Here is a 51,589-nt window from a genome sequence, read left to right as displayed (position 1 = left end):
CTTGTCCTACTCACCCACAAGTCCAGCTTGAAATTTATGGAAGACCACATACAAACAGGAAAAAAAGAGCACATTCACATAAAAACAGTTAGAAGTAGAATTTATTAAGAAGATAGAACAGGCTGTGGTGATCAGCTGCAGGGACTTGCCAGACAAAGTTACTGATTATGTGTGGCTGGCTCTTTACGTACTTCGCTTTGCTCCATTTTCCCATTGGACTTCCCAGGTGGATTGTTCCATTTCCCTGCCTTTGGCCATTCTCCTAAGCATCCCATAATACATCATGCAGATTCCCCAAATTCTGTTGTTTAATCTTCAATTTCTCTTCTTTCCCCAAGCTCCCCCCCCTTTATGTAATAGTCTGCCTTAGCTTGTGTTGTATTCTGGAGAGTGTGTTGTGTTGAATTGCCACTGAGGCTTTTAGAACAGGAACTATTGCTAAATGATTCACCTCTGATGATTGTAGGAGTAGCTGATTCAGAAGGATTAATTTTGCTGAATTCCTGACTTGTCACTGGTTTTCTGATTGCTTTCTGTCTAGTTGGAACAGTTGTCAGCCAGATACCATTACAGATCTCAGGCATCTGGGTCTGTAATAGTTCTGAGATTTACTACTTATAACATGGAGAATTTGAATGTGTGCAGGGGCAGATGCTCCTTCTAGAATGTTATTGTTAGGAAACATGATACCAAATATTTGAAAGACACAATCACGTTTTCAGCAGATCTCAGATTTGACTTATAAACCTCAAAAAAGGCGCATAGAGGCTGAAGGGAGAAAGAAACCACGGTCATCTGCATCTGAATCTGTGTGGTACCACACTGAAAAATATCACATTAGGCTACAGAAAGGTACAAAGCTCTTGCCAGGCAACTCGTGAAACCAAAACAGTGCTCTGAGCCTACTGGGGATGTGATGGGATCAACTGCGCCCCCAAATGTGAGGGAAAGAGTGGTGCCTGATGGAGGGAGACTCCCTTCTGAAGGAATATAGATAGTGGCACAAGGACAGCTGAGGTCCAAAAAGCCAACAAATATGAGGTAGCTAGTAGACTTGGACTCTCTTCCTGAGCCACTTGGGTACCATGGTAGAGCCAGTGGTACCCAAAAGTACCAGGTCTGGGTATCACATTCCCCCAAACACTAGAAAATTCCATAGAGCAGTTGACAGCAGGAGTCCCAGACCCCTCACTTCTGCCACCTCAAAGACTTTGAGGGGTGTCTGTGCTGGGAAACACCATTAAATCCCTAAATATGTTCGAAGACACATGAAGGAGCTTGCTGAAAGGCACTTCTCATTTGAACACTTGGAGGTTGGTTTGGTGTGCAGAAGCATTTCCACATGAATGAAAACCTCTGGATAGGCCAACAAATGCACAAAACCACTGTCAGCTGGCTGCTGGACCTGGACCCCTTCCCTAGGTCTCCTGAGTACCACTGTGGGGACTGCTGTGACTCAGAACACCAACACATGGTGGCTAGTGGCTCAGATTTCTTTCTGGAACCTACATGCTGTTTTGGTATATCCACGCCAGCTACCCTGGGATGACAACTGGCTTAACAGCATTATGTGTGGTGCTATTAATATCATCTTCCTCTAACATCAGTTTTTGGTGAGCTGAAGGTATGATGTAACATGAACCCATAAACCTCTAGAGGTTCTCCACCACTTCAAGTCCAATGCCTTAAGTCAACTGGAAGGTTGATGGATCTCTTTCTTTCTCCTCCCCCTCCACAAACATACATAGAAAAGCAGTATAGGCACTAACATACAGCTGCTAATGCTGGCCTTGCTGGGGATCAGGGCATAGACATGTCCTTGCATATTTATATTCACTTATAGGAGTCTTCTGTGGGTCCAGGCAGGAGATTACCTCCCGCAGCAGTGCTGGAGGCCATACTGTCTTCACATCTTGTAGATGGAGACAATAAGATACAGAGAATAAGTGGGGAAAAAAGGAACATGAACCATGGTTCCAGCTTGTCATTAAAATATGCTATGATCTGACTTAATTGCCTATTATAGATATCAATCTAAAAAACCATAAGACAGCAAAAAACAGCAACACTCCAACAAAATAAAAAATAAAGAACTTCTATTTTTCCAGTTTGACTTTTCCACATATATGTAATAGTGTGTCTTTGGAGCTGTGTGGTAATGATTAATATAGTAATGTCTCATGATATTTGTTACAAGCTACAGGCTGTACTAGAACTTCTTTAGAATCACAGCTAAAATCAGACTAAAGAAGTGCACTGAAGGATATAGAGCATCTAGTCAGAAGTGATTGGAGCATTTCACACAAACACAGTCATAGTTACAAAATTGAAGATGGAGCAAAGGGAAGAATCAGAGCTTCAGTTTCTATTTGATCCAAGTGAACTCTGACTCAGAATGCTGTTGGGGTGGTGGGAAATGACTTTACAGAAGTCATTTTATTGTTACAGTGCATTTTAGAAACTAAAGGAAGCCTCTTCCCTGATAAACTAGAGTTCCAGTAAGAATTATTCTGAGATAAAAGGTTTTACTAGAGCATGACTGTATATTTGTTCTTCTTCTTTTTTTTTTATTTATTTTTTTATTTTTTTATTTTTTTTTTTGGCCTATATATCAAAGAAAGATTCAGAAAGAGCAAGACTGAAAATAACTGAGTTCTGGCTTAAGAAAATGCTTTCAGATGTTGATTTTGGCATGCAAGTCAGTTCATAATCAATATTCTACTTATGCTCATGATGTTAGCATATTTGCTTCCTGCAGTGACAGTGATTTATTATTGCTAATATTTTAATTCTCTTTTCATTTTGTAGTTACATTTAGAGTGTGTGAGTGAACCCTATTCAGTACAGGAGGAATATGGATAAAAATAATTATATTTGGTAGAATAGGAAAGAAAAACATTTCAAGGAAGACAAAGGAGTAGGAAAGAAGATTATCAAAAATTTAAAAAATAATATCTATCCTTTTGTGCTCACTAGTTTAGCAGGAGAACATTTTGCCAAAAATATCATCACTAGACCATGTTGCAAAAGCTTATTCTGTGTGAGTTTCTGTGAATGGCTTATATGGGTGTCTATGGATGTGAGTAGAGAAATAGTTTCCAGGATACAGTTTAATGGTTGAAGTGGTCTCCTATGGTCTTAAGGTCAATGAATCTTGCTCGGTTTGTGTGTGTGTATATAAGAAAGAAAAAGAGTGAATGTTTATGAGATGGTGATCACAAGAAGATATAAAATAGAAAAACATTTATGTAAAGTTAGAGTAAAAATATTCAGACATATAAAAATGATTATAATTTTAAAAGCTGAAAAGCAGTAAGATAAATTACAAAAAAAAAAAAAAAAGCTAGATTTCTAAAATAAGTTGTATCTTTCTCTGTGCTGAGACACTGCAAACCACATGGTTATTATTACTAATGTATTATATATATAAAATAAGATGTTCTAACAATGATTATTATTAAAATAATTGATTAATCAGATTTTTAAGATCCTGTCTAGAAAGTATGTATCCACTTTCATAAGTGCCACCTGTGTATACTGGTGTTAATCAAACTAAAATCAGGATGATCCTAGTGCTCTTAAGATATATGCCCAGAGATGAAGACACAGTTGTGGATCTCTTGGAAAGCTGCAAACATAGAAGAAGATTTTCCACTTCTCTCAGCTCAGAAAAGAATGCTTTGATTGTAAAAGCCCAGCTAGCAATCATGATGATGAAAATTACAGTGAATGGCTTTTTGCATATTCTGTTTGGATCATTTAACTCTGAGTTTAACTTATGTGTCATCTCTCTGTACAACTCCATCTTGTTCCCAGAAAGAATAGGCAACAAGAGAATTAGGAAAGGCTTCACAGAAAGCCGTTACAGCTTAACTGTGCCAGTTAAACTGGATCTGCTGTGTACTGCTGCGTGAACAGTCTACAAAAGCAAAATTAAGGGTCATGGACTAGAGTAGAATAGATCTGGCTAATATCAATAACCAAGGCTGTTGCAGTCATATGCAACTGATTTTGTAAAACAAAGCCTTAGGATCCTGGAAGGGAAACAGCACTCTATGTACAACGAAAGAACAGCTATAATTGTTCTACTGAAGAACTTAAGCTGTCCTGCAAAGAGGTAAGGCAAGGGTTTATAGCCAAAACATGAATATGACGCTTTGTCACATTCCTAGAGGGGACACTTCAGTCTCTGCATGAAGGATTATACCTGTTTTTTTTTTTTTTCACTATACGAAAGTCTAATAAAATTTATTGGATAAATATCCAGTAAATGTTTCAGGTAAATTTCATAATCCATGGATAGAACAGGAACTGGAAACAAGGAATCTGCTCTCTTAGCCCAAGGCACTTAATAGTAAGTGGCAGTCATATTCTCTGTTGTGTCCAGTTAGTATCACCTTATAAAGTGTCTTCACCAAGAGTATGGAGAGAGCCTCTTTTCTTTGCACACTCAGAGCATAGTCAACATTCTGCTGGTAAAGAAAATTTCTGAGACGCTTGTTTGCATACTATCTTGCAGGTCCTCTGTTCCTTGAGGAAGTATTCTAGATCGTACACTATGAAAATAGGGAGAACCACATTCCTTTCCTATTAACTCTTTGGAGCTGCTATACTCCGTTGGTTGAGGTTTGGTATGGGCAGGACAAAATGCATAGAGAATGTATATGCTGCTTGATTTAGGTTTTCTTAATCTCACCAGAATTCAAGCAAGAAATAGGTTAGAGGACTTCTTGGTCCTTGCAGAACTGAAACTTGAGGCACCAATAAACTTCTAAGACAAAGAATGAGAGATCTAGTGAATTTTACAAGTTTCTTCCTGTCTTTTTTTGGACATCTGTTTAGAATATGGCTTTCTTACAACACGCTATATCAGGAAAACACTAAAGGTTAAGTCCTCTTCTGACCTGAAGAAAATACAGTTGTTTCTCCTAACAGAGTAACAATGACGTATCTTTATATTTAACAACACCTTTGCTTAGGCTGAGTTATTGCTCGCAAGTCACAAAGGCACAAAACAGTGCAACAATAACTAGAGGAACAGATCACAATCACGTAATTTTAATGTGTAAGGCTGAGATACTATATTTCTTCTTGTTAGAAACATGGATACCTAAGAGTTTTCACAAATTCATTTCAGTGAAAGATAAAAAGTTACCTCTGAAGAACAGCAAACCTATTTATGTAATGATGCCCATACATGAGACTGATAATATAGTTTGTCGAGTTAATTCCTCTGCAGTCTTTCTCTAAATATTTAGCTGTTCGAAGTATGTTCAGACTTGGTATCTCTGACTCCCTCTGGTGGACATAGAACAAGCACATACTACAGCTTGTGAGTGTTCTGATGAACTCAACAGTAGAGAAGAACAAAACCTACAATAGACTAGCTAAAAGAGCAGCTACAATAGTCATATTGTTTTTAGAATTCACAATCAAAAACATTTTTGTTCAGAAAATTCATACAAATAATTTGTGAAAGATCCACATAGATACCACATGCATGTAAGTTTGCATATGAAATGCAAAGCACTTCAGTCAATAATACAGTGTTATCTGATGAAAAAGATACAGGATTAAACAGAGTATACATAAGATTTTATTTAATCATAAAAAAGTTTTCCTCACAAATATGGAAGCTAAAATTATTCAATCTTAAAAACTATCTATTAAGTGTATAAAACTATATATATATATACATATATATATATATAGTGTGAAAGTAAATCACCAATACCAATAATTATACCATTATATTATTCCCACACAATGTAGTTTCAGAATAAAAGATTATCTTGCACTCAGTTATTCATCTTAAAATATTAGGCACGTACAAGATCGGAGATGGAGCTTCATCACTCAATTCTTAAAACTCATTTGTGTTTAATGAGCATAGGAATATACAAAAACCTGCCCTGTTTATGGTGCAAGTATAAGATTAAGTTATTCTGCTAAAAAAAAGTAAAACAAAAAAAGTGAATTCCTCAAATAGACAGCTTTTTAATCCTTTTTCAAATGTGCAGATGAAGTCCAGAGGTGTCTGAAAATTTTCTGTAATTCACTGTCCTCCTCCTGCTTTCTTGCATCCTTAGAAAAGTTATATTGTTTTTTCAACAACTGGAACATCTGTGAACATGCTGTCCCTCTCTGCTCCTTTTCTTGATGAGCCAGGTTTGACTTAAAAAAAACCAATCCCTTGAGAACTGACATAGTATCCTTATGATCCTGCCTCTGGTTGGAAGGAAAGTGTGAGGCAGTGAAGATTTTGATGATCCTGCTCATCCAGACTCTGGAAACAGGAGCTGAGAAATTTGGTGACTTCCTACAAAAAAGTGGAAGAAGTATGTACTCAACTGTTGAAAAAAAACAATACAGGGTATTAATTATGGTGACTCCCTCTCTCATTCCAAGGAAAACAGCAGCTCCCTCAGTTAGTTTGGATTTCTGGTCACTTGTGCTCATAAATAATATATATTTTTTTCCTCCAGCTGTTCTCTGACCCCTTGATGACTGTCTCCTGTACTTGTTATGTGTCTTGTTTGTTTTCCTTTTAATTTCTTCTCCACACTTTTGTATGTGTGAGTTGCTTCATGTCTCATTCTTATGCATGGGATCTTTTCAGAGTTTATTCAACCTATGTCAGAAAAAAAATTGGTAGCTAATTCCCTTTGTATTATTAATGCCAGTATATGTCACTTCAGCTTTTCAAACCTGAATGTCTATACATGATGAAGAAGCTTAAATTTAGCATCCTCAGAAAACTGCTTTCTGCAGACAAAGGATTTGACCCAAAAAATTACTTTCTGGAATGCATGCATGCGTGCACACTTTCTCTTTTCTCTGTCCAGAAGCTGAGTTGTATTGAAATGAACATTTTTTGTTAGAAATATTGGGTTTTCTACTCAGTTCTCTATTTCTTTCCTTCAAAATAAGGGATCAAGGAATCCATATGAATATCATACATACTGTAAATGCACCTTTATTGTGTTTCTGTTTCAATAAACTACATTTTGAAGAAAATTCAATTTGCCAGAAATTCTCTGCATTCTTGGAGGAACTGATGTTAACAGCTCCTAGGCTTCCATAAAAACATATATATTATCATTATGAACTGGAACTTTTATCTATGGTATACTTTAAATTCATTGAAAATATATGTTTGTAATAATCTGAAGGTGATAAATATCACACTTTTTTGCTCTCTGAGCCTAGCATAACATTCCAGGTTGCAAAAAAGAAAGGCAGAGTTCCATTTAGTAGAGTAGAGGAAAAAAATTTAAATGTTAATTGTTTAGATCATAGAATTAGTAAGGTTGGAAGGCACCTCTGGCGATCATCTAGTCCAACCTACCCACTCAGCAGGGTCACCTAGAGCATGCTAGAAAGGGTTGCATCCAGGTGGGCCTTGAATATCTCCTGAGAAGGAGACTCCACAACCTCTCTGGGCAACCTGTTCCAGGGCTCTGTCACTCTCACTGTGAAGAAATTCCCCCTCACGTTCAGGTGTAACTTCCTGTGGTTCATTTTCTGTCCGTCGCCTCTTGTCCTGTCACATGGCACAACTGAAAAGAGTTTGTCCCCATCCCCTTGACACCCTCCCTTCAGGTACTTATGCACACTGATAAGATCCCCCCTCAGTCTTCTCTGCCCCAGGCTCAACAGGCCCAGCTCTCACAGGCGTTCCTCATAGGGCAGATGCTCCAGCCCTCTGATCATCTTTGTAGCCCTAAGCTGGACTCTCTGCAGTACCTCCATGTCTCTCTGGTAGTGGGGAGCCCAGAACTGGACGCAGCACCCGAGATGAGGCCTCCCCAGGGCTGAGTAGAGGGGCAGGATCACCTCCCTCGACCTGCTGGTAACATTCTGCCTAATACACCCCAGGATACCTTTGGCTTTCTTGGCCACAAGGGCACATTGCTGGCTCTCTGTCAGCTTGTCATCCACCAGCACTCCCAGGTCCTTCTCTGCGGAGCTGCTCTCCAAAAGGTCAGCCCCCAACTTGTACTGGTGCCTAGGGTTATTTCTCCCCAGGTGCAGGACTCTGCACTTGCCCTTGTTGAACCTCATGAGGTTCCTCTCTGTCCAGCTCTGCAGCCTGTMCAGGTCTCTGTGAATGGCAGAACAGCCCTCTGGTTTATCAGTCACTCCTCCTGGTATCATCAGCTAACCTGCTGAGGAGGCACTCCATCCCCTCATCCAGGTCATTGGTGAAAAAGTTGAACAGGATGAAAAAGTTGAACAGGATCATCATTTTAATTCCACTTCATGCAACAAAGATACCATTCTAAGAGGTTTCTCTCTTTAAGTAAACAGTGATAAGATGCGTGCAAAGAGAGCTCAAGCAATTTGGCCTAAATAAACATCAAAACAGGGCTTGTCCTAAAACCTGCCATATTAGATACACTATTTTAGGCATGGGTAAAAGTTGCATTTCCATGTCCACACAAATTAAACCACATGAAGATTCCCATGTTCGTGAATGAAGTGTAATGGAGAAAATCACACCTTTTTAAAATATGTTTTAAATAAATATGTTTTTTTTTAAATTATCTATCCTGTCTAATGTTGAAGCCCTGCCTTCAGAGGTATAAAGCACTATTGTACAGTATACCTGTACATATATGTGTATATTAGTGTTTCTTTCAAGAAAGTGTGTGATGAAGAGGCTATATCTGTGCACTGTTAAAAGTAATTCATTATGGGCTTTCCTGTTTTTTAAATTCATATTTTGATGGACACCGAAAATAGGCTCCATAGCGTATTTTCCAGCATTTCAGTTATGAAGTCCATAAGCTGTGCTTATGGGTCAGAAAATCAGAGAAGGTGCTTATAACAAGCTGTCAACTATCTCAATGCATTATTGCCCTGAGCTAATGACTACAATCAAATTATTGTTTCATTACTTTGAAAACACGTTCTTTTAGGAAACATGTGCGTAGTACCTGGCAAGTGTTCTGTTGTTGCCCTTTTTTCTCTGAATTACTAAATTATTGATTTCCCATCATTATGAAGGATGTTATTATTTACTAGTGATTTACAGGCTTTTTGAATACATTTATAGTACTAAAAAATTGAGGTTCTGATCTTGATTCCTTTTCTTAGCCATTTTGATCGAAGCCGACTGAGTACAAGTTCATCAGTATCCCGTAGTCAGTAGACTCATGTGGTATAACAGAAATAATTTTCGTGTTTTCTACAAAGAAATACAAAAGCTTACAATAAACCTTACTAAAATAAATTCACAATGTTGTAATTTTACAACATATAGTAGCTCAGCAGGAATTAGTTATTCAGTAACTCTTCAGGCAAAAAGAAAGATAAAAGTTTGATAAAACTGGTAACTTACAGAAATACAGAAAAGTCTATTTACTGGAAAACAACTTTGTTTCAAATATTGGCCTACGTTTAAGCAACTTCCTAGAAAATCTTGTATTTTTTTCTGAATTACTAGTGGAAACAGCTACAAGACAAAAAGGTTTTTATAATCAAATTCTAATGTCAGAAGAGAATGAGCTGTGAACTTGTTTGCTGATGTGATTTACCCTACAGATTTTAAATAGAGCTGAGAGTGTCCCTAGGTAGCATAGGTGTATCTGGAAAGAGTTGGACATTTTAGAAGGATTTGATAAGACAAATTTCAAACTTTCTTCAGGTTAAAAACTGGTTAGGAACACAGGTAAGTCCAAAAAAGGGGGGTATCAAAACCAATGACTTCCAGCTTGCAAACAAACCTTATTTGGGAGAGCAAAGAAAGAAGAATATCTACTACCAGATGAAATGGATGATTTCAAAGAACCGTAGACTCTGCTACAAGACTACTACAAGACTACATTTTTTTTTCTCCCAGAACAAATGTTTCTCAAGCTTGTTTAATGACTTGTCAAGTAGAACACCAAGGATTTAGGACAGTTTCTAGACAAAATATATTTTACATAGAATTTCTTAATGATGCATCAGATAGCACGGTAAGAAAAAGAAAGGTGTACTAGAAGGTAGAGCATGTATATTCCCTTCCTGTATTTCTGTTCACTTTCCCTCTATGGTTCCAGAACTTAAGCTGATGCACAGGTAACTTCTTCACTTAACTCCATGTGAAAAGAAAGCTGTTGAGAGGAGACCAGTTAAAAGTGTGTGAAAAGCAAAACAGGAATCTTTCAAATTTCACGTCTGCTAAGGAATAGGGTTAGGCATTTCATTTGCAAATGAGGAAAAACAATCATGTGATACAGACTGTTCAGGAAGTCCCTGTGGAACAGCCAGGTAACTCACCCTGGAGCAGGCCAAAAGACCTATTTTATGGGTTGATCAAGCTACATGTCTCATTTGATTCTGTGGTCAGAGAGACGTGGGGTTCTTTCCATAAAGCTAGCAAAGGGAACCCCGTGGAGGGTATGGAATAAACCCTCCAAAATCTGTATTTGATGGTGGTTAGTTGGAACCACAGCTTGTCATAGATGCTTCCCTAAAAATGGTGTCATTGCCATGTCCTGGACTTTCACTGGCTTTGTTAAATGCCTGCAGTTCACTTCCGGTACCTATCCGACAGCTGATGTCGTAAGGGGAAGAAAGACTCTAGTACATAAAATTCTTTACTCCAGTACTTTAAAATAATAATAAAAAAATCACATTCCAGTATAAACTCAGATTAAATACACATAAACTGTTTCAAACAGCTTGACTGTGGCAACATCAAAACCAATTATTATAAATAAGGAAAGAGTTAGTCCAATGCTAATCAATAGAGGGCTCAAGCAGACTTCTGAACATTTCAAAAGACCACATATGAAAACAATTTCAGTGATGATCGCCTTAAGGGAATATAACCTCATATTGCATCTGAATAGAGTAATAAAATTCCGGTCCTAGCAAAACAATAATATGCTGAGTTTGAGTTTTGGACTCTGCTGAAATCTGTGATTTGTTCAGGAGAATCTAATTTAATCCTAAAGCCTAGGAATCACAGAATCACACAGAATGGTTGTGGTTGGAAGGGACCTCTGGAGATCATCTAGTACAACCTCCCTGCTCAAGCTGGGTCACCTAGAGCATGTTAGACAGGGTTGCATCCAGGTGGGCTTTGAATATCTCCAGAGAAGACGACTCCACAACCTCTCTGGGTAACCTGTTCCAGTGCTCCGTCACTCTCACAGTCAAGAAATTCTTCCTTGTATTTGGGTGGAACTTCCTGCATTTGTGCCCATTGTCTCGTGTCCTGTCACTTGGTACCACTGAATAGAGTCTGGCCCCTTCCTCCTGACATCCTCCCTCAAGGTATTTGAAGACATTAATAAGATCCCCTCTCTATCTTCTCTTCTCCAGGCTAAACAGGCCCAGCTCTCTCAGCCTTTCCTCATAGGAGGAAATTCCTGTGCCAAAAAAGAATTACACAACACAACTTTGAAATCTTTACTGAATCAGTCGGAGACCTTAAAGATGCTTCTAGTATCAACAAATATATCCAAGTGCTTGAAAATGATATAGGAGTCAGAAAGAAATTCCTGAATCTTTTGGTCTAATATCCATAATTACTTGCCTTTACAGTCAATCACTTTTCAAAATAGGAGAAAACTCACAGAAATCTTCATTAAAAGATTCATATTAAAATAAGCAAAATCTTACATTCCTAGCATCTTTGTGATTCCAGATCAATGCCATAAAAGCTACTCATTCAAGTTTCTATTATTTTATACCTCCAGTGACTTTGATTTAATTCATGTAGATCTAAACTAGAAAGCCCAGCCTAGCTCACGTGCTTTTACATGGATCTAGGTCTCATTCGACAGTTTGTGTGGTGCCAAATCCTAACTGGCAGCTTTCAAAATTTGGGGTTACTCCAGATTAAGATTATAGAGTGTTCTGCAGGACAGGCAGCTACACATATGGCTTCCCAGATGCTGAAAGGTAAGAACATGTTGGAAGAAATGAGAACCAAAGCAATAAAATGTATAACATACAGGATGAGGAAGGAGAAGACTGGCTTTATGGCACCTATCTGGGCCTCTAAGCACAGATCCTTGAGGCCAGTTGCATTATTTTGCATCTGTCTCTAATTAGCAGAATACTTGAAACAACAAAACTATCAAAGGCAAGGCTATGCCAGTGTTACAGACAAGAATCAATAAAAACAAACTAGTTTTCATTGTGGCTCTGCTTTCTGAAGAGTTTGTCACAGTTAATGGTGTAGTAAGTTGTTGTGCACATTGTAGATATCCCAGAAGAAAGGAAGACAGGTTGCAAAGGAAAAAAAGAGATGATGTTATTAGTATCCAGGGCATAAGACTGGAAATTCTTTGCTTCACCTGGAAAAAGAAAGACTGTGTAAAAATGGCAACCTTGGTACAATAGAAGATGCTAAGCCAGGCAGTAAACCAGCAGATGGAGCAATTCAGGAAGACAAAAACTGTCTTGAAAGAAAAAAAATATTTTCCATATATTAGGAAGCTGGGTAGACCAAACTTAGCAACAAATTGAGCATCATCCAGGACTGAAAACAGAACCTGGATAAATGCAGAAAGATCATAATCATGTCATAGGAGGACAATATTTTGCTCCTCATGCAGCTAGTTGAACTGACAGACAAGACAGTTCCATTTGCTAGGAGTCCTGCCATGGATTCAACTATAGCAATTATGAGAAAAATAAGATAAAATAAAGTGGGAATAGCAACTCTCAAGAACTCATAATTTTTACCCAGCTTTTCATGGACTCCTGAAAGCCCTAGATGTGCAAGAAAATGCCAGTCCCAAGTAGCTGTTACTGGTGCATGCTCACCTATTTTTCTTGGAGGAAGGAGTCTTACAGTAAGTGATTTATTATTTTACATTTGTTCGATGATTAATAGCCCAGCTGCATTCTCTAAGCATGCAGATCAGGTAAAGATTCAATTACTGTTTTTTTTTTCAGTTCAGAGAAATGATTTGCACTTAAAGGACTTAGATGCATTTTTTAAGATTGCATTGTACTCCAGTTTTCACAAATCATTCTGAATTTATACATGTAAAGATGGAGAGGACTTTCAATGTCTGTATTTTCTCTCATGCTAGTGGTGGACCTGATGCCCCTCTCTGCTTCTCATTCATGAGAACTTTGGGGCAGTGGGAAAAATCATTTCAATATCAGAGAGTATGAAATGTAAGACATTTTCAGAAACAATATGATGAACTAAATTTTATACATAAACTCCTAAAGCTTCTTAAACTTGTTTGAGGATCCTGAGCCTCTTGGCAATGCCTGTAGGCATGTCCAAACCAAGATTCTGCAGTTAAAAATCTTCCACTTCCTTCACCTGTGTGTCTGTTTGGCAAGCATTCTCACTGGGGGTACCAGGCCTGCAGAAAGACATTTAGAGCCTGGTACTGTATGTTCCATTTCTCCTAATGAAACAAAAGTATACAGTAGATGAAACACACCAAATCCAGCTTCAGAGAAAGGAAGGGATTACACTGATTGGCAGTTCATTCCTATCAACTAACTAATGAAGCAAGCCCACATTTTGTTCTTGCTGATCAAAGCATTATAATGTAGAACTGAACTACTGTGTTATTTCTTTGCTTTGACTGCTCATGGCCCTCTTCTAGTTCCTGTTTGTGTCCACTCACTGTGCTCCAGCCTTAACTTGACCATTACTCAGATCCATCTTTGCAGCCAGAGACTCCTTTGCTTGCTGGTAGTTCATTTATGTATTAGTTCCACTAATCTTTGTTCAGAACTTTGATTTAATGTATTAGTAGGCTTTCCCAGGTTCTGGCCTCATTCTCTTTGAGACTACAGTTTGAATCTGGTATAAGCTGTCAGCCTTAGCACTCCGGCCTCTTTTCAAAAGGAGAATGACTTAATGGTTTGGTGACCAAGTAATTTACTCTGGCTGGAAGAGAATCTGGCCCAGTGTCCCACCTTTCAAATAAATATCCTAACAGCTATAAAGTGGAGGAAAAATATTTAGGGTCCCTCACTCATTGCACTTGACAAAGAGTCATCTTAACTTCAAGAAATGATTTGATAAGGACATTACTAAGAAGAATAGGAAGCTTTCCACCTTGAAAAGGCACCTCACTCAAGGTAAAGAGTACTCTAAGTAGGAGACTATACTCGTTCACTTAGCCAGGAGAGATCTGGACATTTTCTTCCCTTTTATTCCATTGTGTCTGCCTGACTTCCATGGTTGCTGGGGAGCTGGGGTGCTTTCCATAGCACTGGCGCAGGTAGAAGCAGCAGACCAGATATTGTGACATTCCAACACTGTGAAATACAGATGTGTCTAAAGTTATGCAGTAGCAGAACTACTCTTTTTATTATTGAATTTTCTGAGCTCAGGTGTCTAATTTCTGTTAATATTCCACTTTGCACATCTATATTTTTATTTTAGAACTGATAGATAAATCTCTCCCTGAATTTCACAGTTTTCTGACACATCACTTCAGAGTTTATGGGAAAAATTTATCATGGATTCTTTTACATTAAGAAACAAAAAGAATGGCTTATATTGTGGCCTCAGGTCAGTTCTCCTGTTAATCGGATGCATTAAAGTGGTTATTACATAGAAGGTTTTTGTGTTGTCTCCTGTATGTGGTGATTTTTGAACATTGTAATTTTCACTGCATGTCTGCTCTGAATGTCCCAATTTAGAATCATAAAGTTGCAGGGAGATATGAACGAGATGAAAGTGAGAATTTTTTTACTGAAATACTCCACTGGTCCGTTTTGCTCTACTCTTCTGCAAAAACATGGAATTCTCCAGAGGAATTTACAAGAAAATATGGCATTTAGCATTGTAAGATCTGAACATGTAACACATGTACAAGTGTGAGAGAAAGGGCACAAGTGTTAAAATAATAAAGTCAGATTCTTGTTCCCATATGGCATGTGCATGCTTTGAAAATTCTATTCTATTTGCTAAATAGAGTGAATTCAAACATTTTACACATGGAAGAAGTACAATTGTAAGAGGAATAGATCTTCATAGTGAGTGGACAGGTTGAGGTTTAGTTAAAAGATTTGGAAAGAATGTTTCTAAGATAAAACATTGAGGAAAGAGCAGAAAGCATTTGAAATGAAGACATACAAATTGCTGTCAGTAGTAAAATACAAGAGGTGAGAGGTTTTCCAGAGAGCATCTTTAAAATACATTCTACATGATCATTTCTTTTTGTAGCTTGAATTTAAAAAATACTACAATGCATTCTGTGATTGCCCAGACATTATAATCCTGCTTTAGAGGTAATAATTCTTTGTATAGTTTTCTACAGTTTGCTTCCTTTGCTAGTTCTCTAATTTTCCAGGAATGATGAAACTTTAGTTTGAAGGACCCACACAGGTCAGGCTATCTCACCTTTCCTGTCATAACTTTTACCAGTTTCACCCAGCTAACCAAACTACTACACATGAACTAACCCATCGCTACAACCTCTTTGGCAGCTACTGTCTGGTAGGAATCATCCCTCTTTCTGTCTCCTCAAAGCTGGAGCTTCTCTATTCATTGTGGTGGTTATAAGCATCAACGATTTTTTGGCCCTTCTTCTGGGTTAAGCATAAAGATGTGAACTGGTGAACTGAAGGTAGATGAGAGAGCAAGCATTTAGTGGAAGAATAAGATGTAATTAAAAAAAAAAAAAAAAAAAGCTCCAATATGGATATGTGACTCAGAGTCTCCAAGAATGCCTTTGCCCCTGGAGGGATCACTCTGTGTCACCCATGGGATGACTAGAACACACTGCTAGAAGCTGGACAGGAAACTCTAATTTTGGGCTAAGACCAGTCTTTCCTGCCATCAGTCCTCCTATCCAAAGTGGAAAACATTACTGCTCTCAGGTTATCCTGCTTTCATCTTTCTGGACTTTTCTAGCTATCAATAAGCTCTTACTGTTCTGATGTTTTCAAACCAAATTTTTGCTTTTGATGGTTGCCAATACCTTTATTAACCTCTGGCAGACTGTCTCTCATATGAATAGGCATATTCTTCAAGTTGCTTTATTCCACAAGCCACACTGGTCATTGGTACCATCATCTTTTTGTAAGTGATAACCTTTCTACATTAGTTTTCCAGATGCCCAATGAAATTTTTATTGCTACATCATATTTTTATGATGTTTGTCCATGTACTACTTTTAATTTGTTTACATAAAGATGACATTTTCGTGCAGTTTGTGATATACGTATTTTTGGAAGGTTTCACATAACTTACAAGATTAAAGTCCAAACTCAATGTCATTTCAGGATAGTTATTAAGAAAACACTTTTCTGAAATCGACCTAGATTCACAATCATCTTGAACGTATAGGTAATTCTGCAACAACATCGGCCAAACACATGCCAATGAAGTTCTTAATGATTACATATTTTTTATGAATCACACCTCTATGTGATTCTAAAGAACTATCTAAGATATAATTGACATTAGATAATTTTATGTGCGACAGCTGGAAGGCATGTCCGACACTATACTTTTTAATGTGCTGATCAGTGTTAGACTTGAAAGAGCTGATGTGCTGTATACAGAAGAGGAAGAAGTCAGAGATTCTTTCACAAAGAAAAAAGCCAGAGGTCCTCTCACTAACTTTTGGACTTAAGAGGGCAGAGCTGTCATCTGTGCTTCAGAGATAAGGGAATAAGCTGATAAGGACTACTTGTGACGTCGCCCCCTCGTACCACCTTAACTCCTCTTCCTACCTCAATAATTAGAAAAAGTATCCAGGGAAAACTTTTTGTCTTTGTCTTCAATTTCAGTAGTTGATAAAGGTGTATTCAAAGCAACTCATGTGCTAGAAGGAAAAAATAGCATCACAAACCCAGCATATTTCAACGCACAAGAYCTCCAAAGCTTTGCAAGCTGTACTTTCAATAAAGACATCAGACTGCACATTGACAACATGCAATCTGTTTTGGGCTAAACCTTTCTCATGTTTTAAATGTATATACAGATATTACACTGTCCTGTGTGCCTAACCTGAAGAAAACTTTCATACCTAATTTGTTGTGTGAAAAATGTAAGGTATGTTTTTATGGTTTATTGCTACCAGATGCAAATGTATTCTGTCCTTACTCTAAATTAGATAGATGTAAGCAAACTCTGCTTGAAAAGGCACACACCTACCATGTGCAAATTCCTGAGCTTCAGGTAATGATCCCAGTCAAACAGATTTTTATGAAGTGTGAGACATGCAATTTTTGGATAAAACATGGCTTATATCTGGCTATCTCAGAACACAGGCACACAGATCATATCTATGTGCAATGAATATGTAGATATAACTTGAGAGAGAGACATGAATTTTGGAATAAATAAAAAATTTAACCTCCTGATTCTTTCTATAACAGTGCCACTTTCCTATTGAATTATTTAACAAACCCAGTTGCAGCAGAATGCTATTTGTGAGCATGCTCTCCAGCAGAAACTAATAGTGTCCATTAGCTCCAGTATTCAATATTATGGTCTGTGATGACTTAGTAGAAGGAACAACACCTCCTGCATCATTTATACTAGTCCTTGCAAAATAGCTTTCTCAACATCACAGCACCATTGAAACATGCACTAATTCAAAGAGTGGTATGTGGCAGTAACAATGTAACTTTCTGTCAACTTAAGTGGTAAAATTACATTTAACCATGAGGAGGCAGAGAATCTGTTTACAAGATGCTGGCTTATGAAACCATATTAACTCCAATGACATCCCATCGGCATATTGTCCAAAAGCTTTCTTGGTCTTCTTAAGCTTCATTTCAAAACTGAATACCTCTGAGGCTTCATTTTCACAACTATAGAACAGTTGTATTCCTTTCGACTGCAAATAAAATCTGTAGAGTCCAGCATCTCTAAAGGGCAGACTCCTCTTGCCTTGTTGTGCATGTTTGCAATAGTGTGTGTCAAATCTTTTCCTTTAATCTGTGTAGTTGTCTTACTTTTGTTTAAGAACGAAGTGGACAAATCTCAAGAGAAGGAGATTAACTTTTCTTTAAAAGGCAGTTAGAAACTAAATTCCTACAAGACTTACAGTCTGGGATATCTGCTTAAGATCAGAACTGGTCATAATTGCTTAGTCAAGGTTTCATTACTCCACTTTAATTTAAATTATATTGTGTTCAAAATGATCATATCCATTGTAAAATCAATTAGAAAATAAATTCCTTGCCCAGAGAGCTTATAACACCTAGATACTGTCCAGTAGAAAAGAGAGGTAAAGTTAACTTCATTACCTTCAGTTTGTGAGCTGTTGAATGTCATAATTATGAAGATGGAAAAGTTCAAACACACAGGTAAAACAGATTAATAAACTGTGTATTGCCGTGAACAAATTTGTCCAGTCAGTTCACAAAGATACCTCCACTGTAAAATCACAGTTAAATCTAGTCAGCTCTCAACATACATTTTCATACTGGTTCTGTGTCTATACTAATGCAACTAATGAAAAACACTTTTGAAAGTGAGCTAGAGCTGTAGCTACTGTAAGAAAAGATGTAAAATAGAAAAGAGTGAAAAAATCACAAAGGGAAAGATGGAAGAAACACATGAAATACTTGAAAATATGTAAAGCAAACGATTACAGGACAAAAATTTGTTACATAATCCCGGTTCCTCATTCAAGCTCTCAGTTGCATAAAGATCTGGGATTGGACCAGCTATAAATTACTTTAGGCCACAGAGCTCTGCTTTTGCAGAGCAAAGTGCCTCTGCATCTATTGGACAGTTTGGATGGCAGCAATGTTCCTACCAGCAAAACAAGAGTTGTGACTACCTGGATGTTTTGTTACTTACACTGAGCTAGACCTCAATCATTTACTCAAGGAGTATTTGCAAAATAAGATGGAGGGAGCTGACCTATTGCAAGGAAAGTGTTTTTTTTCATACTTTTTCACACTAAGGTTGTTTGGTAAATCTAGAAATATATAGCTACCAGTGATCTAAGAAGTAGAAAGAACTGGGAATAAGTAACTGGTTTGAGCCATATAAGAAGTCTTTTGTCACACCTTTATCAAAGTAAGATGTTAGGAAATTACACAAGCAATTCTGGGATAAGGAAGTAATCTGACTGGTGGAAYTGGGAAGAAGATTTAGATTTTAGAAAACAGATCAAAAATTAGGGAAGCACTGAACAATTGAACAGACATCTATTCATCTTCAGATGAGCGAACCAAGACACTGCAGTCCCCTGAAAGACTAGACAGATTGGGAGGTAAACAGTTCTGTCCTGACCTTCTGCTTGTTTCAGTCATTTTTAAGTCGACGTCAGACTGGTCCCCATGAACTCTCTGCAGCAGGTTTCAACTGCAAACTCCCACCACTCGTTTCTAAGTTTTCAGGGAACTTATCCTTGTTCTCAGTTCTTAAAGTAAAGAAACTTCCCTCCTAAATCTTTCCTATATACATCATTAGGGAGGCAAAGACATACAGGCTGCAATTTCCTGAGAAGCAGCAAATAGTGGAAATAAGATTATTAATTGACATTTTTTTTTTTTATTTCTCTGTGTAAAAGAAAAGAACCAAAAGCGGATTTGTGTTCCTTCTCAAATGGATTTTTGGATGCAGGGGAGAGAGCAAAATGAAAGTCAGCACATTGGCCTTTCTCCTGGGGGGAGAAAGCACTAGAATCCAAACCCCACATTATCTTGCAATAGACAGAGGCCTCCAGACCCCAGAGCACCATGTTGAAACAGGCTATTAGCAGTAACAATATCAGAGCAAAACAGGCTCGTTGGGTGGGGAGGGTAGTAGGACTGTTGGAGTGAAAAGAAGCAGGAAATAGTTGAGAAGAAAGGCTGGAAGAGATAGAGAATCCCACACTTATGTTTAAAAAGTTTTCCCTCTAGCTTCAGGAGACAAAAAAACACAGGAGTCCCAAGGAAAAGCAGAAGAGAAAAATAAAGACAGTTTTATGAGAGGGAGAGGTGTTAAGGGGAGAAAGTGGGTGGAGAGTTGCAGAAATGTGTCCATTTCTCTCCCTCCCTCCTGTTTTCTTTAAGGGTGTTCTTCATCGAGCTTTTTCTCTCTTTTCTCCTCCCCACAGCAATCAGCCAAGCTGGGAAAGAGAGATTGTCTCTGATCTCAGCAGTGTATCTTGGGCATGGGAGACTGATGGTAAACAAGTAAGCAGAGGTGAGAGCTGCAGTAACTGGTAACCACGGAGGCAAAGCCTGCTCAGTGAAAAGAATGACAACTCTTCCAGAGGTAGGGAATGGCTTTGTCTCCTGGTCTGATGAGTCATTTTTGTTGCACCTGCTCTTTTTCTTCTCCTCTCATAGTTATGCTACTTACTGCCATAGGGAACTGGAGCAGTTGATTTTTTTAGAGTTTTTTTTTTTTTTTTTTTTTCCCTGAGAGTACCCAGAAAAGTCCTGCCCAGATCTCAGAATTAGTGATATGGGGTGTGGCATGAGGATCTGGGACTTCTTGCCCTCTGTATTAGTCATCTTATAGGCCATCCAGATGTTTCTTCTACTTGTAATAAATAACAGTCTGAATATTTTCTTCTTTTATTGTTTCCTCATCTTTTAACAAAGAGTTTCAGAAACTCTTTATGCAGAAATATGTGTAACTTTTTTTCTTCCACACAAATAACTGTGAGAGAATATGATATAGTTTTCTGAATGTGAGAATGACATGGCAAGGCTAATTTCTCCCCATGTAGTGTGGTGCAATTTACCTGATTTGATGTCTTATATAAATAGAGCCAGTAAAGTGTTAACTGTATATTTACAGACAACACACACTGGGCTGTTAGCTCAGGGCTGCTAAAATTTATAAGATATTCAAATACGATAGACATAGTAATATTTGTTATGTAACTTAATTATATTAAAAATAAGAGTTTATATTGTTATACTGTGAGCTGTTCAATGTTGCAAAAGCTGTGGTTTTATTGTAAATGGTCATTCACTTCTCATCTGCCTTTTACTGGCTGAAGAATTTTCAGAAATGTTTGGTTTGTACATATATTTTTGTATTTCTGTGAGAAGAGTCATCAGTCATAATTTTAAATAGTTAGTAGCTTTTGCTATGCTTCTAACTTTTAGTAGTCCAAATCATAATTCAGTAAACTTTCTGTTTAGTTTCACATGTTAGCAGGTATTTTAGCTTTGACACAGGCTTAAATATTACTTCTCAAATGGAATTTAATATGCTTAATTTTATGTACTTAAATGATTTGCTTACAGAAGATAGATTTATGAAAATGCTTAATTTCTTTGCAAATTAGTCTGAAAACATGTCATCCTCATGACTAATATGATGTACATAGTTTGGGCAACAGTCAAAAATGAATAATCTGTGAGTAATCTACTAGTTGAAAAATTAAACCCTTCAATTGCCTGGCAAATAATTATGAATAACAGCTCCAAATCTCCCTGCCCTTGATCTCTTTATTTCATTTGCTTTTCCTCAAAGTTAGATGCTCAGTGCATATTTTCTGCAACAGTACAGAACACTAGTGAAATGTGAAGTGGGGGAGAACTGGGCCAAAGGATTTAAACTTCTCTGCAGAATTCAGAACTGGCTCACAAAGAGAAAGAAAGAGATGTTGATGGAAGGTCAAACGCTTTGCCTGATTCAGCTGCATCAAACAGTTTTTGCTTTAATCAAAATGGACCCTGTTCAGATTCTGCTAGCTTAAGTCATGCTCTCATTTGAACTGAATGATTCATCAAGTAGACTAATGCAATATAAATTCAGTTGTTCATTTTACAATCAAGAGGACAATTAGATATCAGCTTTTAGTGAGGTTAAAGGCTCTTTATTCTCTTCCATAACCTCCTCCAAACCATTTGCTTATCCCTTTATGTCAGGCATGTTGCATAAGACAAACCAAGCTATGCAACATGCCGCAAAAAGTGCTTCTGTCTCCTACAAGCTGTCTAACATTTCTGCATCCTGTGCAGAATATTTATATAGCCCATCTCACAGAATCATGGAATGATGATCTCCAGTTCTGTCTAGTTAAATCTATGCCTCCTTGACGAAGGTCCACTGAATTTGGAAGGGCTCTGTATTTCATTGTCTCTATTCTGAAAACCAGTTAGTTCAAGAATCTGACAAGGATATTGCCTAGGTTAGTGTCTTTATCAGTGTACTAAAAGAGCAATATGTGTTTATACGGATTTGTCCAAGCTATTGTCCTGATGATGATATAAGGTATGATTTCCCTCTTCTTTTTCTCTATTTATGTAGATCCAGAAGTTCTCTCAAACCCAAACATAGTGACAAAGGCTGGATTAAAAGAGCATTTCTTAGGAAAAGTGAGGTGCTTGAAGAACTCTTTTCATTTTATGGCTCACAGAATATAGACCATAGAATCCAGTTTCTGAGCAAGAGGTATACTCCTAGCTTACATTCCCCTGTCTGTTCTCTTATAATATGCTATAATCTGCTGTTCTCAGCCAGGTACTTGCACACTTCTCTAGTTGTTTCAAATTAGAGTCTTGAGGGATGAAGTCTAATGTTCTTACAGTTTTTTAAAAATATACTATTTGATGCATTTTCCATTTCGAAAAGAACATAATGTAGGCTTGATGCAGAACTACGGTTAACCAGAATTTCTGCACAAATTGCAGCGACATTCTTAGAGTATTCTCATTTCTCAGCTTCATTAATATCTGCACAAGCATGCCATTCAGTATTTGAAAGAGATAAATAAGAGAGAATAAAGTGAGACTGGAAATTCCAAAGTTGTAAATACTTCATAACTGGGATAGGCCAGATTTTCAGTGTGAAAAAAGCAAGTCTATTGTGACAGAGAAGTCAAGAGCATAGTGAATGATTTAGGTGAAAGCCGAAGGCTCATACATCAAAGGACACTTACTCTTCCCCCTTTTCAACTGGACAATTTTTCTTTCCGTCTCTTGTCTGTCTTGCTCTCCACTTGGTGAGTAAAAGCTAAAATTTTTACTGCAAGGGCATATGAAAGGAATTCAGATTTTCTCCGTTATATTCCCCACAGTGTACTATATGTACAATGCCAGTATTGTCCTGTTTTGTATTTTGCGTCTTTTAATGCCAGAATTCGCTTGTACATGCTTGCTCTCCACTTAGTTATTCTGTATCCTGCTTTATGTATGTAGTCAGAAATAGGATTTTGAAGAGATAAAGGCAGTTAGGCATCCAAACCTTGTCAGAATTTTGCAGGAGTCAAAGTTGCCATTTGCTTATGAGAAGCCTCTACTAATGATCAGAACAACTGTGTGTTTGAAGGATATCATATATTAAGTGCTGCTTTTGTGTTTCTTCCTGTGTTTTCTGTTCTGTTAAAGTTTTTACATAGGAATCCCCACCACAGTGTCTGAACATCCTCCAATAGTACATTAGGAAGGAGATTAACAGCAGACTCGTTCATTTTACTTGCCTTTCCTCATGGGAAGGGGTATGTGCTGTGAGGTGCGTCATTTCTTGTAGAATTTTGCTTCATTTCTTCTTACTATTTTTGTACAGATCATGTGTTCTGTTTTTGTGGTAAAGAAGTTAAATACTGGGCCTGATGACAAATGAAGTTTAAGATAATCTTTAATTGTTTTGTGTAAGGAAGCAGCAAGAACAGGCAAGGGAAGATAAGCTAGGAGCTGAGAGTCCATGACAAGGCAAGTAAGGACCTTACCCAAAAGGGGTGGAATCTCACAATACTGGAATGAGGGGAGTAAAGCAGATTTGGAGACAGCAGCCAGGCTGAGCTAAGAGTCTAGATCACTGGGTAAGTCCATAGTGACTCCAAAGGTCAAGCCATGAAGTCAAACCTGCAGGTTAGGGCCAGGGACCAAATCAACGGGGTACACAGCCAGACACAGGCATGGTTCTAATGCTGCTGCAGCATATCTCAGATGGAGATCAAGCAAGAGAGCTGCAAAAAGCTGCTCCTAAATGAAGAAGTAGGTGCCTCCACTGAGGTTTCTTCTATTTTTTTCTCAGAGAGTTCCAAGGACAGCCAGGTTTTCTCAAACAGCTTTCTTTTATCAGAAAGCTGACCTTAAGCACTAGAAGCTAAACTCCTAGAAGGGAGGCAGTGCATGCCAGGCCCTGACCCTGCGGGAGTCCATATGAAAATCTCCAGCTAGCATGTCTATCAGCTCTCATGACTACTAGTGTTACCCACTACTTGCTATACTCTTTCTCCCCTATCCCTCTTTCTTGAGGCCTTTCTATTATTTTTTCTTTGTTTTTTTTCCCTTCTGCCTACTTTTCCTCACTGTGTATTGTCATCCAGCCATTCCACATTCTGTTTTTCAGTTCTTTCACTTTCCTTATACCACCAGCTTCCATTCCCATGTCTGTTTTCTTGTGATATGCTGATCTCCTTGAGGTATTTGCACATCAAAATAGGTGGAAGTAGTGGACACACAGTAAATTTCATCTTATTGAACTGTTAAATCAACTTATTTAACTTTAGGAGAGTAGCCTAGCATAGTCTTATAGCTTCCTTTGTAGTCAATGGAAAAAAAAAAGATCAATATCTCTGAATGATACTTCAGCTTGTCCTAAAACAGATGTCTGAAACAGAAGGGGTACTCAYAAGGTGCCTAGGCTCCTCTACTGATTAAAAAACAGACTTAGATTACTAAATACAAGCAAGTTTAAGTGAGATAAAACCTGTCTGTATATAAGATATCATCTGTGACCTGAAACTTACTGCAGTTTTTGGAACATGGTAAGTCTTTTCTCCCATGTGAACTGGACTCCAAGGCTTAGGATGCAGGAGTTGCTTCTTGCAGAAAGATCTCAAAAGAATGCTCAGGTTGGCAAACTGTAACAATAGATGGTGAGCAATTGTTTCTGCAGCCACCAGACACAAAAAGGCTTTGATACCTCCAGGATGTATATGCAAGGTGATCCCATAAACTAGAATAGAATGATGGGAGACAAGCCCTCACATAGAAAGTTTTATGGTTTACGGATGCATAATTTTTAATGCTTTGCAATAGCTATATCTGGAAAAAGCAAGAAAAATGAAGTAAGTGAGGAAACTTCTGGGAACAGAAACACCTCAGAGACTTGGACCATTATAATTCTCTAGCACTAGCCCCATCAGTCATTTCCTATTAAAATAAGTGAAAGTTAGAGTGTATGACAAGTTCTAACTTTAATAGAAATTTTTCTCTCTTCATTTTTTTTCTACTTGTCTCATTTTCCTTCTTCAGGCCTGTGACCTGGAGCTGAGAGCAGATGCAAAGAAGGAGAAATGTCCTCAAGGGAAAAGCCTACTTCTGTGTGCACTGCTGATCAGTATTGTCCTGGGCTTTACAATGCTTATTGCCCACACAATGATGAGCTGTGGTCTAGGTATAATACATGATATCCTTTTCCCTGCCTTTTCATTCACCCCATTTATAAGACCCCTTCCTTCTATCTCCCTTCAGTGCTTATTGGGCTTAGCATCTGCGTGAGAATCAGACTTTCAGAATCTCAAGTAAATTTAAGAAGATATTAACTGTAAACAGGGTATACTGTTTGGCCTCCTCCCTGGGTCATAGCTCCTACTTGAAGATCATCCCCCTCCGTCTTCCTCCCTCTGCCTTTTAATATGCTTGGGTGCACCCTTGAGGGAGAGCAGCATTATACTTCCCAGCAGATGTCTTTTTGTTGAATCTCATGCTCCTGACCTACAACTTCTATGTGACACTGTAGTGCTGTAGTGTCTTGCTCTGTCTGTAGTTGACTCCAGGAAATGTGGCTGAATCTGAGGTGAGGCACTCCTCCACTTATCCATCCCTGACTTCATAAGTCTAGTCCTAGTTTTCTAGTACCATCCAGTGTAGTCATGTTATGGAGGGAAAAGTTAGAGTCTCCTGCTCAATGCGGAAGTTGTGAAGAGAGACTGGAAACATTCAGTTCCCTTTCAAATTCACTAAACAGTTATTTGCAAAAAGGTTTCTGTACATGTTTTAAACCTAAGTCCTTCCCTTGTTTCGTGTGTTGATGCTATCAGTAGCTTCTTGTTAATATCTGGCCAAATCAGTGAATGTTGAATCAGAGAGCATACATTCAGAAGGCAGAGTAATCCAGTTTGTGACTGCCTCGATAGTACCAACACAGGACACCAGCTCTGGACTGACAGTCTGTCCTTCATTTACAGAATCTCCCTCATAAAGAGCAAAAACAGTTTTCCGATGAAGTCCATGATAGCACATGCTTTATTTCATATTCACTAAAAACTTACAGGGAGTTCAATGCTTCACATGCAAAGAAATTTGTATCAAAAATAAATCTTTTGAGGGAAATGTCCCACAGATAACTCCTTCTCATTTTTTGTTTGGCCTTGTTCTCTCTCAGCATTGCTGCTGCTCAGTTGTCTCCTGTTTTCTTCCTGAGCAGGATCCTGTGATGCTGAGGTGGATCTTGCACTATTGGCCAGACTCTTGAGTTCTAGGAATGACACAGTAGACCCCTGCAAGGATTTCTACAAATATGCCTGCGGCAGCTGGGAAGGCAAACGCTCAAGCAGAACCACAGAAGAATCATTAAATGTCTTTGATTTATTGTTGGAAGAAAACCAGCTGATCCTGAAAAAACTTTTAGGTAGGGACGGGAGATGATTGGTGTGTTACCTTCAGCATCTTCCTTGGTTAGAACTGATAATACTGATAACTATGAGAACAGTAGTCCCAACAGGGACTGATTCCAGTCTCTTTACTCTTCTATCATTACAGGTGTAGATATATTCCTGAACATGTCATATTACAGTAGACATATTACGAACATTTCAGTTCCTCTTGCTGAGTATTATGGAAGTGACACTCCAAATTCTGTCAGAAAAACAAGCCATTTTTCTGTTGCCATGTGAAAGTAGCCCTTTTGGCTGTCTTTAAACCTACATGCTGGCCCTGTCTTGACTCCATACCAGACTGAAGCCTACATATCTTCCTGTTATACTCCAGTTTCAATGCAAAAAGACCCATGGATCTGGCTCATGACTCAGGAAGAGTCATGGCAAACACTGGAGGATCTCTTGCTCTGTATACCTGGGGAACATGCATTCTGACATGCCCTGACAGTAGTCCAGGCACAGATTTAAGATGTGGACGATGTTTCACAACACTAGATGGATTTCCATAAAATAGAAGGCAGTTTTCTCCTTTTTCATAGTTAGATTTTCTTTAGCTTGGATGGTCACAGATTAACTTTCCTGTTCCAAAGGTTCAGTAGTAGTGACTAGTATGGATGTATTTGTTGAATTGCTTTGAATCACAATGCAATGTAATATTTCATTATATCCTTATTCTGCTTTAGTACTTCCCCTGGCTTTCTTAATTGCTGCTTTTGTAGGGATATTTTTTTTTACTTACTTTTTTTTTTTTTTTCCCTCAGAGGCCCAACAGTTTGGGGTAAGAAGCTCAGCTAAGGAGAAAGCAATCCTGTTCTACCGATCTTGCATGGATGCTCAACGAATAGAATCCCAAGGAACGCAGCCACTGAAGGGCCTCCTAAATCAGGTGAATATTTATGTTATTTTCTCTCTCTACGGAAGTTAATTCTGGTAGGGAGAAGAAAAGAGTGAAGTGCTGATGAGATATTCCTATATTTTCTATATTCCAGATATTCATATCTTTTTCCTATGCATTTTGCTAGCCTCTGGCCCTGAAATAAGCTGATGGTTCACAGCCCAACTTCTAAGAAATACAGCTTCTTGCTTTAAATGCTGTCTCCCAGTTTTGGCTTTCCAGCACCATGTCCCTTATTTTGTCCTCATGACCTTACACTTTAAATCTCAGAAGCTCAGTTCAGTAGGATACAACTTACAGGTTAGGGAACAGCATGCAAAATGGGTGAGATTTTGTGTTTAAGATCTGATAGCCATCCACTACTGTAGGCTTCTGGGAGGCTTGCTTGAAGAAGAAACTGCTGCTCTTTCGAGGTTGAGTACCAGGGAGGGATGTCCCTCTTCCTGTCAGCAAGGGGCATTTATGCTTGGTCTTCAGGGAGAATGGGCGAACCTTTCAGCAGAAGGAACAGCAACTGTAGGTCCATCTGTGAATCTGCTCTTACGGAGGTGGGATGTTTAATCCCTGGATGTCATTCTCAAATTCTCTTTAGAAAAATATGACTTCTTTCCTCTTTCACTCCCTTCTTTCCTATACACTCTGTTCTATTGATAATTATCATCACTTTTCCCTATACCATGCCATTTTGCAGTTTGTCACTTCACTTAAGTGAAAGTGACAGGTCATTTTAAAGTCAACAGGGCATGCAGAAATCTTCATGGATTTCACCTGTTGCCCTTTGCCTTCTTTTTTCTCAAAATGACTGAGCTCACAGAAGTGAAAAAAAAATTGCAAGTAAGGATCAAATAAGTATATTTTTCTCCTGCTCTCATGTTGCCTCTCTCCCTCTCTAGGTTGGTGGATGGAATATCACAGGCATTAGGAAAGCAAAAGATTTTAACAAAACTCTTCAGACTCTCATGAGCAAATACAATACCTTTCCCTTTTTCAGAGTCCATGTGGGGCCTAGCCCTTCTGACCCAAACACCAATATAATTCAGGTGAGTGGACTGAGAAAACAGGATTATCAGGAAGCACTGAGAATAAAGAGTCAGTTACACAGCCAATGAGATCCAGGCTTACTCACATTAATTCTGTGTTCTTCTCTGAAAAAAAAAAGTTACTTAAATTTTTCTATTCAATTCTTAATTTTTAATTATCTAAAAAAACCCTTTATATCCTTAGGATAATGAGGAAATGATGAAGAAAAAATTACTTCTTTTTTCTTATCTCTTCTGCCTGACCAGTATAGATTGGATTTTGTCATTAAAGGAACTGGTTCTTCTTATGTGCGTGGGTATGAGTAGTGCAATAATGGTGCAACAGTATGATAGTGCTATTGATGTAGTACTGCTACTATTAGTATTGTGACCCATATGGAAATATTTAATAATGTGACTTATATTTGAATGCAGGTTGCAACAAATTTAAGAATTTATAACAGTTGACATTTCAAATTCTGTGACATAGAAATAAAGAAAGCCTGCTGAATGTATTATTTTTGTGTTTCCAGTGATTCCGGAAATAGTCAGTTTTTTTTTCCTTCACTCCTTTTGCAGATTGACCATCCTGAGTTTGAGATGCCACCTGAGAGTAAATTCAAAGAGAAAAAAAAATATCTTGAGGTAAAATATCAGAAGCTGAAGCAAAGTAAAAATAGTTGTATGGTGTAGGGATCTCATTGAATTGTCTCCTAGTTCAAAGTGGCCTTTTTCCACGGTGTGTGGACAGTGACCTCTAAAAATGTATCCAGAAGGACTTTATTACAAAATTGTCTACTTCATTAAAAGAAGTTATTTTGTAAGATGTCATCTATTTTAGCTGATAAGTTTGAAACTCCCTGGAAGAGCTTGGTATAAGTTTAATGTACTTGCTAAGTAATATTAATGTAATATTAATCTAGGCTTCTCCTAAAGTTTCATCTTGAGCAAATCTCTCAAAAACTTCTCCTTCTCCACAATAAAGCTTTATAACAAGTTAATTAAAATGTATGTGTTTTGGGGGAGGGGTAACTAGCATTTTAAAGCTAATTGTGAAAGTGTTAACCCTAAGCTAGGGGGAAAAAAAGCTCTTTGACCTTGGGAGTYATTGCAACAAAGTTTATTTCATCACAATCTCCTTGTTTTTCTGAACTGGATAAAAATTGAGTTGATTTCAGTTTTTAAGCCTGACTCTTCTGGAAGAGTCCTTAAAAATGAGCCTGTTCACCCATCACAAACATTTCCTTGATAGCTCAAAAAACAGAAGCAAGAATCTGCTGTTTCATCTTCACCCAAAATACTGACTCTTTGTATCACTGTCCACTACATTTCTCTCTCTATTCCAGAGATGGCAGGCCTGCAGCCCTAAAATGATACTGACATTTAAAATGCTAGTAAAGTGAGACAAAAATAAGATTATTATTAACCGGGAATTCAGTGTTCTTCACTGAGAAAGCAGCTGTGCTCAACAAACTGTGTTCCACATGAAGAATTAGATAAGGATTTTGCAGTGAAAAAGATAGTTTTAGGAGGCAGGACTGAGGCACTTTCCAGAGACTGAAGCTTATGTGCTTATGACGGATGGTGGGTGGATGGATGGATGGATGGAAGAATGGATGAGGTGACTTAATTTCAGTCATGTTTCTTCCATTGGTCATGTGCTCTGTATTGCAGGTTCTCCGTGTGTATCTCTCTTATTTGGAGAAATTAGGGCACCTACTTGGAGGGCCACAGGATGTTCCCCCCGGCTCTTTTTCCCTTACCTTGTCCTTCATCTCTAACCTCCAGCGAGCTGTCACACCACTGCAGGAAAGGCAGCAAAGAGGCATGCTGTTCTATCGCACTACCATTAGGGAGCTACAGGTATTCATATCTGGAAGATCCAGATCAAAAGAGATATAAGATACCTTGTTTAGATGCCATTCCCTTGCAAATTATATGTGTAATCTGTTGAACTCTCATGAGCTCTCAATAACCCGTTGGCTTACTGTCTCTTATTGGTAGCATCTTGGGCTTTTCAGGCCCCCAGTTCCACCATGCTCCCCAGGTAATTTGATAAAAATATGACTTCTCTCTTTTTTTCTACTATAATCAATATCTGTCTGATAACCACAGCTCAACTAGTTGAAAATATCCCTTATTGGTATTAGGGAATGTATCCCAGTTTCCCTATTAATTCTTATCAGTTAATCTGGGTGTGTAGTTCAACATGTAAGTTTTGTTTCACTTTCAGGAAAAGGCACCCGCAATTGACTGGCTGCAGTGTCTCCAGGCAGTCTTCCAACTTGTGCCAGTGAACCTCTCTCAGCCAGTTGCAGTGCATGACATGGATTACTTGCAAAACATGTCACGGCTTATTGAACAATGGCAGAAGGAAAGGTAGGAGTTAATATCTGTGATTGTAGCTGTTCATACTTCAAGAAATATTAACTTCAGATGCCATAAATTAAAGAAGTCTGTGGTAGAGATTGCTGAATCCAATGGCATAATGGATGCAAGGCAGCTGTGGCTCCATATCCCCAGGTTCAGCCAATCATGAAGTTTAACGTATATTCCCAATAGGCTTGCACCTGCACACACAATATACATACATGTGTAATATATATATATATATATATTAACAGCTGGCCACACAGATCAACAAGAGACAAAATGCAGTGCCTTTATTGCCACACACACTCACAACACTCATAAAAACATGCACAGTCCCAAGTGGTCCAATCTGTTCCTAGTCTCCAGCTGATCAGCACTGAAGTCTGCTAGTGGAATACCTGTTTATCTCCCTATCTGCCTGGATAGATGTATACATACAATAAAGATCACTCCAGTAGCTGATCTTTGACACTCCAGTAGCTGATCTTTGACACTGCTGGCCCTTGGACTAACAATCTCCTAAATTTTACAATCTGACTCCAGCTGAGGGTACTCAGACCTACAGTCCTACTCACTGGCTGATCTAGTTTGAAGTTCACTAACATTCTCACATACCTGTTTAGAAGAAAAAGCACACCCACACAGAAGATAGTTAGGAATGGAATTTAATAAGTAGATAGGACAGACTGCAGTGATCATGTGTGGGTCTCAATCAGATAAATGGCAAGCCATGGGTTTACACTCAGCTACCCCCTCTTATCCCCTTTCCCATATATTTTCTCATGCTTGTTCCTCCCAATCCACCATGATACCTCCTTTTCTCCTCCTTTGGTCCTTCCTCCAAACACCGTATGGCAAGTATCACAGATTCCCACTGCTATGGGCTCTTAAAATAGCCCATAGTAAGTTTTACGCTATTTTTAAAATGCTCTTCCACCTGTCTCCCATAATGAATCCTATACCCTGTAGGCAATAACCCCCTTCAGTTTTCGAGGTATTCCATGGAGAGAGTTTCTGTGGTTGGCTGATGTCCCTGGGTTTCACACCTCTGTCATGGACCAGTTGTCCTCCTTTGATAGCCCTAAGAGTAGCCCATTCAGGGTGCTTTGTTACCACTGATTTGGCTACTTGGGTAGCTCAGCTTATTGTTCTTCTTAAAAACTCTCCAAGCCTTTGTGTTTATGGTGATTAGCCTTCTGTTTCATTATCTAACAATCTGTATGTGGCTGTTGATGGAAAAAATTCACCATACTGATCTTGCACTGCTGTTGGAGTTGTTCATGACTCTCTGGCACTTTCAGTAAGCTTGAGCACTGTTTTCTGCCCAGCATTATTCATATTCATGTTTAATTCATAAAATTAAGCACTATTTGCTGTTCTGAGCTTAGTTTCTTCTGAGTTTCTTCTCTCGCTCTTTTTTTTTTTTTTTTTTTTTAAGCCAGAAAGTGATATCACTTTAATATGGGCTTAACTGGGCCTTTATATTGATTTTTAAATGCCCTTTTCCTACAGGGTCCTTCACATCTACATGATTGTTTGTCTGGTTGGAAATCTCTCCCCAGCCCTTGACAGTCGATTCCAAGATGCACGCCTGGAGCTATCTAAGGTTCTTCATGGAAAAACGGTATCTAGAATGGTGAGTTAGCCTTCTGCCAACTTCTTCAGCCTCCACAGCAGCTGAACACCCTACGACACTCCTTCTGGATGTTCTCTTCATGTGTCTTCTGGATGTAATTTCTTAGATCTGGGGAGAAAAAACATTCTTGCCGTGCCAGTAAATTCTTTCTGTTTCTCAGAGAGATAATAATGTCGAATTTGATGTGACACCAAAACCTTTAGAGAGCTCATTGCTCTATATTATGGGACAAAAGACAACATACAGAGGTCCATCTTCCTTCTTTTTATTTGTGTCAGCTCCTAAATGAGTCCTCATCCTGTATGAAAGTAAGTAGATTAAATCAATTCTTTGTTTTATTTAAACAAAATTTTCTGAGGTGCCTTAGATGGAACTATATTACTTATTAGTCATGGCTGTCATTTCTAAATAATAGCATATATGTTACTGATTCTCTGCTTAGATATCTTTCTATTGTCTTCATCTTCCTATCTATTTTTACTCACTCTCATGTGCCCTATTTCTTTCTCTATTCTTATAGCTCCCTGAAGAGCGCTGGAGGAAGTGCTTGAGTGAAACCGGTTCTTTCTTTGAACCAGTCCTAGGGCAGATGGTCGTGAAAGAAATTTTCCCTCAACAGAACAAGAAACTTGTAGGTATTCATCTTTTTCTGCCCCAAGCACATCTCTTCTTTCTTTGCCATGCAAGCTTAGAACAATATCAAGGAAGCAAGGTCATGTGTAGATTGTATTCCTGTTTACATGTTCCTGTGCATACATACTTCTATTTCTTTGAGAAGGTGAGCTGTTATCAGAATGTCAGGACTCTTATTGCTAGAATAATCAATATTAAATACTAGCAATTATCTTGATTATGTCTGCAAACATAGTCATGCATTCAGCCCCAGCACCTATGAGAACCCTACAAGTGCATACAGTCTCTGTATGCTTCCTGAAATTAGTTATCACAACTAACGCTCATGACTAGTTCCAAAATATTAAAATACAGTTTGCAATATCGTCCCAACAAGAAATCCTATGATAGTTAGCATTGGCTACATAATGTTTGTGAACATTTATACAAAAACACATCAATGACAGAATGTTCTGCATGGATTCATGACAGAAGGAACATCTGCTTGCACTTCTTTTTTTCCTTTGAGGATAAGAGTTCCTTTTTTAAAGGAAAATGAATGTAGGCACTGAATTATATGAAGAGTTTACAGTGTGTAAAAGTAACAGGAAAATAACTCCAAGAAAAGAAAAAAAACTGTGTGTACTTGAAGCACAAACCTGAATGAACAAAGTATAACTTTGTGAAGGAGAGTCTCACATTGCTGTAACTTTGGAACAGGAGACACCAATACGTAATACTTGTGGATCCCAAATTTTCATTTCAGTTAAGAAGTGGGGAGAAATTTTGGTTTGGTACCATCCAATAGGGATTGAGTGCAAAACAATTATACTTACCTCTTGAGAGGCAAGAGAAAAGGTGTATGAGAGAGAATGCTGAGCCTAATGAAGGACCACAGTATGCCTAAGAAACCTAAGATTAAACAGATGTAGAAACTGAGTCTCCTCTTTCATTGAGACAAGAGGAATCATCCCCCATTTGCTTTGTAGTTGAATTGTCAGAACATGAGAAGACATTAGCTACGGCTAATCAGATGTTTTTCTGCAATCCTGACAGTGCTTTCTTTCCTCTGTGGTAGGCTGAACAGATGTTCTCTGAGATCCAGCATGCCCTCTATGGCCAACTGTATCAATTGAAATGGATGGATGAGCAGACCCGCCTAGAGGCTAAAGTTCTGGTACGTGCAGAAGGTATAAGTTACTGAGGCCTTCCTTTCCCTAAAGCCTTTAGAGAAGGAATAGAAGGGACCTGCACCTTCACACATTCCTAACCTTTTGTACAAACACATGATATTAAACAGATCCTTTAAATATACTAAAAATTGTAGGCGGCTTTATAAGTGCAACTGCATACGTGCGATCATTCAGTGATACATCGATACAGGGAGGATCAGTGTTTGTCCATTGACAACCCTAGTTAATTGTATTGAGATACATTGCACCTGCAGATTTGCATACAAAGAGAGATTAAAAACTATGAAGCTGAATGTCAGAAAACAGCGTTCACAAAAAAGAGTAGAGTTCCATTAGGCCTCAGACCATTGAATTCAGAAAGCAGAGTAGTAAGAGGAGATGTATTGCTTGAAACAGTAGCTGTCGTTTTAAAGGACTGATTTGTAAATCATATTTACATTATTCAGAAATACAGCTTAAATTGGACTTCCAGAATGTGAAGCCTTCTATTGGTGATATTTCTTTATTTTTTTTTGTTTAATATGTTTTCAGGTTTCCAAACTACAAGTGGAAATTGGCTATCCAGCTCACATACTCCAAACTGCCAAAGTGAACCTGGAATACCAGAATGTGAGCTATATAATGTGAACATGCCTGCCTCATTACTGGCAGTTTACCTGTACCAACTGCCTGTCACTGAAAGAGACTAGGATCATTGGAGCAAGGCACATATCCTACTGTTCTCTTTCTGAGAACAGGTGGTCCAGAAAACCTGTATCTATCACTTCTACTTTGTTATCTATGCTTTCTCCTATCGAGAGGATAGGAATGAAAGGGATAGATTGTGACTTGGACGTATGCTGTGTTTGGTCTGTGGATATCTTTCCTGTCATACCTTAAACTCAAGTTCTTTAGAAGTGGGAGAGGAAAAAAAGAAGTATTTTGGTAGTTTGTCTTTTGATGAGTCCCTTTCTTTACTTCTGGGACTTTTCTCTTTCTCATACTGCCCAATTCATTCTTCAGTTATGCCCTATGACAGTCACATTGCCTGTCTCTTCCCTTAGTTGGAGATAAATCAAGAAACTTTTCTCCTCAATGTGGTGGCTTGCTTGAAGGCACTGAGGGAGACTTCCTACAAGAAACTCCTTCAGCATCACTCACAGGATAAGTAAGTTTCAGAAACTTAATTGAAAAAAAATCACAGATTCATAGATTTGCAGAATAGTTGGGGTTGGAAGGGACTTGTGGAGATCATCTAGTCCAACTCTCTGTGCAAAGCAACCTATAGGAGGCTACTCAGGACTGTGCCCAGCCAGGTCCCATCTCCACACTTTGGACATGCCACGTGTGAGGACTCCCTCCTTTGACCACCCTCACAGTAAAACATTTTTTTCTATATTTAAATGGAATTTCCTATATTTCAATTTGTGGCCATTGACTCTTGTCCTAAAATACCTCTGAGAAGAATCTGGCCTATTGCCTTTACACTCTCCCACCAGGTATTGATACACATTGATAAGATCTGCCTGGATCTCCTTAAGGCTAAACAATCCCATCTCTCTCAACCAGTGTTTATATGACAATTGCTTCATCCCTTAGTCATTTCAGTGGCCCTTCACTGGACTCCTTCCTGTACGTCCCTCTCTTGTACTAGGGGGAGGTGCAAAAATGGATACAGTACTCCAGATGTGGTTTCACCAGTGCTAAATAGAAGGGTGTAATTACCTCCCTTGACCTACTGACAACCGTTCTGCTAATGAGGCTCAGGTTGCTATTGGCCTTTTTCTCTGCAAGGATGCATTGCTGACTCCTACTCAAAAAAGCCTTTGATATGGCAGCCTCTCTTGTAGCCAATTTGTATTCAGTCTGAGCTCATGCTACCAAAAGTGCCATCATTTTGGAGGAAGCCAAAGACCTTGAGGAACACCCTCTCCTTTTCTGCCCACTATCATAAAACCTTGTGTAAAAAGGATAGTTGGTGGTCCTGGACTCAGTTATCTGGCAGCAAAGTACTGTGTTGACAAGAACATTGGTGAGGTTGCCTCAAAGGTAGCACACGGGATGCTTTTGAAGGCAGACGATATAGACAGGCATGCCTGGGACCGAGGCTGCCTGAAAAGTACTGTATGCAGCATATTACAGGAGGTTAGTAACTATGGCTTACTTGACAAGGAAGCTGTGAAGGGGGAATACATGAATGTATATGAAAAATAAGCTATTAGCAGTGACTGTGTGTAAACAAGTGAAGATTTATTTTAAACATCCTTTACTATAGATGATGTGAACTTCAATGTTTGCCTCTGCTGCATGTAAGTGGTATTGAGGAAATCATTTCTGCACGCGCAGTGGAGGAAAGCAACAAAGTATAAAATAAGGAGTTAATATGTTCTCTCATTTCTCTTTTTCTACTTCTAGTTGGAAGATTTCCCCCTGGGATGTCCATTCATACTACTCGCTAAGGCACCATATGGTGGTCTTCCCTGCTGGAATGTTTCGCAGCCCTTTTTTCAACCCAGAGTTTCCCAGGTATGGAGGGACTGCAAAGGTGGAAGCTGAACATAGTTCCCTTTACTGCATCATGTTCCATGAAGGGTCTTAATAACTCTATCTTTACCTCTTTTTCTTACTGCATCCCAGAAAGAAACCTCCATAAATAGAGGACAGAAATAAAATTTAGCTTTTTCTAAAGCCAGATGATTACTGTTTGCCAGTTCTGCCCAATAAACTCTGAAAGAGTTTAACCGTTGACTCTGCTGGACCAAAATCAGAACCTAATAACAAAGCTGAGTCTATTTTCATCTGTCACTAACTGATACTGGAAGCTTAGATTTCTTGGCGTTAAGTATGAGTCCAGAGAAAAAGGCAGAAATTTCATGCAGGTTAACTGCAAAGATGTTAATTCACCTCTGCCTCTTATTTTCTAGATTCAAGAATCCCTATGAAATCCATTGAAAATAGGAAACTAACAGAGTAACTTCTTGTTAGATGTCTCTTCAAATGGATCAAATATAATTCTGCTCTTCCTTTTTTAAAATAAACCTCCTTCTAATAAGCAGATATGTTTTTGCATTCTGAGGCTTCCCTTGCAACAATGATTCTTATGCAGTTCTTGTAGTTGGGTTCATCATATTGAACAGATCTGTTTAGCAATAATTTTTTTGACATTAAAATCACTAAAAGTAGTTGATCGTGAAAGTCTTGTTTGTCCGTTCTTCTTACACAATAATGGGTAAAGACTTGTTGAAATCCCATTACATTCTAGAGATAAGCTTGTACTGTGGGAAGAGGCTTAAGTTTGAAAGAAACAGATGTCTCAGTTAAAATAATACTTTTTTCCATCGTAATCTTCTACCACTAGCTGTACAACATCCTCTGGTGCTTGCAGTGTTTCAGAAATTCGTTATCATATCAAGAACTCATTCTTGATAAGAGTTTATTCTTTCACAGTGTGAAAATTGTTTACAGTAATGTTTACAGTGATATGGGTTCTCATTCACCATATTCTTTATGTCTGAAAAAGTGTGCAGCTTCTTGCTACTTTTGCATTCAGTGTTAGATAGCAAAATACATTTTTTTCACTGTCCTTTCAGTTCTGTAGACTCAGAAGCCAAACTTGATCAGCTTTCGGTGTGTTGGCACTCTAGTATGTTCTCAGGTGATGCTTCAGATTTTAAATTTTACTGTCAAAAAGAACTCTCCATTTTTGATGACTCTGAGGATATTTAAAAAAAATATGAATTCAGTAGAGCAGTAGTATTGTTGCAAGCTATAGAGCTTCTGAAAGAGCAGCTCTGAGAGATGAGCTCTTATGTTTTTGTCAGTGCTCTATTAACTTCCTGGTGATATAATAACGATCTTCTATATTCATTTAATACTTCGACAATGTTAAGGAAGAAATGAGCTCATTGTTTCGTATTATGGAAAGACATTTCAGTTGGACTCTTGCTTATGAGAACATTTGTAAATTCATGGCATAGAATCATAGATGACTTCTGGAGGTCTCTAGTCCAACCTCCTGCTTGTAGTGGGACTATTGCCAAGGTGCAGTCAGAGAATTTGTAGTCAAACCTTCATGACTTTAATTTGTCTTGCCAGCTATACATACCATTTTTGACTATTCTGTTGTTACAAGATTATTTGTCCAGCCAAGCTACCTTTCATGAGTACCATTGCCAATTACTGTTTATGTAACAGTTCAGCAGGTAGTGGGTAACTAAGGACATATCTCAATAACAATACATTTTCATTAGAGTCAGTGTTTCAACAGACTATTATTATTATGACTTTTGGGCTGGGAATACTCTAATTCATGAAACAATTTCAAGCATTGTTAGGGTAATTTATATTTTTTATTTGGATTTTAGGGAGTGTGATGCATCTGGGAGGCAATAAATAGAAAATACGTCTGTGTTCTTTCAGAGCTGAATGCTTCTGCACAGCCACAGTGCTTAGTGGCTAAAGAGAAAGAACGCTCACCTACCCTCCTTTTCTTTTCAAAAATTTTCTTTTCATGTTTATTTTTCAGTGCTGTGAACTTTGGAGCCATTGGGGTCTTCATGGCACATGAACTTCTTCATGCATTCTATAGTTATGGTGGGTACTGGCTGGGGGTGAAACTTACCCTCTTTGCTTACTCTTTCAGGCTCCTAGTTGTACTTTCCCTCAAGTGATTTAAATCCTTGTTCCTATATCAATGTATACATTATTAAGACGGGTGAAGTTAAGGAAAACCCATTCCATATCATGTGGACTATTAAGACGATCTCAATGCTTAGTGTGGGGAATGTAAATGAACAGCAAAAATAACTTTACTTTCTAGGATTTTTTTTCCCATGCAGTGCTACCTGGGGGCTGTCCTACCTGCAACAGGAGTGCACTACAGCAAGCTATAGATTGCTTGGTAAAACAGTATGAAAGCTACTCCATGTTTGGCTTTAAGATCAATGGGACTTTTACTCTGTTGGAGAATACAGCTGACAATGGAGGGCTTGCCATTGCTTACCAGGTATTGCTATCTACCTACTTCTCTAATCTTACAGTCTCACCACACAACTCAACCAACCGTAAGATTGCCTGTACATCGCTGTCCTACATGCTGCTCCAGCCCTAGGCTCCTTATGCATCTTTGCCAGTGCAGTGTATGCCCTGCATGTCCTCTGCTCTTCCAGTCATAGGTTTACCTCACTACTACTCTATGATGCCACTCCTCCCCTTCACCCATTCCAAGGTGGGCCTTTTTTTACTTCCCCAGTTATGTCAAAAGTAGGTAATTATTATGTCACGCTATGTCATACCTAAGGAACTAAGCTGAGACATTTAAATTCATTTAAATTATCCCCATGAGGTAGAATTCTGTGTAGTCTTAAAACAATCCCATAATAATTCTTTCAGCATTAACTTCTGTCTAGAAAGAATCTTTGATTTCTTCATGAAGGAGTTCAAAAGTTTAATTAATTATGGGGTGCAGTGTGCTCTGAGATCTTTAGGTCTCAGTTGGTAGTTTCTCGCACTAAGAATATTGTGAGGGTTCACATGCACAAAGGGTTATTGGTGGCAACTGTGGCAATAATATGCAAAGTGTTTTAGTTTTTATTCAAATACTGGTGACTCATTTTGAAAGTAATTTTCATTCTTTCACAGTGCAGTTACCACATGTCCTCTTCTGACCATCTGTGTGTAGTCAAGTCTGAAATGGGGAGCACAGGAGCTGTATTGATGTTTTCCCTTTTTAGACCCATTAGGAGTATGATCAGCACCATGACACTTGAGAGTGAGCAGAAAGATACAGATATAGACTTGTTAAATTCATTAGATTGATATATTTCATCAATGGAAGACGTATTTTTGGGAAACTGTCTGAAAAGGGTATTATTATAATTAATTTTCTTTCTCCACAGGCCTATAAGAATTGGCTGAAAAAGCACAGACAAGAGAAGGATTTACCTAAGATCGGACTTTCACATGATCAGCTCTTTTACCTCAGTTTTGCTCATGTAATGAATTCCAGGATAGTCAGGCTTCTGTCTCCCTCTCCATTATCCTGCATATTGTTTTAGTTTGTCTTTCTTAATGTTCAAGTCTCTTTCACCTTCTTTACAGAACTGGGCATGATTAATGTTGTTGAAAGATTCAGAATTTCATGTAGAAAGCTAAAATTCACATATGGGGCCCCTATTCTATAGTGAGTCTCAAAGCTAACAAAAGGCCTATCTGTGAACAAAGCTCTGACACCTACCAAGATTAAATTGTTGCAGACAAGGTGTGTCAGAGGAAGTGTGCATCATAGCCAGCCTCTGAGTACTTTTTTGCCATGGTGTTCAATCTTAGAAGTTGAAAGTGGAAACTGGAAAAAGCATATATCCATCTATACTTTTCTTCCATCCACCGCTCTGTCATGGTAAATGACTAGATGTCATATCATTTAGAGTGAATGACGGTGAAAAAGAAGGTTTCAAATGTCATTTAGAGATAGGGAACTAGAAGTACATAAAAACATAGCTGGTGATTTCTGAGGAAATCTCTTTTTCTTTAAAGATTTGTGCATAGCTGTGCAGTTGAGCTGCTGATCACAGATCATTGGACTTCCATGCTTGGAAAAGTAATTCTGTTATTAGTTGCTGCAATTCTATGAAGGAAAAACTTTTGTGCGTGTAGTGACCTTAGAGCAGAGCAGAGTATAGAAAGGAATGAATCCAGTCCTGAAATCACAGAGGGTTGGATCTCTGTTGCAAGACTGGCATTTCAGAGGATATGTGGCTGCTACTGCATCATTTGTCAATGAATGAAGACTGTACTCACCAAAGTGATGACCTGGATTTTCAGCTGTAACACCAGTAAAATCATATAATAGCCCCAACACCACTTCTCTAGTAATAATAGGATATTGTGTAAGCACTCACCTTTCTCAATGAGAATTAATTGCTTTTACATAAGAAACTAAAGATACTGAGGCTACATCTCTATTGTCGCATTAGACAGGGTCATCCAAGATTGCATAAATCTGAGCTTCCAGATACTCAACATTCCCTGTGTTCTGGACTAGCTAGTTTAGAAAGAGAGCAGGTGGCTTGTCAGAAAGGCAAACTGAGACAGAGAAAATGTAGAGAAGGGGAAGATGGTGGGAAATTGTGGTTGTGAAGGGAAAGATCTGAACACTCTTGGCCCCATGTATGCTTCCTTGCCTACTTCAGCAGCTTCAGGCATGCAGAATGTACAGAGACACAAAGGGGACCCTTAAGATTTATTTACACAAGGACTTTCAGGCAAACTGACTTTTCTGTTTTGCTTCTCTTCAGACAATGTGTGGATACCAGGATCCTGAGAACCTACAATCTTATGTGCACACAGATCTGCACAGCCCCTTGCCACTTCGTGTTTGTGGGCCTGTCAGCAATAGCCAGGACTTTGCCAAACACTTCCACTGCCCCAGCAGATCACCAATGAACCCAGCTAAGAAGTGCCACATCTGGTAATCTGCAAAGGAGGAGAAAGATATGACTCGAGATGAAGGCCTGAACTGTGAAAGTATGGTCATCTTGTCTGGGCTCATAGAAAGACATGGTGCTCTTATTCATTCATCTATATTCTTTTTCTTGTTATCCTTTCCTCAGCCTCAACTTGCACCTCTCTCAGCAGTTTATTGTAGCAAAAATTCCAGTCTGAGTTCATAGGGGAAGAGGATCTCTTCCTACTGCTGGCTCTTCCTACTGCTCCTAGCACTATGTCCCAGCTGGGATAACTCTAGAGTCCAGCAAGTCCCAAAGGAGCAAGATGACTAGCCAGTCACCTTCGGATGAACAGTCCAGGAAAGGACTGTTACGCCTGCAATTCCTCTGTTTAATGGGTTTCCCTGTCTACTCCAGCCGCCCCACAGTCATATTGAATGGACAGGCCAATAAGTTGTAACCATAAGATCTGTTCATATCAGAGAGGCTCTTAGGGAGATCCTGCAGGTTGGCTACACAAACCACACATTTACACTACTAGACAAGGAAGAAACAACAACAATGAAATTTAGCAGAGTTTTAGCTTTATGCATCATCTGTGCTCTTTTATCCAAGTTCACTGGGACGATTTATTACTACATCTGATCGTGCCAGACTCCATGTATTGTGCTGTACAGGAAGCGTTTTCCTCTTGCCAAGTGCTCTATGGAAAGTGGCAGCAAACAACAGAAGTTGTAACAGCAATACTGTTGCTTGCTGTCTATAAAATAAGGCAGAAAAGATGTATAGGTTGAGAGAAAAGAGAAACTAAAACTCCGAGGAAACAAAATAGAAAAGAGGAAGGCATACCTATTGGTGGGAGATGGATTGGGAGCTGAGAAAAGGGTACTGCCCAACAAGATTCTCTTTCTTCCCAGTCTCTAATTTACAGTGAGGGTATGGGTGAAAGTGAAGTATGGGATAGACACAAGAGGTCCTAGAGAACTCTGAAGATTGTTAGCATGAACACTCAGAATTCTAAGAACTTCTGTGGATCTTGAACCAAATTCTCTCATCCCTTCAGGTTCTCTAATCCCTACATTTGTAAATATTCACCCTCCAAACAGGGGAATTCAGCTGATGTAGGTTTTTACTATCTAGTCAAAACTGAATTTTAAGGATTAAGATAAGTAATATGCCATCATTATGAAAACTGATAACTGTAATAATTCTCCTAATTCTTACCAAGTATTGACCAACATCAGAACATTTCAAGAACAGACTGTTCAGTGATTTCATTTTCATTAGTGAAAGACTAAAATATTAAGTGCTATTTGCTTCAGAAAAAAAAAAACAATATCACTTTGATTATAAACTCTTTATGGCCAGGTCTGTTTTTTTGTTTTGTATTTATACTGTGCCCAGCATGACCAGAGTTCTTAGCTGACATTCCAACACAAATAATAAATAATAACAAAATTGTGCTTGTGCTTTTCTTTCCAAGGTCACTTTTAAACAATGTATACTCCTCCTACACTCTTTTAATCAATGTTTTCCCAGAAACATGTTTATAATGTTCTGTCTTTCTTTCAGATACTATAATAATTACTCATCTGTAACATTAAACCAGACAGTGTGTAATGTATCAGTTATTTCACTATTTAAAGACTACTTGGCTTCATTATTTGTAGCATATATAGAAAGCAAAAGCTGTTTTGTTTACAGTCTGAATTTTGATGTTTAGTGTTGATTTTTAGTGTTTCTTGATAAGTAGGAGGGGGAAACATTTCTCTGGAATATGCAATTTGTTCCTGCTCTTACAATTTATGTCAAATTTAAGAATTTGCTATTTCAAAAGCAGGATTACCCTTGAATTTTGGTGAATTGAATCTGTTCTTATTTGTTACTGATGATGGTTTTACATGAAGAGTGGATGGGAGGTAGAAGAACGGAGGTCTGACATGGAAAAAAATGCATGAGCCTTGGACTGAGGGTTTATTGCGTTTCTCAAGAAAGGAAGGAGAAGCAGCACTTTCAATATGTGCATAAGATTCCTGCTCTTGTCCTCTGTCTTAGAGGTTCCCTGGGAGACGTGGATGGTTGAAGAGAGGCTGTGTTGCCTAGTAAGTGATTATGAAATGTATGTAGATGTTCAAATTGCCTTCATCTGCGATGATAGCAATGATTTCTGGCTCTATGTCACACATAAGAAGAGCAGCACAATGCTGCCAGTGTTGAGGGAGAGGGCCAAATCCGGCAGCATATCCTTCACCGCTGAATTCCTCAGCCTTTCAGAGTCCTCATCCTGCACCATGTCAATCACCTCCATACCTTCCCCTGTTGACGAGGCCACAAATGTTTCTTCCATTTGCTCCCAGCCTGTAACTTAGCATATAGGGGAGAGGGGTGCAACATAAGCTTTCTTCTCATTCTTTCCTTTCATACTTGCATCCTTTTGACCTCTGATTCCTTCGCTTTCTTTTTTCTCTCTGCTTTCTAAATTTTCAAGTCCATTTTGCCCTTATTATGTGTCCATTCTCTCCTTCACAATATCCATCTTTTCATTCACACTCCATCCCACTCTCTGCCTACTTCCCTCGTCCTTTTCTTATGTCTGTCTGTCCTCACTCAGTGCATATTCCTCTATGCTCACCCTCCCCACAGTGTTCTCAGAATTCCAAAATGTGATTCCTTGATATGTGTGGATATGAGCATGCACATCTAGTGTAAACTTCTCTCCTTTTGTCCTAAGTGCATGCTATTGTTGCAGGGTAAGTCCCTCATCCAGAAAGGAGAGACCATCATCACTGCTGTTTAATGCAAGGAACTGGAATAACTGGGACTGGAATTTGGGTCTTCTGGTTCAACACTCATTCTCCTTTCTCCTGCAGTTTTTTTCCTGTCTCCTTCTCTCAATACAGTCCTTCCWATCATCTTGCTAAAAGTCTCTTTCTTCTATTGATTTTCCCTTTCCTTATTTTCTCACTCTTATATTTTACCAGTTTCCCTTCATCCTCTTCAACACGCTTCCTCCCTGGCTTTTGCCTATCTTGCTGTCTCTTTTCACATGTTGGTCCCACTCCTCAGACTATTCTCCCTGAATTAATGAAATTTGGTCCTATTTCCTGGGCATGGTTTGTGCTAGGACTACATCTCATTATTATTCCTCAATTTCATTGCTTCATGGCAGCCAGGAGAACGGTGGTCAGTGGAAGGAGCAGAAAGACAGAAAGAGGCTTGTCTCAGACAGTGCTTGAATAGCCAGCACATCACAAGCCACAACCTCTTTTTTTTTTTTTTTTTTTTTTTTTTTTTTTTTTTTTGTAGATGGACCTGTTGTCACTTCAAGAGGAACTGACCTCTTCAGAAAGGGTGCCAGATCTTGGAGCCATTGCTCCAAATCTAGCAGACACAACTGGGAGTTCTTGTCTTTTCCAGGGTACAGCCAGTCAGTCTTTTTTATTTTATTTTATTTTATTCAGGCATTAGAGGCAGTGGTTACTGGTTTGCCACAGGGCAATTTAAACCATTTAAGATACTGCTCTGTCAAGCAATAGTGTGATCTCAGAGGAAGTTGTGTGTTGGGAACCCTGTTTCATATCACAGGTAGGATCTTGTGAAAATTTTTCTCTTCCTTAGAAAAACTCATAACTCTTGCCCAAAGACTTTCACAGGACTTTTGTTTCCCTTGTTCCACTACACTGTGAGGAAGCTGTGCTTTGAACCAAGTGCCCACATCCTCCTGCCACTACTTTAAATAACTTTCGGTTTCTGTACAGAGAACTTTACTATTAGATTGCATTCCATGAGTAGTACTAGGAGAGGCAGCATGAGAAAGAATGCATTTGYAGTGGCAAATGTGACTGTCTCCCCAAAAGAATGAGAAACTCATTATGAATAAAAGACGCTGTACAGGACAAGTACAGGGCCCAATGAGAAGGGCACTCTCTAAATGAAAAAGGAATCATTTCTTGGCTCTGAGAAAGGCTTTTGAAATCTTTTTCCCCTCCTTTTTCTCACTCTCCTTCCATTACATCTTCTTTCTTTGCTTTCCTGCACTTTTCCATTACAACAATGGCCTCAGAGTCTTTCTTTCATCTTCTCAGGACCCTGAGTGCCCTAAGAGGCCTTAATGACTCTATCCAGCCTCACCTGAAGCATCCTCCCCCACCTTCTGCCCATTTATTAAGGTCTGGCCTGGATCTTCAGTTCCTGTCTGAGGTGTTTGTAGGTGTACCTCTCTCCAGTTCCAGCTCTCAGAGTTGTGCCTTGCCATGGACCCTGTTGATCCAGACCCTGACCTGTGGACTGATTTCCTGGCTTGGCCTTGGACCTCTCTCATCCTTCTGGACTTATGTGGCAGCCACTGGGCTGTGTCTGACCCTGTTTACTTGTCAATAGACCTGATTCTGACCCTGCCTTGATGACCTGCATTCTGCAGCTTGACATTGGACCTGCATCGTAATCATGGACTTGCCTGATGATCTGAACTCTTGATTGACCCTGACTACCCTCCTTAGGACTGCCCTGTTTGCTTTACTCAGGGATTATGTTGACTGGACCCTGTCTGGTTAGGCCTCTACCCCTATCTTGCTGAATAGCAGCTTGGCTTCTAGCCCTCATTCCTTAGCAGCTGGGACTAGCTGCTACCTGAAAGTTAGCTTGCGCTTTCTTGAGGACCAGCCTGAATACCATGGAGCTAGGCCCACAGCTGAGTAGGGCCTAACCCCTGTAACACCATCTGAGAGGCCAGCCTGGCTCTATGCACTGATCACTGCACAGTGCAGCTCTCTACCCAGCCCTAGGATCCTGAGTGAACCTCCAGTCCCTAGGGCTGCTCAACCTCTGGTGCTCCTCAGGGCTGGCTTGGATTCTTCTCAAGCCCACCTGACCTTCAATGTTCCTGAGGGCCAGCTTGGACCTTCTGTTCAAGCCTGCCCAGCCTTCAAAGCTCCAAATGAATGGCATGGACCTTTCCTCTCAAGCCTGCATGGCCTTCAAAGCTCCTCATGGGCAGCTCGAACCCTTCAGTCCTTCACGATGAGGACCTGCCTCATCATCACGGACTTGCCTGATGATCTTTTGACTGACTCTGACTACTATTCCCAGGCCTGCCCTGCTTGCCTTGGTCAGGGTCTGTGTGGACTTGGTCCTGGCTGGTGAGGCCTCATTATCACAGCTTGCTGCTTGTTTCCCATCCCTTAGGAAGCAGCCAAGCACTGCTGCTCCCTGACATTTTCATTCCTCTTCTGTTTTTTCTTTGCAAAACTCATCTTCTATGTCCATCCACCATCTGTAGCTTCAGTGCTTCTCTATCACCACATTTTGTCTTTATTTGCTCTCCCCTTTTTCCCATCTCTCACTTTAGCCCCTCTTCTCACCTGTTGAAGGACTGTTTTCCTGGTTTTCTGGTGCTAGGAAGGCATCAGAGAAGACTAGGCAGTAAGTGGCCAGGAATACGGACATCAGATAGATTGTAAATCCCAATGAAAGCATCAGAGTTGGAGTATCCCTCATGCAATTTTCCTGTCCAGCGGGAGATACTTCTGCTCCTCAGCCCTTTGAGTAAGTGGAGTCAGTATTTCTCTAGACCATAGTCTTCCTCGTGGCACATTGTTACATCACCAGGCTCTCTGACATATGAAGATTTCATAGTCTGTTAGACAGAAACACTACAGACTTTGCCTTACAGCTAGTTAAAAAGATCCTAAGGCACAGAAAAATATGAAAGCTTTTGTGGACCTGTTAGAATATGGTTTTGCTCAACGTCAAAAAGAGATAAAATAAAAGAGCCCTTCATAGGCTTAGCTTATAGCAGTAGGAGACCACTTGATGTGAAAAATCATGCTTCATCGTGAATACTTTTGTAGCAACTCCTTAAACATGATGCCCACAAGTAACTCAGAATGAAACTGGAAAATGGTATTTTATGAGGCTGATGCAGGTGGAGAGGTATGAAGGGAAAGGAAGAATGTTATGCGTTTCCCACTTCTGCAGTTAACCAGTTATTGGTATTTTGTGCTGTTGGTATCACATGGCCTCTGTGGAGAGAAATAAATAAATAAATCAAATAACAAGCCTGTGTTGTAAAATGTCCTCTAGATGGTGATCTAACACCATTAGTGCAGAAGCAGAGGCTCTTACAAAGCACCTATTCTGTAGATGGAAAAAAAATGTTAACTCACATCATATTTACCCCTGACATTAACCTTTGCTGGAATGAAACTGCCCACTTCTATCTGGACTACATTTTAGGATTCTGATGATGACTTTCCAGTATATAGCCTGGGGACAATTCTCTAATTATTTTCAAACTCACATTTAACCTCACTGTCATCTGCTGTGCCAAGTATCTTCCACATTTTATGACATAACAGACAGCTTTATGTTATCACTGACTGTATTTTCCCCCTTTCTCCCTACTGTTAATCTCTTAATAATGGTATTTCTATTCAAGATATATATATATATATATATATATATATATATATATATATATATATATATTTTCCTGAAGTGCTCAACTCTGTCTGAAATTTAGGCTGAAGATATTAATTCTTCCAGGCCTATGAAACTCAGTCCAGGACATTAAGACCTCTATGCTAGGTTGTGGTCTTGGTTATCTTCACCTTGCTGTCCAAAATATTCAAAGGATTTTTCCAGTTAGTCTTCAAAAGATTTTACACTTAGTGTGCAGAGTGCTGATCAGAACAAGATTTCAGGAACAAGATTATTTTTTCAGAAACACTCATTGAACTAAATGGCATACTTACCTGTGTAAATTCCCCAGATACTGCCCCCTGCTGAGTGGTGTGTTGCATGGAGTGAGATCAATATTCCAATCAGTAGGTATACACTTTAATATAGAAGAGGACAGAAGACTCAGTATATCTGAAGACAGATATTGGGCAGGGTAAGAGAGAGTGGGATAGGAACATGGAATTTTCAGTCCTGTAGTACCTTGTAAAATTACTTCTTGGGGCATACTCCCTACAGTGTTCTCTGAGGAGCTAAAAGAATCTGTACCCAAGTCAGTGTAATACTGTATACCTAAGGTGTTGTGCATTCCTCACAAGGAATGTGGAATACTTTTGAAGCCCTCATCTGTACCTCTGAAATTCTTTATTTAGCCAAAGTAGGTGAGTAAATAGATCCCAGATCTGGAAACTCACACTAGTACTGAGGTCATGGTGACATATTTTTGCTGGCATATGACTAGGTTCCTGCCTCAACAAAGGACCCTGCCACAGGGCMCTTGTTCATACATCTTTTCTTATTTAACATTAGTGTTCATGTGGCTCAGTTAATGAGGCAGATTAGGTGATGAAGCCATTTTAAATACATTGATTTGTTAGGTTACTTCTCTGATGGGTGAGTTTTGGATTCAATTCACTGTGCAGTCACACAAACACTAATCTGGGGCTACACAGTAGAAATAAATGATTGCAGAAGAAAGGAGGAAGGCTAGACTTCTCTTACTTGAGCACTGTACACTATAAAGTTAATAGGAAGCTGTGGCCTTAAAAAGAGCCAGGGCAAATATGCACACCTCCCCCAAGTTTAAAGAGTTCTGACTCTAGTTTTTCTTTACTCGTGGTTACATGTTTATCAGCAAATGTATATGTGTAACTGAAATAGAAAAAAGATGTATTGAGATGAAATGCAGAATGATAGAGTTTTAAGCTACTAAAAGAGCTCCTTAAATACAGCTCTGTAGTTGAAGAGTTTGTAAAATCAGAAAGCAAAATTACAAAAAAAAAAAAAAAAAAAAAGTAAAAAAGTATACAACAGAACTGACTGTCTAGCAAAAGGTTATTACTCAGTGTGGCTGTCAGCAGTAGGATATTCAGCTGTCCCTCTCAGACCTTGCATATACATTTCTCCAGGATCATCCTTGATACAAAGTGGTTTGCATGTGTATACGTGTGCCTGGTGGGTAAACACTTCTGTCTATTCAATTTTGTGCATTCAGTGCAAGAAAGAGTAAGAAAAAGGTTGAAAGGAAAGAATTAAAATACCATTGATTTTTTTTTCATGTCAGTTCTAGTCCTATAATGAAATCACACTTCTTCAGTACTGCCATCCTATATGAAGGCAGAGATTCCAGGCAGAGATTCCTCTATATTATACAATCTCTGTACAATCGATTAATTCTACTGATGAAAAATAAGCCCCTAACTGAAATAACTACATCAATAACCAGACAAAAAAAATCAAAAATTATTTTTAGCTGTAAATAAGTCTAAGATGTTGAGTTATAAGTGGATAGTAATGTTCAAGAAATGGAGTGATATTAGGATACAGGATGGAGACAGATACTCCCCTGGTTATAGCGCTGGAGAAGGAATAGAAAAACGTAGATAATTTGACATTGTTGGATACTGAGTCTGAGCTAAACATATGTGGAAATGAATCTTTTCAGGCTTGGGCTCCCCGACTCTGCATACTGGTAGGTTAACACCACCTTCTGCTTCTGAAGAGGATTGGCTTCCGTTCACATCTCACTTCACCTCTTCTGGTCCTCCTCTCATCATAGCCTGTTCTGCTTACAGTCACACTAACAGTACTGGACAATTGATTCCTGCCTATAGCTGCCCTTTTCTAACCAGACCAAGAGACGCAGCCGCATTCCTGTACCCAACAGAGGGAATTCTTGGTGTAGTCTGAAGGACTGCATTTGGATACCTCTCAAGTAGACCCTTTGATGTAGAAAAGAAGTTTAGATGAATTCTCCTATCCATACAGTAGACCAGAGGAGTTGGGGGTTAGCAACTTATGAGAGAGATGAAGAAATTAAAACAATCAGATAAACCAGTCATAACAATATTTTCTCATTCTAGGGGATTTTATTTCATATTTCATGCTTTCCTGCCTTAGCTACCTGAGCAATGTGACCCAGTGTGAGGTGTAAAGAAATCAAAATTCTCAAGCCAGCACAGCATATTGGCAACTTCTCTCAGATTGGGCTGGGGGGAGGGGGATAAGACAAACTAGTTAATGTATGCTTTTTCCCCTGCCAGGCTGAAAGAGCTGGTGCATGAAATCTAGTAAAGCAGCTCTCCGGTCCAGTGAAGCACAGGACCAGTGGCAGCACCAGGAAGGTTATCGCTGTCTACATCAGATGACTCCCCGATGTGAGGTCAAAACCCCACTGGATTTGTAATAGGGGGGTGGAGGTGGCTATAAAGTCATTCCTAAGATGGAGCAGTGAGGGCCTTGAGGCAAGAAGGAGCCAATGGAGGGAAGAAAGGAAATGGACCAAAAGATCATAATCAGTGAATTTCTGCATCCTACCCCTAGGCTGTACTCCTCAGAGGACAGGATAGTGCCAGGTAACTAAAAGCACACCCACTGGCTGATTTTGATGCCACAGATCAGAAAACTGATAGCAACAGAGAACTGGGGGACACTTCAGCCTGTAATGGCGGACTCTGGAACATTACTGAGAACACCCAGAACTAGAAAAAAAAAACAGAGAATAGGGTAAGAGTGAATATCCTGTAATAGAAATAAGCGGAGGGATGCAAAGCGGGAAAAATAGGAATTGTCAGATGTTTTTTGGGACCACAGGGCAGAAATAAATGGACAGTTGTAAGAAAGGAATGATGAATATTGGCAGTTCTGAGTCTGAAATTAATAAAGTACTGCAGGTCAGATGGCAAACTCTTGTGAATGGAACATCCAGAAAGTGCAGTGAAGTGACTGCAGACAGTTCTGCATTCTGACTACTAATCTGGTATGGCAAGGAGTCAACAAGTGCACTGCAAAGTCTGAGGAACTGGTTCCCCTCTGGCAGACAGTCTCTTATATTTTTCTATCATGCTTATTATCAAGATGGTAAGTAGTTCTTCAGGAATCTGTTTTTCATGACTCACATATGCATTCCACATCCAGGTATGCAATCTCGCTCTTTGCTTTCTCATGCAGAATTCACAGCTTCTAAGGTCA

The 51,589-nt window shown here is 39.0% G+C and overlaps 2 protein-coding genes across 6 annotated transcripts; one reads left to right on the top strand and one right to left on the bottom strand.

The window, feature by feature from the left end:
• Positions 1 to 11,752: 11,752 nt before the first annotated feature.
• On the bottom strand, positions 11,753 to 15,988 carry LOC146584473 (taste receptor type 2 member 40-like). The gene is given in 7 exon segments (XM_085324602.1): positions 11,753 to 12,045; positions 12,048 to 12,071; positions 12,074 to 12,184; positions 12,187 to 12,241; positions 12,243 to 12,415; positions 12,418 to 12,714; positions 15,916 to 15,988. Coding segments are annotated over 7 exon segments (1,026 nt in total).
• A 4,029-nt stretch (positions 15,989 to 20,017) lies between these two features.
• On the top strand, positions 20,018 to 43,122 carry KEL (Kell metallo-endopeptidase (Kell blood group)). Of its 5 annotated transcripts, XM_085324619.1 has the most exons (18): positions 20,018 to 20,155; positions 25,105 to 25,246; positions 26,279 to 26,482; positions 27,272 to 27,396; positions 28,299 to 28,445; positions 29,004 to 29,069; positions 30,099 to 30,287; positions 30,658 to 30,803; positions 32,310 to 32,433; positions 32,954 to 33,064; positions 34,124 to 34,222; positions 34,770 to 34,847; positions 35,282 to 35,385; positions 36,633 to 36,743; positions 38,743 to 38,810; positions 39,056 to 39,222; positions 40,115 to 40,210; positions 41,513 to 43,122. In XM_085324619.1, the coding sequence occupies exons 1-18, from the start codon at positions 20,138 to 20,140 to the stop codon at positions 41,687 to 41,689; spliced, it is 2,172 nt and encodes a 723-aa protein (XP_085180745.1). In that variant the 5' UTR covers positions 20,018 to 20,137; the 3' UTR covers positions 41,690 to 43,122. The 5 variants fall into 5 exon arrangements, with proteins under 5 accessions (XP_085180745.1, XP_085180747.1, XP_085180746.1 ...); XM_085324621.1 differs by lacking the exon at positions 26,279 to 26,482; XM_085324620.1 differs by lacking the exon at positions 40,115 to 40,210.
• Positions 43,123 to 51,589: the final 8,467 nt, after the last annotated feature.

This window comes from Rhea americana, unplaced genomic scaffold, assembly GCF_003343005.1.
Source record: "Rhea americana isolate MKP2758 unplaced genomic scaffold, rheAme1 scaffold_92, whole genome shotgun sequence".
NCBI lineage: Eukaryota > Metazoa > Chordata > Aves > Rheiformes > Rheidae > Rhea > Rhea americana.
This window is presented reverse-complemented; position numbering and strand designations above follow the sequence as displayed.

Coding starts and splice junctions, on each gene's coding strand:
- KEL (XM_085324619.1), top strand. Junction 28,446..29,003: donor CAAACACCAATATAATTCAG/GTGAGTGGACTG, acceptor CTCCTTTTGCAG/ATTGACCATCCTGAGTTTGA. Junction 34,848..35,281: donor TGAACCTGGAATACCAGAAT/GTGAGCTATATA, acceptor CTCTTCCCTTAG/TTGGAGATAAATCAAGAAAC.